General features: G+C 46.0%; 3 protein-coding genes and 2 long non-coding RNA genes across 5 annotated transcripts; 2 read left to right on the forward strand and 3 right to left on the reverse strand.

Annotated features, from left to right (window-relative positions):
- Positions 1-3641: 3641 nt before the first annotated feature.
- LOC124688624 (transcription termination factor MTERF4, chloroplastic-like) lies at positions 3642-5141 on the reverse strand. The gene has a single exon (XM_047222278.1). It carries the CDS (start codon positions 5127-5129, stop codon positions 3642-3644), a length of 1488 nt encoding a protein of 495 aa, XP_047078234.1. The 5' UTR covers positions 5130-5141.
- Positions 5142-14011: 8870 nt separating this feature from the next.
- LOC124693311 (alpha-aminoadipic semialdehyde synthase-like) lies at positions 14012-24264 on the forward strand. The gene is made up of 26 exons (XM_047226782.1): positions 14012-14129; positions 15209-15282; positions 15378-15641; positions 15744-15830; positions 15923-16052; positions 16275-16448; positions 16672-16751; positions 16982-17098; positions 17518-17593; positions 17741-17912; positions 18113-18209; positions 18307-18470; positions 18814-18868; positions 19025-19165; positions 20224-20535; positions 20714-20794; positions 21082-21147; positions 21227-21344; positions 21584-21713; positions 21842-21921; positions 22348-22506; positions 22584-22842; positions 23055-23163; positions 23614-23775; positions 23863-23932; positions 24051-24264. The coding sequence occupies exons 2-26, from the start codon at positions 15262-15264 to the stop codon at positions 24104-24106; spliced, it is 3180 nt and encodes a 1059-aa protein (XP_047082738.1). The 5' UTR covers positions 14012-14129; positions 15209-15261; the 3' UTR covers positions 24107-24264.
- Positions 23365-24009, reverse strand: LOC124693312. Its single transcript, XR_006999971.1, has 2 exons — positions 23978-24009; positions 23365-23809 (listed from the first exon to the last, which is right to left on the reverse strand). It is a non-coding gene; the product is annotated as an uncharacterized LOC124693312 (long non-coding RNA).
- Positions 24265-51050: 26786 nt separating the features above from the next.
- On the forward strand, positions 51051-58170 carry LOC124690810 (very-long-chain 3-oxoacyl-CoA reductase 1-like). Its single transcript, XM_047224142.1, has 4 exons — positions 51051-51711; positions 57212-57242; positions 58040-58109; positions 58159-58170. The coding sequence occupies exons 1-4, from the start codon at positions 51051-51053 to the stop codon at positions 58168-58170; spliced, it is 774 nt and encodes a 257-aa protein (XP_047080098.1).
- Positions 54812-56394, reverse strand: LOC124688625. Its single transcript, XR_006998584.1, has 3 exons — positions 56288-56394; positions 55805-55921; positions 54812-55701 (listed from the first exon to the last, which is right to left on the reverse strand). It is a non-coding gene; the product is annotated as an uncharacterized LOC124688625 (long non-coding RNA).
- Positions 58171-71782: the final 13612 nt, after the last annotated feature.

Consider the following 71782-nt stretch of genomic DNA (forward strand, 5'->3'; position numbering starts at 1 on the left):
CATGCGATTTCGTTTCAGATTTAAATAAAGATCTACCATCAACTGAAGTGCATTCAGACCTAAAACGCCACAACGCGCAGAACACTGATGCTTACAAATAATGTAAGAGGTACACTGGTGTCTGATAAAGCATTGGGCAAATGTTATTGTTATTGCTGAGGATTTGAGTTACAGACATTACGTTGTACCACATGTTGCAAACATCTAACCTACCGTGTGATCACACGCTGTCCTAATGTACCAAAAATCAACTACTGCAACAATCAGCTATCTTTTCAGTAGGATAAGATTTTCATCACTAATAGTACTACATATCCCTATCGCTGGAGAAATTCTTTGATCACCTGTTTAGAATTATATACAGACGTCCTGTTTTCATCCCTCATGGTCATGGAGAACAATCAAAGGTTGTACCTGAGTACCTCTGGCACTCTTGGAGAAGACGATGCTTAGACCAGCACCCAGGCGATGACCTTGGCTGGTGGTTGGTGGCAGGAGAACCCACCATCAAATGCCAAAGCCTTTTCATCTAGCATGTGAGGAGAGTAGTTAGTGAATCTCAGTTCCAAACAAAGATGACCAATGGTGCTAGCGTGCTACTGAGTGAGATGCTGATATATAAGTTTGGAGTAATGAACAAAATAAACCACCTGGATTTAACTTTAATACTAAGGAAGTAACTCACGAATTACAAAGTTCTTACAACTATTACATTTTAACAATGTTCTACTATGGAAGAAATAGAACTCATCACAAGGAAGTTCAACTATAAAGATGTAGTGTGTCTTCAGAATGGCCTAACTAATATCGATGTACAGGTGGGCAAAAGGTTATGCTGCGCTGAACATTTGAGAGTACAAACAGTACATAGTACAACATGTTACAAAAATCAGAACCTATTTTGTGCTCACACGTGGTACTAAAGTAATAAAAGACACTGAAAGGTAGAGCACAACGAGGCTATATAAACAGGCACGGTATCACACCCTAGTATATATATTCACCCAAGTAAATGTATTCTTATGTGTTGAACCATAAACGTAGGAATAGAGAAATGAATGCACTTGGGAGGTGTGCTTGTGTATCACACCCTTGGATTGAGAGGCCTCCAGAAAATCTTTGAAACCAAGACCGGCTAAATGTGTTTTTTCTAAAACTCATGCATGCTACGTTTCGGCCCGTTGAAGCTGATTATAGGTCAGATACTGTGGAAAGAAACAAGATATTCCTACATTACAAACAGTGAATGCTCGAAAGGCTATCACCTGAGCACAAATGGTCTCAGAATCCCAGCCACGCAGCTTCGTGCCTGAGTTATCATATGCACCATTCTTCTTGTCCCCTAAAGTATGTCATCATATATTGGTTTCCCCACTGCTCATTCCGTTCTCGCGATAGCATTTACTGCTATGCCAGTTCGATAGCTGACGTGCGAGTCCACAAAACACATGATAATTATTCACATTGTCATGTCAAGCAGGCTGCTATGCACTGCATGAAGCTGTGCTGATACTCATTAATAAGTGTCATTACATACACTTAGCATCTTTTACTATCCCAACAAAGATTCTGGACTAAACACTGAAGTGATTAAGAGTGGAGATTGGGTAAAAATAGAATTACTCTTGCACTCAACCAAAACCCCATAATCATTTCAATACTCATACTTATTCTAACACTCCTTTAGTTTATCCCAAAGAATAATGGGATCAATAACCATTTGCACGCAGTTTCTTGATTGATAAAAAATAACAGATTGGATTTGGATAGTGTCAGTTCCATTGGAATTTTGGCAGTTATCAGATGCAAGAGCAGATCTGTTGTAAAAAATAAATGATCAGCTTACACTAAGAACACAACTATCAGCACTCCAGCAGCAGATTGGCAGTAACGCATCAAGAACAGCAAACACCAAAATAAAGATTAACATCCCTATCCAGGTATCTTATATTCAATTTGTATGGAGAACCATTTTAAATCTGATCTATACTGGTAATCCTACATTTTTCTTGAAAATTCCTTACACGAAATTTCCAAATAATGATGTTGAGTTGTTGACATCCAACCGGTTCTCATGCTCTTCATCGTGACCATCAAGATCATGCCGGAACTGCAGCTGCTCAAGGGCCACGTCAGATGCTACATGATACCACCATGCTCGTGATGATCTTGCATAGGTACTACTTGAGGAAAAGTTTGTAGGCTGCTTGTCTGCCTTCGTTAGCTTATGATTTTGATGTGATTTCAGCTCTAATCCGACAACTATGGTTGGTCTCAGTGCTAAACTTGACTGACTTGATTAACCTGCTGAGTGGCCTGGCCAGTCAACGAATTAACTTGTCTGATTGATCGCTCCAGCTCAGACAGAAAACGCTGCAGGAAAAGTACAATGTTGCACACTAGAGAAGAAATGCCCAGATAGCTCCTCATAATGGCCCCCGAAGTCTGCTCTGTTTCAGATCTGAATATTATATTGAGACCCAAAACACCACAATGGATGCTTACAGCAATGTAAACAGTACACTGGCGTCAACTGCTGAGCATTTGAGTTAAAGACAGTACATTGTACTACATGTGCAAAAATCTAAACCTAGTGTGTGATAACACGCTGCCCTAAAGTAACAAAAACTGACTACTGCAACAATCAACTATTCTTCCTCAGTGGGACTAGATTCTCAGCACTAAGTATGTCATGCCTGTTTTGCTTGAGCAATTCTTTGATTACACATTTAAAGTTATGTACAGATCCCCTCCTTTCATCCTTCACCAGGCATGATCAGATGGTGTTCCCAAGTACCTTTGGCGATAAGTTGTTTAGGGCAGACACCCGCAACATTTGGCTGCTAGCACGTGAGGATGCTTGAGCAGTTAGCTAATTTCAATTCCAAACAAAGACAACCAAGGGTGCTAGTGTGCTACAGAGTGATGGTGATGTATGAGCTTAGAAAAATGAACCCAAAAAACCTGGAATTAACATTAACACCTAGAAAGTAACTCATAAATTACGAAGTTCTACGTTTATTACTAGTTCGACTATTTTCTACCGAGCAGAACATAGAACAGCTTATCACCTCATTTCTCAATAATCTTGTAGTAAAAACTGCTTATTGTTCCCGGTATTTCGGACTACAGCAATGAATAGCCCTTTTGTTATCTACTCTTGCAATAGTGACTGCTGATTTTAGCTCCGCAGAGCAGCACGAAGTGCTTAAAAGTTCTCTTCGCTATTTATGACCAGAAAATTATACAAGAAGAGATGGCTGTAGCACGCCACTAATTTGGCACTGATGGTATTAGTGAAAATATCATATTTCTCACTCTAGAATAAATTGATCTGGATATCAGCTAGCAACTGACACCAGACGAATACATTTCTCACTCTAGACTAAATTGATCTGGACACCAGCTAGCGATGGACACCAGATGAATAGAGATACTCCTAGACATGTAAAGATAATGCTAATTAGAAGTTTAGAACTCACTGGCTTTTATGGTGCCGACGAAGCACGTCATGGAAGACCTTTTTGGATTATCTTCCACCAAATCTGAAACAATATTGACCATTGTTTAATTTTCCAAACTCACAGACTGCTAGAGTGCTACAGCCATAGGAGGAAAGCAACGAGAAGCAGTTAAACTCACTAGAGCATGACTGTCCGCCTATATAGCACCTCGTCATCACTATCATCGTTATCATCATCTGACACTAACTGGCTGCCGGGCATCTGAAGCTTCCCGCCCATTGTGAATGAAGGTCCTGGTGCATCCCCTTCAATAAAATCCCCTCGCATCCTTTCCTCAAACCTCTGATCGCTGCAGTTGAGAAACCAATCCAGGCTACATCTAATCCCCTTGCTTGCAACTCTCATGTACCTAGGCTTGATCCTGGACTCCAAGCTGTATGTAAAGTACTCTGGGAATTCCAGGAGTTCGCTTATCGGGCGCTTCAACTCACTCTTGAAGAAGTAAAAACTGTTCTTCATGAGCTCGTTCCGCAGCAAAAGAATCTGCGGGCACCGGACCAGCATCCGCCCAACATCCTCATCGGTAATCCCCCGTCCACGGAGGAACTCCACGGGCTTCAGTATCACATTCTGATGCAAGCTCACCAGCTGCGGCAGCTTCTCGACAGCTCGGGCAAACCCATCAGGGTCGATTTTGAGCTTCAAGTTGAAGAAGTACTGCTGCGCCGCAAGCTTCACTTTCAGAGGCAAGCCGAGAATAGATGGGTAGTGCGCGATCACAAGCGGCAGCACCTCCTTCCGGATGCCGAAGCTGAGTAATGCCTCGACGTTTGGTTTGACGGTCTCCTCGAGATCGTAGCCAAGAATGTACGGCCGCTTCTCGATGATCCTCGCGAGGATACGTATAGGCAGCCCGAGAGACGTGATGTAGTCGCACAAGGGCTTGATGGTGGTGCCGACACGCATGCTGAGGAAGAACGGGTAGTGCGTTACCATGGGACCGATGTCCCGCGGCGCGACCCCGACGATGCCGACGAGGTAGGCGACGGAGGTGCTGATGGTGCCGTCGGGCTTGAGGCCGAGGACGTCGGGGTAGCGCTCGAGGACGCGGGGGATGTCCTCGCGGTCGACGTCGAGGCCGCGGAGCGCCTTGACGATGGGGGCGAGGTCGACGGCGACGGAGGCGTGCAGGCAGGCCGGGTAGGCGCGCACGAAGGCGGCGAGGCGCGCGCGCGTGACGCCCAGCTTCTCGAGGTAGGAGAGGACCGGGATGATGTTCTTGCGGAGGGAGCAGGCGAGGAGGAACGGGTAGGCGGAGAGGTCGTCGGTGGAGAGGCCGAGGCGGAGGAGGAAGTCGAGGCGCTCCTGCAGCACGTCGAGCGAGGAGGGCAGCTCCACGGCCTCCAGCTCGCCCGCCGGGTCGGAGACGCCGGCGGAGCGGAGGAAGTCGAGCGCCAGCACGCGGGACACGAGCCGCTCCTTGCGGCCCTGGATTACTCCCCACGTCACCGACGGCATCTGGTACTCCGGCGGCGCGGCCGCCGACGACTTGGAGGAGAGCGGCGCGAGGAGGAGGAGGCGCACGGGCAGGGTCCCATCGGCAGCCGCCGCGGACGAAGCTGCTGGGCCGAGTCTGCGGAGGGCCGCTCGGGCAAGGGGGAGCATGGCTGCGGCGGCGCGCCGGGAGCGGCGGCGGGCAGTGCAGAGGCTGGGGAGAGAGTGGCGGTGGGGTTTGTGGTATCGTCGTGCGGCGTTTTCTTGGGCCGAGCCGGAATACGTTTGTACTTCTTTTGTTCAAACGTGATTGCCATCTCATTTACCTGTGGGCTGATCCCGCACCGCTCTTTCAAGGCCTCCTATATTGGGCCTTGGTTCCCGGACCATATATGGACCAGATTTCTTGAATTACATGGCCAGCCCTAAGGAAACGAGATACATTCCCCTAAAAAACTAGCTACATGGCTTCTTAAAAAAGGGCTTCCGATTTTGCGAGAAAAAAAAAGGGAAAGGCTTCGCACCGCAGAAATACGACTCTAGAGCTCGAGCTACCTTTTTTGAGAAAATGAAATATATTAATATCGCAAAGTTACAAATTACATCCAATCTCTATAACAACACATTGGCTACGGATACATACATCAAGAGAAAAGAATTACAGGAAAAAAATCCCACTACAGTGATTTATTTTTTGTAAAAGCAGACCAAACACACCAAGACAGAGCCTGAAATTCATCTTCTCCAAACGCAACGTTTTTAAGAAGGGAATAGTGCAAAGCATCATCATCGTCCTCATTATAGATCGTAGGTATTCATCGCTCATAAAATAATGCCTTAAACAAGTCAATTGCTATACGCAACCAATTAAGTCCAGACCTTAAATTTTCATCCTACAAGTTTAGACTCTGGATTTCTCATATGTTGTCCCCCCCATTTTCCGATGCCGCTGCTCGAAGTCAACGATCACCAAGCCAAAACCTCATCATTACCACAACTCGAACCACCATTATTGATTCTCAGATCTCAGTTTTCATGTCATTCTCCATGGCTGATTTCACCATGGGACTTTCCCACGATGGCAACAAATTTCAAAAATTTGCGTCGCTCCCTCTGAAATCAAATACTCTGAAAAATACGGTTGCACGAGATCGAATCCCATCCGACCCGGCAATCTCCAGGCATGTAGTTCATTGGAGTTTGCCGGCGGAGACTTTCGAAACTCGACACTTTGGCCAGATCAATGAAAACATGCACCAAGCAGATCTTCATCATGGCATGAGAGCGATCCTAGGACCAAAGCCCCTTCATTCGAAGCCAAGCCGGCAGGTCCCACACTACCGACCTTCACCGACCGCCAGACCCACCGAAGCTAGGCTGGCGGATCATCAGCGACCAGGCCTCCACGGCGATGGTAGCCATTACGGGGTGAACAGCGTCGATCCAACGCCGCACATGCATCTCGTGCATGCTTCGCCATCTCGCGTCTGGACCCGTCGACCCTCACAGCCTCACTGGACCCGTACATACGTGCCAACCACACACACAGGCGCACGCCGCGTGTCCGTCCGACTGTGCCGTAGTTAGTTCGTCTCTGTCGCCCATCTCTCTCACCCGAGCAGAATCACAAGGCAGATTGGGTTCTCCTTCCTATTTAAGGACTGCTAGCTCGCTCTGATCTGCCTTTTGGCGCATCCTTTTTGGCCGATAGAAGTTGCTGTCAGTCCATCATGCAGTGGTTGCGTCGTGCGCGCGTGCCTCTGATCGATCGAGAGAGCCGGCGAGAGTCCTCGGCAACCTGCAAACTTCAACTTCAGCGGCCGCGCGCTGCCGCGCCGCCCTCGCTCCGGTTGCGTGCTACTAGGGGCTCTCATGTATGTCGACCTGGAGTTGCCCGTGCAAGCAAAAGCAACAGCAAGCAACGTCGTACATGTAGCTGTCCGTTTTCTCGCGACCTTGTACAACCAAGCACGGCTCTTAGGCGACGATGTACAGATAAGCCATTGTCGCGCCCAAACTTGCTATGTCTATTTAAGAGCATCTCCACTCGTTCCTCTTAAGGATCAAAAAATTTAAAACAAGGACGTTGGGGAGAGAAAACGCGCCTAGTCACGTCTCCTATAAACAACTTTTGCGTCGGCGTAAAATTTTCTTTATCCAGCACCCCAAGCCAACCCCAACTTATAGGGAGGCAACCGGTGGCACCGGCTAACACCACATCCAGCGATAACAGGCAACTGTGTCCTACGGGACCATAACATCGTCTCTCTCCTCCCAAAGGGCCAAAAAAGCCAAAATGGAGGCTGTGACTTGGTCCATACTCCCTCCTATAATACCCCCCCCCCCCAATACGACCAAATGTCTAATCTCGTATGGGAGTTTCGAGTGGAGATGCTCTAAATCCTAAACTTGCAAACCTTGGATTAAATCGCCCTCCCGAAACCAGCAACGTATGTCGTGCGCGGTCACCATGATGATGTGGCTGCGGACGGCGAAAGCGTGCGGAGCTGCTCGCTCCGGCTCACCAAGACCGAATGGCAGGGCGGCCTGGTGGTGAAGCGGTGGGACAACTCGGCGCTCCCCGTGACCTCCGCGTCCGCGGCCAAGGATCGTGTCTAGGTGGTAGTGAGGAGGAGCGCCTTGCAGGAGGACAAGGTCAGCACGGGGAGAACACTGGTGACACATCCAAGAAGGACTGATTTGGACAAGGTCAGCACGGGGAGAACACTGGCGACACATCCAAGAAGGACTGATTTGGTGGCGAAGTAAAAATACCAAAGGAAGAAGATCAACAAGACACATATGGGACCCACTGTTGGTGAGAGTAGCTTGTAATCAGGAGTTAGGATTATCTACTAGCCCATCTTGGCACTAGCTTCTGTGGAACGGCGATCTTCCGAGATCATGGTCACCGACACCTTTTCGTCTACGTCGATGACTTCCTAGCCACTGCTTCTACTAGTGTTTTGGGTTTTTTTTAAGCATTGTTCAACACGAGCTTTGCTACGCCGGAGGGCTAGAGACAACATCGATTTTTGCTCACACCGCGCCATCGAGTGGTGTAGAAGGAAGATGGTGCTAATTTTTTTAAAAAAAACTTGTGTTTTATTTTCATTTCTTATAAGAATTTTTGTGTGCAAGAGGGCTGATTTCAGCTAATATACGAGGCCTTTTCCCAAAAGAAACAGGAACCAGCACGAGTTTAGGTTTAAAATAGATTTTTCAATTTGTTTATGTAGGTATTTTTGCCAACTCTGTACGTTATGATACGGATCATGCGCCACGCAGCATGGTGCCCACCTTGTCTTCTCTCCTTAGCTGGACCATTGATCACTTTGTGAGTACGCGATAAGTGAATAATGCCACGGCGCGGCCGTGTCGCACGTGAGCGGCTATCGTGGTTATCTTCCACGTCGGCAGGAACGTCCTGTTCTGACTTCTGAAGCTTCCCGCCATGTCACAGATCTGATCCTCTGAACTGGTACTACTGCATGGAGACGAAACGTGGGAAACGCCAACGTGTGCGTCATCGGTTTTTCCTTTGGCGTTGGACGCGTGCAACTATCGACGGAAAGCTCCTCCTTCGAGGTTGACTCTATCATGAATCATTTTGCCGAAGAACCACGTCAGAGTTTCACGAACTCAACTCACTCTACCTAGCATAGCAAAGGACGATCGCGAAGGCTAATCTGATAAAAATAATTTGAGGTGCTCATAAGAAAATTAGAAGTTGCATGCCATTATCTTCAATAGCTCCCCTATATATTAGGATGGAGTCATGGAGCAAAGTAGTATAAAAACAAAGCAGCTCAAGAGATAAGAACCATCCGTTGGTTTGATGGTTAGGAGCACAGCGATACCTACGGCCTAGCTACCAGAGTTTGACACTCACGTCTCGTAAAAGTGAAATATTCTTTCAATGAATGGTGAGGTTCCCATCGAAAACGAGACATCTGTGATGACTTTGGTAATCTCAAGATCCGTCGAATCAGTTTCTTCGACTCAGCCTCTCAAAAATGCTCATAGGGATAAAATGTGGGTACGTAAATTTATAAGATCTATACGTATTTGTAAGCGTCGGCGTATGTACTATGTATCACAAAAAAGCACTAAAGATAGTCGTACCCCAAACGTGGATTTTCTTCGTGCTACTAGTTATTACTAATGCTAATGTTTACTAGCACATCGTTCGTGAGATCAACTCTTTGCAAGGAGATACCCACAACCATCGATGCGGATATGATGAATAGTAAACTCAGCAAGATATATATTAAACAAAAGATTCAACATAAGGTATGCATGTAAAGAATGTGTGCAGGTTTGAAAGTAAATTTCAAAAGTAAATTACTTATGTAAAAGAACAAAGTATATAAGGAATAATACAATGCCCGGATTTGTACTATGCCGACAATGCAGGGGTCCATTTTTCTCTTCTCGCTGTAGTCCACATACCATTTTGTTTTATTTGAACCTTTTCACAAGTAAGTATCAAAGCAATATGCTTGCACACGTGATTTATTCCAAAAATTGAAACCTCCATATATAATTTGTGAGTTTTTCTATAATTCGGGCCTGTCTGTACCCGTGTTCTACTCAGTATTTTCGCTGCCTACATGTCCTTTTTGTTTCAGCTAAGGACCCATCAAACTAATGATTAATAAGTGTAGTCTTTTTCCTTGCGAAAATAGACGTTGGGTTTCTAGTTTTCATGGAATCTCATTAGACGGTCAACATGGCATGATCTAGACAGGACTGGTTAGCTTCACAATTTTGCAAGCTCCAGGTCAGATTCATTTCATAGTTATGGATAGTAGCACTTACTGCTGGGGAGTGGTGTTTTGGAACATGGGAGCATATGCTCCCTCTATTTTGAAATGCATCTTACACATATTTTAAATTTTAAAAAAATTGAAACCAAAAATTTGCATGCAAATCTTCTCGTGCTACACGCTTACAAAGTTGTTTCATAAAAAAATGACTTATCATGTGACGTGTGTAAAAAAGACAAAACTCGGTGCTAAAAATAATGCTTTTCACAAGATAAGTTTTCTCTTTTTTGTATATACCACAAAAAATATTAGTTTTTTGCGAAACTTGACGAACGAACATATATTATGAAGATATACATGTAAAAATGTTAAATTTTTTCGACATTTTAAAATATGATTTTTTGGTAGAGGGTGCATACGCACCCGGGAGCCGAATTGAATTTCCGTTGTTGGTACTATTCATTGCTCAATTTATTTTTTTCATAGCCCCCTAACAATTTTGAGTTTAAAGTTGAACTTTATGTGTCTGTAGAATTCCACCTTCCCAACCTAATGTATATTCTTGAGGATTCTTTAGAACTTTTAAGCATGTTTTTAAGTGAATTTTATCACTTTCTACTGAATAATTTCTTCATCAATTTTCGTCGGATATATTCTCAACGAAAAACGTAGGAAATGGCAACCTCTCCACGTCATTATTTTCGGTTTTTCCTTTTTTTTCCTTTTAGCGTTGTCATACCAGTGCAATTCAGCAACTACTCCCTTCGTGCACTAATGTAAAATGTTGTAGATTTTTTTGAAGTAGACTAGATATAAACTAAAAGGAGTGAATCTACACACTGAAAATAGACTAGATATACACAAAAGTCTCATTTCCCCCTCCTCGGGCTCTCCCTCATCCACAATAACTTTGTTCTTCCCCCTTCCTTGACCGGGCCGCCGACGGCCACTCCGTCGGAATAGCTGGTTGGAGTAGGTCTAGGTTGGTGCGAGGGTAGTTTTTGGTGTAGATCTTTAGGTTTGTTTGTGGTTTTGTAGTTGTATGCCACCGTCTGGGCGTATACCCCTTAGTGGAGACGGTGGTCTGGATCTCCGCCGCCAGATCTTGAGTAGCCTAGGGCTGCTGCTTGTTCTTCCTCTGCTCCGGCGGCTGGAGGGAGGAGATGCAGGGAGCGGCGCCGTCTTCCTCAATAAGTTGGTGGCCACGGGTTCTTCTCGTCTCCTGGATGGCAGTAAAGGTGGAGCTCTCCTGGCCGGCCGTGGTGGCGTGGGGGAGAGCCAATCCTATGCTGCAAGGTTCGCCTCTTCTTCTCTCCTGGCCGGCCTTGGTGGCGAGGAGGAGCAGAAGCGGGGCTCACCATTTTTGGATCGGGGGGAGGGATCCTGTCCTCTCCGCCGATGTGGATGCTGCTCTAATTCGCCTCCTCTGCATTCTTCTCCGCCTTGCCGTGGTGGCGAGAGGAGAAGCGGCGGAAGGGTGGATTGGATCCAAGCTCGTCAACGCTTGCCTGCAGGGTGCTATGGAGCTTCCTCTTTTGAGCTCCTTCGAGCGGAACACGCGTCGCTCCTCGTCGACGTCGCGATCTTTGGCCAGCATCGGCCCGTCTACAACCTCCAAGATAGAGGCCCTTCTCTGCTTCGTTCGCCGGAGCTCAACGCTTCTTCCCTGACAAGTGGTTCGTCCCCGGAGGAGGAGAAGTGGCCGGCGGATGCAAAGCTTCGCCGGAAGCGTGCTGCTGGGCATCTCGGCACCGCATATCGACGGAAACGTCTTGAGATCGCCAGCGGCTGGTGGCGACGGCGCCCAGGGACCTGATTGCTTTTTCATCTTTTGTTCCAGGGTGCTTTTTGTTAATTTTGAGGCCATTTCTTTAAATTCCTGGTTTCTCAGTGCGAGTGATGTAAAAGGGTCTCTTTGTAATATGTACCCGCCACGTGTGGAATGAAAGCTTCTCTAAGGTCTTCTAGACCCCTCTCTTGTTCAAAAAAAAAGAGAGAGAGTATCCGTGAAAAGCCAAGTTGACTCCCAAATCGTCTTATATTTTGGAACACATGTAGTATATCATTGCGCCGAACCTTGTTATCATGGACGATCGCGACGGCTATTAATTCTGACCTGGATGTAACATGTGAATTGTGCAAGGAAGTCACCTCCGATATCTTCCCGTGTCGTTGTATACTACTAATAGTGCCATATGAAAATGACCCACTCCAAGTCTTCAAGAGGTAGTCGTATCATAAAAGTGAAATCGTTCGATCCCTCTCTCTCTCTCTCTATAGATGAAAACGTTTTCTCTCTACTACTTCACATTACATACTACTAGTGTCATATAAAAACGACGCACTAGAAGGGTTAGTCCGACTAACTTAGTCGTATCATACAAGAAGAATCATTTTTCCTTGAAAATATAGTATATATTATCAGACCTTCTCCAACCGGTTCTAGCTTTAAGTGAACTGGCTAACTTATCAATTCAGTATAGTACAATAGTCAAGTGGTCTCAAATTTAAGACCTAGCCAACGCATTATTAGTCTAAATATAGTTGGCTACATTGTACCTATATGTCCAACCTTAACGTGAGAGAGCGTGCTAAAATATAAATATTATCAGCCTTCTCTAGTAATTTGAACTTTTGGGTGAGCCAACTGCCTCATCAGTTCAATAGTTTTTTCTCTATACTAGTTAATGTTAGTGGTATTATTGGCCTTGTACTCGTGTGTGAGACCAAACTCTTGACAAGGCTACACCTATGTATCATCTCTCTTTATCAACTATAAGGACCATATGGTCCCCAATTTCATTTGTCATGAAATTTAATATAGCAACACAATCTTTATCTCATGCTTTCTCCGTTCACAAATAAATGTACTTATACTTGTTCAAAAAATTGTACTTATACATTTTGTCTTAAGAAAACGTAGGAACGGCTTCTATACTTAATTAGTATTGGTAGATCCATTTTAAAATATAATTTCATAATATATCAATTCGATATTTAATACTCCCTCCATTCGTAGATATAAGGTGTATAGTTTTTGGCATGAAAATTAAGAAACAAACATGAAGAGAAAACTACACACGGTTTTGGCAGGATTGATCTTGGACAATTAACATCATAAAATAGAGGAGCTTTCAAAAGATAAGAAAACACAAGAAAATCCCTTAAAAAAATTCCACACAGGTTTTCCAAGGCAATACACCTTATATTTTGGAGTATTTTCTCAAAAAACTATACACCTTATATCTAGAAACGGAGGGAGTATGTAAGTAGTTTCTATATATTCAATAAATTTAAAAGTTTAACTATGGAGAAAAGTTGAAAATCACTCTTATTTATAAACGGAGGGGATAAAAAAAATAGCATGGATTAGGATTTTCTCGTCTGATATCCCGGGGCATGCTAAAATATAGCGGGGTGATCTAGCATGTTATCATTGGTGTCAAATGAGCCTCATGAATGCTCCTAATCATTGGTAACAAAATGATCTCTTAATTATATGATGATGATATACCACTACGTTTAGAAGCTTAGAAGAATGACCGGAACAATATTTTGTCCTAGGCTCGCCATGAAATTAAGCCATATATGGCGAGAGCTTTTGGAAGTGGACAAATGGAGGCCAAGCTACATGTAACTCTTTATTTTCAAACATTCAAATTCGTATTTTAAAGTTTCAAAAAAATCTAGAAAAAAATGTCGAGGTAGCCAATGATGTACACTACAAACTTGTAAAATCTCAATAATCACTAGCATAAGATCTTTTAGATTTTGCCCAGTTTGTGTAGCATAGAATATAAATGAGTTTGTATTAAGATTTTACACGTTTGCAGTATATATTAATGGCTACCTTCGGAAATTTGTATCAGATTTAAAAAAACTTAAAATACAAATTCTAAATGTTTTAAAATAAAGGGCTGCGTAGGACGAGCCAGCTGAACCGTGGCACCCATAGAAGAACACACACAGTACACCGCAATCAACCAAAAGCGTTCCACCCCTAAAAAACACACACTGCACAGCACGCTGCCGTTTCAGCACAAGAAGCACTCGCCATCTGCTTCGTGAGAACCCCGCAGACTCTGCAGCCTGCCCCTCGCTCCTCCTATCCTACCTCCCGAACCCAGCTCCAGTTCCGGTCGTCCGCCGTCGCCGTCGCCGTCACCGTCGGCTCGTCGCCATCCACCCTCGTCATAGAGCCTCCCACCTGTTGAACCCAAATCCTCCGCTATTCGTGTCCAAATCGTGCTGCTCTACTACGGGCCACCTTGCTCCCTCTCCTCTCCATCGGTATATGTACCACCCCCTGCCTCCGCGCTCCCCGGAACCGCGCGCGCGCGCTCCATTCCTGCCATTCTCCACTTCCGTCCTCGCCGTGATCTCCGCTCCGCCGCAATCGCAGGTACGCACGAGCATGTACGGACGGCCAAACCAGCGAAGCTTTTTTTATTTTGGGTTGTCCCTCCCCCCTTCCTTAGTTCAGTTTTGATCGGCTTGCTGTGGTTGCGGCGTGGGTAGGCGTGAGTTTACGTCTCGAATTGCGGGCTTCAGAGCAAGCGCCGCCGGTCCGGGCTGGTGCCGATCAGCTGGCCGGCCGGGGGCAGCGAGCGGCGGGGTCCTTTGCGCCGACGGCGACCGTGCAGCCGCACGCATTTGCTCTCGGCGGTGGATGGCACGTGCCGCGCGCGGCGCGAGCGCTCACAAGTCGCGTGTCTGTGTGGCAAACAAACACGCTAGAGAAACCCCAGGACAAGTGTGACGTTCACCAGTTGTTGTGAGCTGTGATCGGCGAAGTCACGGACAAAAGGGTACGTGCGTGTCAGCGTCAGCTCGTGGTTGGCTACATGCGTGCGTGTCACTGGAGCCCAGGCTCCACGGGGCGGCTGGACCGTCTGAAAATGACTGATATGCTGCCAGTTGGATCAAAATTCAGGCTCAAATTTCAGTCGTGTTGGGATGGAAAAGAAGAGTGCTAGTACAGTAGTATTTTTTGAGGGGGGGTGTTGCCTTGATTTGACCTTTGATTGCTTGATTGGACAAGACATCCAGCATGACCATCCATGCTGATGGGTTTGTTTTACTTTTAGTCTGGGTGATTAGATTATGTACCGTCTGTCTAGTATCATCAGGCGACTACTCCTTTGCAACACAATGACCATCCAGCAATGGCTTTTCCTTTATGGAGTTTTCTTCTTCTTTTATAAAAGTCAACACCACTTTCCAATTGACAGGGAGCTCCCAGTTACTTACCATGTTCTTTTTCTGGACAAGATAAATAGAAGTGCCGTTTTATTCTGAAGGTGAAGACTGTAGATATGTTTGACAAAAAAAAAACTGACCGAATAACACGGTCTCTAGTTCTCTACCACTGTGCTGTCATGTGATCTTTGTTGTGAACCCTATCCGTATGATAGAAAACTTAACTGTGATCACTTTTTGGCAACTGAGTTAACCTGATTCAGTCGTTCATTTCATTTTCAGGAATAGCAGGTAACAGGTTCTCCATCCTGGCGCCTTGATTCCGCTCATCATCTATGGGGTCCGAGAGAACTGAAGTGCGTTACCCAAACCCCGTTGGTTATTAAATTGTTTGGTTTCTGGTAGCTGATTCGTTAACATTGAGAGCATGTTCATTCATTTTCACTCACAGAGAAATGACAGCTTGCTGGGCAATGGAGTTGTCGGTATTCTCGCTGAGACTGTTAATATGTGGGAGAGGAGGGCACCATTAACTCCTTCCCATTGCGCTCGTCTTGTGCTCGGAGGGGGCAGGAGCACAAGTGGTGTAAATCGAATCATAGTGCAGCCAAGCACAAAGAGGATTCACCATGATGGTCAGTACGAGGATGCTGGGTGCGAGATTTCAGACGACCTATCAGAGTGTGGCCTTATCATAGGCATCAAGCAACCGAAGGTAATAGTATAAACCATTAAGTAGATGCTCCAGTCGATTTTGATTTGTAGTCTATGACGGTATCATGATTATGAAAACTTCTTGAGGTGTGTTTCCTTGCAGTTGGAGATGATTCTTCCAGATAGAGCATATGCGTTCTTCTCACATACTCACAAGGCCCAAAAAGAAAATATGCCTCTATTAGATAAGGTAGCTACCATATCGAGCATAAACATTTCTGCAGAGGAAATTATATGTGTCTATTATATTGATATGCACTAAAAATTACTTCATATTTTCAGATCCTCCAAGAAAGAGTGTCCTTGTTTGATTACGAACTAATTGTTGACGATGATGGGAAACGGTTGATAGCGTTTGGGAAATTTGCTGGTAGAGCTGGGCTGATAGACTTCTTACACGGTCTTGGACGGCGTAAGAACACCGTCATTTCTCAGTTCATGTATTGACTTGACATTATTATGCATGTGATGCTCTGATTTGCTATCTGGACTTATAATGAAGGGCAATTTGTTTTTTCACAAGCAATTCTTCATGCCTAAGTGAATTACTAGTTCATATTACATATTTTAACAATTTAGTGATGTTGAATTGTTGATTATGCATTCAGCTAAAGTGTTTCACTTGGAATAATAGGATATTTGAGCCTTGGGTACTCGACTCCTTTTCTCTCTCTGGGGCAGTCCCATATGTATCCTTCGCTCGCTGCAGCCAAGGCAGCAGTCATTGCTGTTGGTGAAGAGATAGCAACATTTGGACTTCCATCTGGAATTCTTCCAATAGTATTTGTATTCACCGGAACTGGAAATGGTAATTCTAATGTCAGCTTTCTCTTTTACTTTGGTCCATTCTAATAATAATAAGCCATTTATACAAGTACAGTGCAAGGAATAAACATAGATGAAAAAATAGGACCTAATAAAAAAAACATTGCCTTCAAATTAACAAATTAAAATCTCAAGTTGTATTGTTCTAGGTAGGTTATTGATAACACCACATTAACGCCTCACATATATAATTTCATATGCCACAGTTTCTCAGGGCGCACAGGAAATATTCAAGTTATTGCCCCATACCTTTGTTGATGCTGAGAAGCTTCCAGAGATTTCTGCGGTATTACTCCTTTTCTCTTAGAATTTCACATTTAAGTATTTAAGTGAGCGAATGCTTTCATGAGCTTGTTTTGCCCTCATTGAAAGGAATGGATTTCGATTTTCGGTGCCCATGGAACACACATATTATCTATTAATTTAACGGTGATGGATGTGATGTGGTATTTTATATTATTTCTAGGTACAGATTCTTAATATAACTAAGTCCGCTATATTTCTCAAATTATACAGGGCAAGACTCTATCTCCACATTATCAGTCAACCAGGAGAGCATTCCAACTATATGGATGTGTTGTCACACCTGGAGACATGGTCTCACCAAAGGACCCCAGCAGATGTTTCGATAAAGTAATGCACATTTATTAAGTTTATCAAGCATAAGTTGATTTTTAGTGTATCATAAGGAATGCTCAAGTACAATTATATCGCTATATATCATTAGTTTGCAGAAATCTCATATTGTTTTATTCTTAACACAATAGCCTTTTCTGAGAGTACTTCTTAATCGATTCATTTGACTAATTTGCTGCACAGAACTGTTGAAATGTTTTGCCTATCTGTTTAGATTGCATGCATAATGCCCTTAAATTCCTAACCCTATTCTGTGGTGCACTGGTGATATTTTTATCTTCTCTTAGTAAAGTTATATGGAAGTGTTAGCCATACAAATTTTCCACCTCTCTTGTCTTATTATACATATATCATTAACATTTTCTCAATTTTCAGTAGCCTAACTGTAAGAAATCTTGAATTGACACTATCTGTAGGCTGACTATTATGCTCATCCAGAACACTACAGCCCTGTATTTCACGAAAGGATTGCTCCATATGCATCTGCCATTGGTATGGTCTGTAGCTTATTGCTTCCATTTTATGTTGTTTGATTCTGTTATATTCCTGTATCTTGGCACAATTGTAGAACAAACCTCAGCCATAGGATTGTCACCAGCTACTTACTAATCTAAATGTTGTGGTTGTGGGTTTCTGCAGTTAACTGTATGTACTGGGAGAGGAGATTTCCAAGGTTATTGAGCACTGATCAGCTACAACAGCTAATGAAGAACGGGTGCCCTTTGGTTGGCATTTGTGATATAACTTGTGACATTGGAGGCTCCATAGAATTTGTGAACAAGAGTACATCAATAGAGAGGCCTTTCTTCCGGTAGAGCATTCCCCCCTGTTCTTCTGCATCTACTTATTTGTTTTTTATATTCATTACAGACGCATTTCATTGCCTGTTGAATATGGATAAGTAGAACCATTTCTGGTAAATAGTACATTAGCCTATGGATACTTGGTTGCTTCTTCTTCATAATTGGTCAGCAGTCAGCTTTTGACAAATTACTGGATATGCAAATATAGGTACGATCCTTATACTAATTTATACCATGATGATATGGAAGGCACTGGTGTGATCTGCTTAGCTGTTGACATCCTCCCTACAGAGTTTTCTAGAGAGGTGAGAGATTCATCATAAAACAAATAAAGCTATTCTCCTTGAAGTTCAATTTGTTGCAATGTGATGACTCCTACTCTACTGTAACCAAACTCTGTAGGCCTCCCAGCATTTTGGAGATATATTATCTAGATTTGTTACTAGCTTGGCCTCAACTAAGGGATTATCGGAGCTACCGTCCCACTTGAGAAGAGCATGCATTGCATATTCTGGCAAGCTCACACCTCTGTACGAATATATTCCTCGGATGAGAAAGACTATGATGTAAGTTTCGAATATTTCTCATTGTCGCCATCATTGTTCTTTGTCACTAGTTTTGCAGGATATGCATTTGTGTTTGTTCCCGAGTCCTTGAGCTCCTAGAAAATAAATTACAAATGAAACTAAATATGTTATCTTATTAAAACATATGTCTCATACCGAACAAGATATATAGTTCCAGTCTGAAATGAGTCGCCTATCTTTCTTTCTAGCCATGTTAGAAAATTTTGGGAATTTTTTATTGTTTTGTGTCTGTTAGAATGTGTTCTGTTTGACAGTTTAACACTACCACATATTTGGTTATCACTGATACTTGCTAGCTACATTATGTTTTGTTCTTCTGCAGAGAGTTGCCACCAGCTCCAGCAAATTCATTGTCTGACAAGAAGTACACCCACCTGGTTAGAAATATAATTCCCTAGTATCCTGGTGTATTTATGAGCTAAATCTAGCTGCTCTTATATACTATGTATACATATAGTTTGGAATTTGCGTATGCTCTATACTGAAATAATTCTCATTTACTTTCTCTAACAAGTTATCAAATAATGGAACAGGTATCTCTCAGTGGCCACCTCTTTGATAAGTTCCTTATAAATGAAGCTTTGGACATTATTGAAACAGCCGGCGGTTCTTTTCACTTGGTTAAATGTGATGTTGGACAAAGCATTGACGATATGTCCTATTCGGAGCTTGAAGTAAGAAATAAAATTTCTTATTGATGCAAAATATTTCAGTACGAAATAAATACAACATGTTGTATCTAATTTGGTAATTAATATTTAGCTCTTTTCGAGCAAATTTTTTTTACAAGCATGCATCAAAAGACTTATAGCCAAGAAAGCTAAATGGTCTAAAACAAGATGTTCCATCTTGTCATTTATCACATGATTAGGAAAAGTGTGGTGGCCATCCCAAAACGGTAGTGATGCATGGTAACTGCTGATGGTCATTTTTTCCATTACTGAACATAATAAAGTAAACAGAATCCAAATTGTCCAAGATCATCAGATGGAAGAATTTGGATCTGGTACGTAGCTCCTAGGCCACCACCAACCATCCTTATCAGCCTATCACCTCTCCAAACTAAAAAAACAAAACAAGAAGGACAGATCAGTACGTCTATGCAAAAGCAAGATCATACCCTTTAGATATTTCCACTCAATCATTGAGTTGGTTATAAAGTTCAGACTCCAGTCCCCTTAGCGTACCAGTCTGCCCAGCTTCCACTTCGACTAACTGGAACTCTGGACTGCCATGAATCAGTATGTGCTTACCCTTCTTTTCCTTTTTCTTTTAGAACTGTGCTCCTTGCAACGATTTTTGGGCATTGCTCTCTGGTATGCTAGTGTTGTAAAGTATCTTGCCACCGCTGCTTCTCTAATGATTCAAGGAAGAAACATAGGGGCACTGTTTCTTGGAGAATTCTTATTTCTTTTGCCAATTATTCCTTTGATTCTTCAGCATCCTTCTTGATGCGCATGGATCTCCGCCCCCCCCCCCCCCCACTGTTCTAGATTTTCAAATATGTCAGCTGTTTTATTAACATATTGAAAGTATTCATTTTTACAAAATCAGTAAGTCTTCCTCAGAAAAAAAAAAATCAGGTCCCTAAGTGCTCTGCTACATCATATAAACTACCTGGAATGTTAGATTAGAAAAGATACAAATTTACTTTACCTCCCATCCCTCACCAATTAATGCCCTTTATTTGTTTTTTTTTTCTGAAACATCTGACACAAATTACTTTTTACAGGTAGGAGCAGATGAGACTGCTACATTAGACAAGATTATCGATTCCTTGAATTCTATAGCCAATGCACATCGTCGAGATCCTAATGCAACTGAGATATCTCTAAAGATAGGAAGAGTCAGCGAACACGGAATTGATGATAGCATGGATAAAGTAGGACCAAAGGTTTTGATTCTTGGAGCTGGAAGAGTTTGTCGGCCAGCTGCTGAGTTTCTAGCATCTTATCGAAATATCGACATCAATGGTTCTAATGACAATAACACTGACCAAGTTCATGTTATCGTGGCATCTCTTTATCAAAAAGATGCAGAAGAGGTAAGTCTCACAGTACAGCACGCTCCTTAGCTTTCATGCAAACTTTTAGTTTGGAAAAATTGTGCATTGCTTTCAACATGTTTGTCGATACTAATGAGCTATGGAAATTAATTATGCAATTTGCAGATGCAACCATTAATCCGTTAATTTTCTCGTGTCTTTGTTTCTCTGCATGCAGACAATTGATGGGATAAAGAATGCAACAGCAGCTCAGCTTGATGTTTCAGATACAAATAGTCTTTCAAACCTTGTTTCACAGGTATTTTAACTCTGATATTTAATTCTTCTAGTGAAAAAGGTGCTACTTTTCATCGCAGTGCCTTACAGTGATGAGCATAAGAGGCGAGACTTGTGTTACAAATAAAAATAGCCTAAATATGTTGGCCTTATTTTGTTTCCATCCCTATGGTTGTTTTTTCTTGTACAGTATTTAAATGCTTGCAGTCTAGGATATAGATTTCTACTATTTCTTGCCAAGAGATTTTAGTAGCTGTTGCACTAACTTACAGGAAGATTAGAAATTAATGATCCAAGCTGCTCTTACAGGTTGAAGTTGTAGTTAGCTTGCTGCCTGCTAGTTTTCATGCTGCCATTGCAAGAGTATGCATCGAGGTAGGATTAAACCACTAACAGTGCTATATGGAAATTGAGGAATTGCTTCAGCTGATTGAGTTACCTCTCTCTATGATAGCTCAAGAAGCACTTGGTCACAGCAAGCTATGTTGATGATTCCATGTCAAAGTTGGAGCAAGCTGCAGAAGGAGCAGGTGTAACTATACTCTGCGAAATGGGCCTTGATCCAGGCATAGGTACTTCCTAAATATAACGACCAGCATATATAATGGCAATGATGTGCTTCCACATTGTACTCAGGTTAACTATTGAAATATATTGGCCACCATTTTTTGGTGCACGGAATTCAATATATGAATGATAATAAGACAGGCTAAAAACATCCATTGAGTATTATGGGATGAAGAAAATGTTCTTTTGTCATGGAGCAACTTTCCATGTTGGAACAATTTGTAAATATATTTCCTGTACACAGATCACATGTTGTCTATGAAAATGATTGATGAGGCACATGCTCAGAAGGGGAAAATAAAGGCATTTACATCTTTCTGTGGTGGACTTCCATCCCCAGCTGCCGCAAATAATCCACTGGCCTATAAGTTCAGGTAAATTCAACTTTCTTTAGTGACTAGCATGTAACAAGGTCTCCACGTCTGGAGCTTGTGGTTCTGTTACAGTACTGCATGCAACAACTTTTACCAGAAACACTAATGGTTATTTTCCTCTTTCTTAGTTGGAGTCCAGCAGGTGCCATTCGAGCTGGAAGAAATCCTGCTGTCTACAAATTTCTTGGAGAGATCATCCATGTGGACGGTAAGTTAGAACCATATCTCATCAATTGGCCACAGAAAAGGAGCACATTTTTATATCTGATTACTGACGGAACCATACTATACCAAAGACTAACCCTTATTCCAACGTGTGAATTGCACACCTACCGCTGCGAAGATCCCTCGACTTAGAAAACACCGTAGCTGTGTCAATGACATGTGGCCCCAAACGTACATTGGTGCCAAGCTAATTTTCTCAGTGCATACATTAAATTTGTTGCACACTGGACACATGAAACAGTTGCAATTTCTTTTCATTTCATGGAATGTAGTTGAACTCTTTTTTTTCCGGGTAGTTTAACTGAAATAGCTAAAAATGATCTGTTCTGTGTGCAACTGTCTAGTGATATAAAAGTACATATAAATACCTGCTTTGTATGTTGATATCATCTACTTACCACTTCCATAGGTAGCAAATTATATGAGTCAGCAAAGAGGCTCAGACTGCCAGAGCTTCCAGCTTTTGCTCTGGAACACTTGCCGAATAGGAATTCCTTGATGTATGGAGACCTGTATGGCATTTCTAAAGAAGCATCTACTATATATAGGTCCACTCTTCGTTATGAAGGTAAGTGTTGACGTACCTTTTTTCTTTTACCGAGTCTTCTTTTTGCAGTGAGTAATATTTTTGTTGCATTTGCACAGGATTTAGTGAGATCATGGCTATCCTGGCGAAAATTGGGTTTTTTGATGCTACAAATCATCCACTACTAGAAGAAACTAATCGCCCGACATATAGGACATTTCTCACTGAACTCCTTAATGCTAATGATATCTCCACACCTAACACAAAGGTAAATGGTGAAGAATCTAGAGGACATGATGATGAACTGATTTCCAGACTCATGATGCTTGGGCATTGCAAAGAAAAGGAACTAGCTGTCAAGATACTCAAAACCATCAAGTCAGTTTCTGATCCCTATGCTTACCACATTATTTCCAAATTTCATCTCTTCTAAAAACTACTTTAGTACCAGTTTAATCATCTCATCTATTATATATGTCATGACTATTATGCAAGCAACAATATAAGAGAATGTTAGGAGCAAACAGTATTTCTTCTTATATTCTGTGTTAGAACTGACATAATCACATAATCGGTCTTGCACCTGCTAGGTTCCTGGGGCTGCATGAGGAGACAGAGATTCCTAAGGATTGTACAAGTGCACTGAGTGTTATTTCCCAACGAATGGAACAGAGAATGGCCTATGGCCACGATGAGCAGGTGAGTCTTATTATCGTACAATTTTGTTATATGTCATCTACTGCATAAGGCCGTTGAAATTATTTGTAGAAGAGAACATAGCACGGAGTACTATCTTTTCTGGACTCTCTGTGACCTCTGTTTTCTTCTCAGAGAAAAAAAGAACCTTAGAATGTTGTTGCATAAGAGGCAATATCTTATGACTAATAATTTCATCTTTCATTTTTGGCATAATCAAGTGCGCATTTTTCAGCACCAAATTCCACACACAGAGACACATTATTGGTCACTTATAGTGTTGTAGTAGACTGACAGTTTAATGACCAACCTAAACTTCTACATTTCACATTATATTTCCAAAACAATATCTCACAAACCATTTCCAGCAGGCTTAGAGAACAGGTTAAAAAAAGCTGGCTTACTTGGACCACCATGTTTAGACTCACTAATTACTTTGCTCTCATAATTCAGGACATGGTACTGCTCCACCATGAAGTCGAGGTGGAGTATCCCGACGGACGACCCGCTGAGAAGCACCAAGCGACGCTGCTAGAGTTCGGAAAGTCCGAGAATGGCAGGTCCACCACCGCCATGGCCCTGACCGTCGGGGTACCGGCAGCGATAGGAGCCCTGGTACTGCACCTTCAACCGCATCACACGTCCACACCTGCATCGGAAATAAATTAACATGCGTTAATTCATCACCATCTCTTGTTGCAGCTGTTGCTCCAGAACAAGGTCCAGAGGAAAGGCGTGATCCGGCCTCTGGAACCGGAGATCTACATCCCAGGTGAGGGCAGAACCAAGAAAATATTAAAATGCTAGTGATGCTTACGACTAATGTTTCTGAATTGAGGTATGTTGCCTACGATTCTGGCATTCTGACCTGTGTATTTGCATCTGTGAAGCGTTGGAGATCCTGGAGGCGTCTGGCATCAAGCTGATTGAGAGAGTGGAGACTTGAGGATGGGATGAGAATTCTCCGACTACATATGCTGCTGAAGAGAGGCAGTCAGTAAATAAAATGATGATTCGTCGCTGTTCTATGTAATGGACTGTATGTGTGTATGTGCATATGTATTAGGTGTATATATCAATAAACTGATTGGTTCAGTTTGGGAACTTCCTCGGTTCCTCCGTACTGGCGAAATATCATAGGCGACTGGAATTTTGGAATTTTCTGAAATTGCAGTCACCTGTCCTCTTCTTCTTCCTATGTTGTGACGCACGAGCATGTGCCAGCGACGGCCGATTGAGGAAATATGGTGGTGGAGCCGTGGAGGTCACCCGAGGCAGGGAGCTGAGCCGGAGACGGCGAAGACGTGGCAGGCCGCGGCGGCGACGGCGATGTGGGGGGGGGGGGGGGGGGGCTGGTCCGAACCGAAGGCGAGAAATGAACTTAGGGGGTGGGTTGGGGAGCATGCCGGCGAGGGAGATTGCCAGTGCTCGTCTGGTCTGGCTTAGAGGGAGTTCCTGGGCGGCGGCCGGACCGGTGGTGCTCATTCAGGGCGGTGCGGCGAGACGGCGCGGCAGCGCCGCCGGCCGTGGGTGGGAAAGACAACCGGTGGGCGGGGTAGGAGGGCGATCCGCGCGGTGGCCTCGGAGATGATTCAGGTAGATGTAAAATAACGGCCGTTACATCATTTTACCCAAAAGAAACTGCTCCAGCAGATTTTTTCGAAAAATGTGCACTTTATTACTTAGGGCATGAGCAATGGAGGCAGCTGTCCAACTAGGCTTGGATAAAACTTTTGACATACTAGTAAATATGTCCGTGCGTTGCCACGGACGACGATGCATATAAGTAAACAAAAATATTAGTATTAGTATTAAAATATAAAGTTGATATAACAAAGCTATCGGATATATCATGAGCCTTGTCCTTTTTAAAGATTATGTTTGAGACTGTCACTCAACCGAAGCGTAACCGCTAAGTGCTCTGTTATAAGTCGATCCAATAAATACATCATTTGGTAAAATATTTTTGAGATAACTTGTATTTACGCCTAAATTGCACATATCAAATTAATCAAGTTTGTTAACTATTTAGCAACTGTACTCCAACAAGGTAAAAAAAAGATCAGACACATGTTAGAAGAGATAACAAAAAACTAAAATCATGAATGCACATGTATGACCATCTTCTAGAATCCGGAAGACATATGGATGGTTACATAGCTAAATAGCACTTCCTTTTGTATGTTCAAAATGCCTATTATATCTTTAGTAATGTATATATTTAAGGGAATATGTGCAGTTTCATTTTCCATCTCATCTCTACGACATACTACCAGTAAGGGCTACACATTTTCTTACAGCCTTCTGTCAAAGAACTTCAATGAAATCACTTTTGTCCACATTATAGCTTAACTCTAATCATCGACTCATCTGTATGTGTACATGTGTCCATAAAAATGCAAAAAACTGGGCATTCAGCGATAAAGCAAAAAAAAACACTTACATTTTTTGACCAATTAGTCCCATAAACCTCATTCTTCGCACAAATCCATCAATTAAAAAACAACACCAACAACACACGATATATTAAACAGTTAGACCTTAATCCAAGCTTCAGCTCCACTTTTGGTTTGCAATCAATTCTTACTTTTTTCTTGCCACTATAGGAAGCACCGTGCACCTACTTGATTCTCTTCCTCCTTAGCTCATTGTTGCATGTTTCTTTCCACACCACCACATAACAGGAAGACAAAGACTCCTCTTAGAGCATCTCCACCGGCGCGCCCCAAATAGGCGCCGGTAGGGGCGCCGGCACCTCCGTTTGGGGGACGCCGGCACATCATCCTCCATTTGGGGGAGCTGCTCCCACACCGGCGCCCCAAACAGGCGACCCCGATAGATAATTTGAATTTGAAATCTCAAACACAACCATAGAAATTTGAATAAGTCTACGAATATGAAGTTTGGGCCAACACACGGCCACCAAATATGAATAGGTTTTGGAATAAGAAGTTTGGGCCAACACACGGCCACCAGATCGCCGTTTCTGGCGCAAAAAAAAGGGCTTTCCAAGGCAGATGATCGCATGATCACACGAAGGAGGTCACGGGCGGCGCAACCTCGACGGCTTCCTCATCGGCGGCCGGCGGCAGCTCTGTCGCTGCAACAGGATCCACGGTCACCGGGGGAGGCATGAACATCGACGGTGTCGGGGGAGACATGAACGCGGACGGTTCCGGAGTAGACATGAACGCGGACGGTGCCGGGAGAGACATGAACGCGGACGGTGCCGGGGTAGACATTGACGGTGCCGGGGAAGACGCCGACGCAGCTCGCGCCGCCATCACCTCTTGGCCGATGCGCTCGCGGTACATCTCGTGCCACGCCCGCGCCAAGGGGTCCATCTTCTCCATGTCGGCCATCAAGATTTTTGATTCTTTAGACATTTTGGCCAACGATAGCTGTGTCGCTTCGTTGTTGGCCTTCATGGCAGCGTCGTGAGCTTCCATCTTCGCCGCCTCCACCCTCTCCCTCTCCAACTCGATCTTGGCGTCTTGATTGTCGAGGATGGCCTACCACACGACGGCAGCTCTATCGGCAGCTTCCTTGTTCTCCACCGAGAACGAGGTGGTCATCTTCTCGATGGAGGCGTCCATGGCTGCCAATACCGGCGCCGCATTCATGTCGGCATTGGCCTTCTTGTTGCCAATGAGGCGCCCGGTGGAGGCGCCGGCTGGATCAACCGGTCCATCTTCCTCGTCCTTCAAGAGAGTGTGGACGAGGTCGTCCCATTTCTTGCAACCTTGGAGCTTGTTGTAGCAATGCATAAACAGAAAGTCTTTGTCCTCGTGTTGGTTCTTGTACATTTAGAGGGCTTTGAGCATCTAACAATATATGATGCAAAACAATGAAAAACATTGAAGATCATCAATTCATATGCAACAAGTTGGATCATCAATTCATATGCAACAACATTGATCACCAATTCATATGCAAATAAGATAGGCGTAGATCATACCCAATCCACCATCATCGCGCCGCTCTCCTTCCGTGCCTTGATCTTCTCATAGTAGCCGTGGAACTTGCTACACGACCCCTTGATCAAGTTCCAACGGTGAGAGAGCGCGCCCTCGTCACGCTCACGCCGGTCTTGGCATCGATCAGCTCCTCCTGGACTTCCTCCTCACCTTCGTCCTCCTCGACCTCTTCTTCGTAGTCGTCGACTGGGGGTTCGTAGGCATGGCCGCGTATGATGCTGTTCAGGATCTCCTCGCCGGCAATCTACGCATAAAGTTACAAACTTTGAGTCACCTGTCTACGATGCACACAACACACAGAAAGAAAGGAAACGCACCTCGTCATGGCCCATGGACACACCGGACCCGCTGCCGAACACCTGCTAGGTGCGCCTGCCGTCGCCGGGGAAGAGGTCGCGGGGAAGGCCGGTGCCGTCCGTCACGTGGCCCTGGGTGTGGCGCAGGTCAGGCGACTCGTTCAGGTCGGGGAAGCAGAAGGCGCCGCTGCCCCGAGCCGTTGAATCCGGCGAGAACGGGGCGTTATTGTCGAAGGTCATGTCGCTGTCCCCGAACTCGGGGGAGTAGCGGGCGCGGCCGTCCATCTGCGACAGCCGCATATACGAGATCGACGACGCGTCCGCGGTGTACCCCGCGTAGCAACCCGGCGACGACGGGGAGCTCGAGATGCTATTCAGACCGTCGCCCAAGCTCAGGCACGCTTCCGCAGAGGCCACCGCTTTCGCTACGTCGAGGGCGGCGATGCGGCGCCTCCTGCGGTCGGCCGTGACGAAGGCGCGTTGTTCATCTCCGTCTCCCAGTCCTCCTGCGACATGGTCGCCGGCTTCTCCTTCAGCGCGACGGTGCACGTCTTCGGCGGTACCTTCGCTGCCTTCGCCGGAGCCCTTCTCTTCGATGGCATGGCGCGGCGGCGAGGGTTTTTCGGGTTCGAGGCTGGATGGAAGATTGAGCGGCTGGCGGGAGAAATGAGCGGCGGGGGGACGGGGTTTTGGGGACAAGATGTATATTTTGTTGTTGTGTGGCTGACACGCGGCTCCCACGCTCAAAAATTTCAGCCTCGCGAGGCGCCGGCGCTCCCGATTCGTGCCCTTGGCGATGGGGCCGGCACGAGGTTGCCGGCGCTTCTATTGGGCTCAAAAAATCGCCGGTGCCATTTAGGACACGCCGGTGCGAGCCTATTTTCACCCCCGGCTCCCAAAAAGCTATCGGGGCCGCTATCGGGCGCGCCGGTGGAGATGCTCTTACTTATTCCTACATTCCATCAATGTTATCTGCCATTATGAACACGAGATGGTCAGGGATCCGACATGAGCGGTCCACATCATAATAGGATTTCAGAATAGCATACCATTGGAACAAATAAAACATTTTTATCATCGGTAAACGGATGCTAAATCATTCAATGGATTATGTTTCAGTCGATCTAACACTCCTCAGTCCTCACTTATATTCATTTCTGACATAGCTCATTTATGGATCAATCAAAGAATAACAATTTTAAAACTGATGGCATCTATTCCCCAAAATTATGTTAAGACTAAAGCAGATTACAGATTCCAATTATTTCAACGGGGCAAACAGATGTAGACTTACGTAGCAAGCTTTACCTCCACTCGAAGAAGACAACTTCCAAGGTGCATGGAAAGACGAAAGTCAGCAAGCACCTCTACACATACACTTTTCTTCAATTAAACTTTAGGATTTCACAAAAACTATCCAAATCATGACTATTCTCCCAAATAATATTCTTCTTTCCACCAAACTGCGTTCTCAACTGAGACCCTCCTTCCCCTGAAATTAAGTACCAGGAAAGTTATCTTTGGAGAAATTATAGTACAAGCAGAGTAGCAGATACAACCCCTGTTGAGCGATTTCAGGTTGAGAAAGATCGAAATAAACTTGAGCAGGATTGGAAAGAAACTCAGTACACACGAAGAACATACCGGAATCGATGAAGATGATAGGATTCCACCGAAGTGGGCGTCAAGGAGAGGCACTGATCTAGGGGCGAACTTCGGCTTGTCAACACAGTTGTCTTCCTTGGCATACCAGACTCAGATGTGTATCAAGTGGGGCTGTCGTCCTTGGCATACCAAACTCAGATGTGTACCAGACTCAAATTTTTATTATGTTACAAAGGAACATAAAACACACTTGAGTGCAAGGGATAAATGGCATGAAAGTTTACTGTACCTACCCAAAATTGGCATCATTGTATAGCAAAAGAGCAAAAAGGACAACACTTATAACTAAGAATTTAGTTCCATGTACAGAAATAATAACTTCAAGAAAATCTAGCTAAGGAAGATCATATCGTCGAATAGAACAAATTACAATAGCTATTGAACGCAAGTGCAAATAGCCATTTGTACACAAAAATGTGATGATCATGTGAGCAAAATAGTGTGAATCTGGAGATGCTTCAAAAGAATATGCAGATTTACCTATGATGCTGCACAATTTGGCTTCTAGGATTTTTCTTCCACCCGGAATGTGTGAACAACTCGGCTTATCAAACTTTAACTCCACTGGAATGCAGGGAAGCAATTCATCTAGATATGTCTTCATCAGTTCACGCTCAGAAGAGCTCGAGAGTAACCTGACAAAAAGAAGACCATCCAAATGAACTATGTATGTATCCCACTAAAATTGTTTTTCTTTCCCTTTCAGTTGTAGAAAAAAAATCTTGCTTATCACACACAAAATGAAGCTAGTAATTTATTTCTAATGTACGTTCAAGAAATTAAGCTGAACAGATGCCCTTATAGAGTAAAAAATAGATGATAGGTGGTATTTGGCTGCTCATTTAGAAAAGGTATTTTCCTTTTGAGACCCAACAGTAAAAAAAATATGTCAATATCATGTGAGCAGAATAGTATGAATCTGGAGATGCTTCAAAAGAATATGCAGATTTACCGGGCACCACCAGACCGTTGTTCAGTTCCTCCATTCTACAGCCTCTGTGCAACGACGGCTAGCTCTGCTGTCAATACACCCGATCCTCCCTGGTAAGACTGATAGAAAGGAGATGCTAAATTGTTGTGAGTTCAGAACTTTAAATCTGAGGAGAATGGGCTGGTGAACTTTTTTTCAGATCAATTGCAGACTTGATTCACGAGGATATGGAAAGAAGAAGGAAATGAATTGGGGAGATGGTGGACTGGTTCGTGGTCTTTTTATCTGATGGATTGCATCCTGTATGAAAGTCTGAAAACCAAGACGGAAAGGAGAGGGGCAAGTCGCGGCGAAGAGGAGTATGTGACCACCAACGATGGCTTCCCCTACCCACCCCTGCACCCCACCATCACCACTGCTCCTACTCACCTCCTCTCATCTCATCTCTCCATCCCCTTCTCTCTCCACAACGCTTGCTCGGACATACCCCTCAGACTCCTCTCCCCGGAGGTGGAGGTGAATGCCGGCTAGGCTGGGCGAGGCGCCGGAATCGCACGCGGCAAGGCTGCCAATGCGGAGCCACGCAGGTCTTGGGCGGCGAATTTGTCGCCGGCAGGTGCTCGGGATACAATTTTGATGAGCAAGCCGACGCCGCTGGTCGCCCACGGCCGGCCAACAAGCAGGAAGGAGGCACCAGCTGGTGCGCTCGCCTGCGTATTCCCCCGCTCGCGTGCTCGAGAGCTGCAGCCGCGCTCGCACGCAGTAGCAGATCCATGTATGTGCCTTGGGGGTTGCGGCATCATGTCCGTCGCCGGCGCGCGATGTTCTCGACCTTGTCCAAGGCTCGACCTGCGGTCTCCCAGCGCTGGCAAGGAAGCGGGGGCAGTGAGGGCGGTGGTGCCCTGGTGCCGGAATATTTCCTTCCATGTGCTCCTGTCCGAGGCGTGCGTGGCGGGCAGGCGGCCCGTGGGTACAGCCGCACCTCCACGGACGGGACGCATGAGCTCGTGGTTGGTTATAGAAGAGACGTGGTCAGCGATTTCTCTGCCGGTGAAGGATACAATCTGCACGAGGCGGCGGATAGCAGTAGGAATGAGCGGCGGCGGCGGGGCGGAATCCTAGCATACTCGCGAGTCGCGTGGGAACGAACGAGCTAATCAATGTGGTGAGGAGATGGTGGGATAAGATGGGCCTGGCCCATGTGGTCGTCGTGCGGTCGGTGGGATCTGCGATGGACGACGACGAACGGACAAAGGGGTTGACGTATTGGGCAGAATAAGGAACATGTTTAGTCTTTTTAAGTAGTAGAGATGCATGCCATGTTATGGTCCCATTAATATGTCTTTCTCTCAAAAGCTGATTTAGTTTTTCTCTTTCTCTCTCACATTTTCCACTTTATGGCTGAAGAGGTTGCCTCCTGATGAAGAGGCTGCCTCCTTATCCGAACCTAATTTGGACCACCCGAACCAAGATAAAGCTGCGAGGCAACACCCCTAGGGCTATGCATTGGACATGCCCTAAACGTAATGAACCCGGCCTCTCCATAGCTACGATGCACACAACTGATACGTAGATGTAAAGATCCAAAATCTTTTTACATCGTGATGTATATTTTGCACCACGCGGTCAAATATACATCACCCGTCGCCAAAGACGACGATGCAGAGGCCATCAGCGGACCAACGAAGGTCATCGAAGCGACCGAAGATGAGGGACATGCTGGCGGAGCTAGATGATGGCGACCCACTGGTCAAGGTTGGCCTGGGTGCGGGCGACTCGTAGGGGCGGTCATGGACGACGAAGTCGACGGGGTGGGTTTGCTCGAGGACGATGCCCGAGCTCCTCCACAGACCACAGTCGACCCGACCTCCTCCCCGTGTTCGGCGACTCCCAACACATCCTACAGCGTGGTACTTCCCTCCACCCTCTCTGCATTCTTCTCCCGCTCCCTATCTCCTCGCTGCACATCCGGTCCCTCTTTTCGCTGCACGAACAGCGTGTGCCACCCTAGCCCAGCGACCGACGGCGAGCCGAAGTGGCCGATGCCAACGAGTCCTACATCATCTCGCGGTTCTTCCCTTTGATTTGCCCTTTCATATCTTGGGAGTTACGGGCGTTCGAGGAGAGGCATAATGGACGGAATTGTGTATGGGTCAGTCAATTATTGCTACCATCAAACCATTTATGCGATCTTTCTTAGGTAATTTTTTGAGTAGTTTAGATAAATTTGAATATTTGGATTTTTTGTAATTTCAGTTCAAATATGCAAAAGTATGAATTTATATTTGAAGTTTTGTAGCTCATGTGATGTATAATACATCATCTACTAGAGCACTTTTAGAGAAGAGATGATGTATTTTACGTCATCGGAGTTTTGAGAGCAAAGACAGATGATGTAAAAACCTAAAAAAAGCTTCAAAACAGGTTTGTGTATAATCTATTGGAGATGCTCTCAGAAGATTGGCAGCGGCTCTTAAATTGGAAAATGGCACTAGAGTTGGAGAATATATAGGTGGCTGACTGGTACTTCTTGATGGAATCGGTGGGTCATATGGTTGACCATTGGCAGTGGTTGTCTCTCGCTGGTAGACTTGAGCTGACTAATGCTTGTCTCTCCAGTTTCCCGATGTTTTGCAATGAAATTGTATTTGCTTCATGAGTCAAGTCAACCTAAGATTGCATGAATAAATCGAGAACAAGTTTTTTTTTTGTGTGTGGGGGGGAGTGAATGCAAATATCATATGGTTGATGGGTGTTGGGGGGATGACCCCCGGTATGCCAAAGGCATGCCAAAACCGGATGGTTTAGGCCATCAAGATACCGGTTTAATGTTTATACCGGAGCACGAGGTTGAGAGTTCGGCTAAGTGAAGTTAAGCCGGTATCCCCAGGAGGGGTATACCGGAACCGGATAGATAAAGACACCGGGCACCGGTAAGAAGTGCACTGTAGCACGTCGGTAGGACTGGTCAAAGATTCTCTCCAGAGCTAGAAGACAAAGATGAGCTAAGCAAAGTAGCTTTAAACGAAGCCCTGACGATAAAGAAGAGGATGACGCTGAAAGAAGCCGGAGGACGTCAGCCTCCTTGATTAAAGAAGACCCCGGTGTCATCTATGATTAAAGTAACTTTGTAAAGTAGTTTGTCTAGTCAAAGATGCCATTAGGGTTTCTTCCCCTGTAAGCTACCCTCTCCCCTATATAAGGAGAGGGGGCAGCCCTCTTCTCGGGCATGTATGTACGCACGCATGTGAGTCCTTCTATTCAGAAACCTGTAACCTTGTTGTTCATGAAATAGAGAAGATCTAGAACGGAGTTCATCCTTGTGTCTCTCTTCTCCTACCTCCGGCCTAGGCCGAGTTCTTGAGAAAAGCACCCGGAAGTTCATCCTACCTGATCAAAAACCCTCCCCCGAATCCTCTAGCGTCCATTCGGCCCCAACTTAAGCCATCCTATGGCATCTGTCTGTTCACCACGACGACAGTTGGCGTCCACCGTGGGGCATGAAGTGGCGCTTGCTGGAGTTCATATTCGGGCGGGCATCCTCGACGTCGCCGGCCAGCGGACCGTGTCTGCGCTGGTGCAGCGCATCTACTCCATGGACTTCATCAACGACAAAGCGGGATGCTTCGCCAACGGCGGCATCTTCCCCAAGAACGGCCGCATCATCGAGTTCGGCAGCCACCGCGTCTACTTCGGCACTGTCCCTGTGCGCCAGCGCCTCTCGCCGGTGCTGGTGGCGCCGGATCCGCCAAGGTGGCTCTATGCTGGCCGCGCCACCGGCAGCGTCGAGGTGATGATGGCTGGCGCGGCTGACGCGGGCAAGGAGGCTGTGGACGAAGGTACCGGTCGCGCGGCATCGACCCGTGCGGCCAAACCACCGCTGGAGCGTGACGCAGGCGTTGCGGGAGCATCTTCCGCGCCACCGGAGACACCACTCCAAGCGGCGATGAACGTGCTGGCAACGCCCATCGCGCAGAACATCGACCCGACAGCGGCTCAGGCGGAGCTGGAGGCTCAACGCCAGAAGCTGCTCGCGAACGGCGCCGACATCGTCCGGGCGCAGCGCGAGCTGAACCTAACCCTACGTGAGTACTACGCTGCCCATGGCTTTGCTTCTGTTAGCGCTCATGCTGCTAGGATACCGGAGAACCGGCTTAAGGCTCGCAATCTAGATCAGGATTTGCGTAAGGAAATTTTTGCCGGCAAAAGCACTTCTGCATCTGTGAGCATCGTAGAGAAACCAAAGTATAGTAGCCCGGATAAAACCATAAAAGCTGCTAAGGCTACAGTAGAGCTGTGTGATTCACTTTCCGGAGACGCTCTGGCAAAACAGCAAGAGCGTGTAAGAGAGTTGCTTGAAACCATCGAGCAGCAAAATGCTGAGCAGCTCGCTAGGCTGAACAAGGCTGTGGCCTCAAAATCCGCGCGTTCAACAAAGAATGCCGGAAGCAAGTCCCATGGGCGGGCATCGTCCCCCATCCGGACGGAAGAAGAGAAAAAGAGATGAATGCGCAGCGAGATGATCGTGTATGATCCGGTCCTTGCCGGAAAGCAACAAGCCGGGCAACATGATGCCGGTAGAAAAAGCCAAGGGGCAGATCGAGGCTACGCCAGAGGAGGCTATGCCGGAAACAATCATGCCGGTAGACACGAAACCGGGCAAAATTATCGAGCCGCAAGGGCAGCATACGAAGAGGAAACAATTCCACCAAGGTACCGGCAGGCAAGAGCCGCGGTACCGGAACCTTACGATGAAGCTGATTCGACGAGACTCACTGCATACCGGAACCCGTTGGGGGAACGCTTGGGAGAAAGGCACCTGCCGGAACGGGATGCGAGGCACCGTCTGGATAGAGTGTACTTGTCTGAGATGATCGAGGCGGAAGGTCCTCCGGGTCCAAAATGCTTTGGTCCAAGGATCATGAAAGAGGAACCACCAGTTCGCAACTTCCAGCTGCCCCGTGACACGAAAACATACGATGGCACCACTAAGCCGGAAGACTGGCTCGCGGATTACGTGACCGCGGTATACGTCGCTGGCGGCGGAGGAAGCGTAGCTGGAGGAGGAAACCGGCGTTGGGCCGTGAGAATTGTACCGTCATTCTTGGTAGGACCGGCAAGAATCTGGCTAAACAACTTGCCGGCAGGAAGTATAAATGGTTGGTTGGATTTTGAGGAAGCTTTTGTGAGTAATTTCACCAGCACATACCGGAGGCCCAACAGGCCTCATCAGCTCGCTCTGTGCGTACAGCGCCCGCAAGAAACAGACCGGGACTACCTCTCCCGGTGGAACTCCACGAGAAACTCCTGCGAAGGAGTGATTGAAGCACAAGCAATTGCCTGGTTTAGTCAGGGATGCCGGAGAGGTTCGCCCTTGTGGCAAAAGCTGCAGCGAAACATGCCGACAACTCTGGCAGAGATGATACGTGTGGCGGATAACTATGCATTGGGAGATCCATTGCAACCGGCGGTACAAGCTGAGCCGGAACAGTCAAACCCGCCTCAGCAGCAATACCGCGATAACCGGAACAACAAGAGAAGGGAAGAGTTCCCGGATAGAAGGTATAATTCACAGCAAGTTGTTGCGGTACAAGAAAACCCGGATGCCAGCGGCAGCCAGAGACAGAAAACCGGATCGCAGCCATGGGCGGGTCCAAAGAAACAATGGGTTGAAAAGAAACACTGGGGCCAGAAAAAGAATTGGCAGGAATCCGGGAAATACACCATGGAAGCCGCCATGGATCAACCTTGCCGGTGGCACACGCCGAATCCGGCTCACCCGTCAAATCATCTGACGAGGGACTGTTCTTGGACCAAATACTTGATGCTCAAGGGAGCAGTAAAAGATGCGCAGGCACAAGGGTGCACCACGATGCTACCACCATCTCAAGATATGCTACATCAGCACCAACTACCACCACCACCACCACTCACCGGAGCAAATGCTCTACCGGTACAGCCTCAGCCAAACAGGCAGCCGTACCAGCAAGTCAATCAAGTGGGAGAAGGCCACGGCCAACCGCCTCCACCGGCACCTTTAGGCCGAAATGTTTATGAGGATCCGGATGTGTGCTGTGTTGTATTCGTCACTGAGCCAACCGACAGGCAGAGCCTACATCGCCGCTCCATGGAAGTGAACGCCGTGATGCCGGCAGTACCAAAATACATGCTGTGGTCGGATCAAGAGATCTCCTGGTCGTTCAAGGATCACCCTAAGATAATGCCTAATCCGGGTGGTTATGCTCTTGTGGTAGACCCAATCATGCATGGGCCAACTACGCGAGTCAAGTTCAGCAAGGTGCTGATAGACAATGGGAGCAGCATAAACATAATGTACCGGCACACCATGAACACGCTGGGCATAACAGAAAACATGCTACAGCCAACGCGTACAACTTTCAACGGAATCGTTCCGGGCTTGTCCTGCGCGCCGGTAGGAAAAGTCCGGGTGGATGTGTCGTTTGGAGGACGTGACAATTGCCGGGTCGAGAACATTGAGTTCGAGGCCGTGGACTTAGATAGTCCTTACCATGCATTGCTGGGGAGACCGGCATTGGCAGCTTTCATGGCCTCAACCCACACGGCTTATCTCAAGATGAAGATGCCGGCACCCCGTGGACCCTTGACTGTGGTGGGAAATTACAAGATCTCGCTGCAAACCGCTTCGGCCGGATCGAGTTTGGCTGAGTCGCTGGTGATTGCAGAGGAAAAAAGGAGGATGCAAACTGCGGTTGCGCTGGCTCAGTCCTCACAGTTGAGCTTAGCGGCAATGAGTGCAAGCTTGAGCGCACCGGCATTTAAGCCGACAAAAGAAACAAAGGACATCGTGCTGGACCTGGCTTTCCCTGAGCGTACCGTTCGTATCGGTGCCGGCCTCAGTGAGGCATAGGAAAGCGCGCTCGTCAGCTTCCTCCGCGAGAATCGGAATATCTTTGCCTGGTCTACAGAGGACTTGGTAGGTGTTCCGAGGGAGCTGGCTGAGCACTCTCTAAATGTCCGGAAAGATGCGAAGCCGGTGAGACAACCTTTACGCCGGTTTGCTGAGGATAGGAGGAAAATCATTGGAGAAGAAGTGAAAAAGTTGTTGGTGGCTCGTTTCATCGTGGAAGTGACGCATACTGAGTGGCTAGCCAATCCGGTGCTGGTTGAAAAGAAGAAAGAGGAGAACCTGGAGGCAAAAGCTCCAAAGGTGTGGCGCATGTGCATCGACTACACCAACCTGAACAAGGCTTGCCCAAAAGACCCTTTCCCCTTACCCCGGATCGATCGGGTGATTGATTCCATCTGCTGAGTGTGAGTTGTTGTCCTTCCTAGATGCTTACTCCGGTTTCCATCAAATCCCCCTGAAAAAAGAAGATCAAATAAAAACTGCGTTCATTACCCCGCACGGGGCTTATTGCTATGTCACTATGCCCTTTGGTTTGCGCAACGCTGGTGCAACGTACCAGTGTTGTATGCAAAAAATGCTTGTTTGATCAAATTGGAAAAAATGTGCAAGTTTATGTGGATGATGTCGTGATAAAAACAAAGGTAAAAGATACCTTCATAGACGATATCCGGCAAACATTCGATAACTTAAGAAGGTTCCGGATGAAACTTAATCCAGCGAAATGCACTTTCGGTGTCCCTGCCGGTAAGTTGCTTGGCTTCCTTGTATCAAGCCGGGGCATTGAGGTGAATCCGGTAAAGATCCGGGCAATAGAAAGAATGACTATACCGCACGATCTCAAGGACGTGCAAAAGTTTACCGGAAGCTTGGCGTCGCTAAGCCGGTTCATAAGCAGATTGGGAGAAAAAGCTCTACCACTCTATGCTCTCATGAGAAAATCCGATACGTTTGTCTGGACCCCTCAGGCAGACGCGGCATTTAAGGAGCTAAAAACAATGCTAGCCACTGCGCCAATACTGGCTTCACCTTTGGAAAGAGAGCCCATGTTGTTGTACATAGCAGCAACTAACCGGGTCGTAAGTGTTGTTGTGGTGGTAGAAAGAGAAGAGGAAGGAAAAACCGTCCAGAGGCCGGTATACTACCTGAGCGAGGTGCTCTCCCTCTCAAAGCAAAACTACCCGCACTTCCGAGAAAATGACCTATGGCGTGTTCATGGCCGCCACAAAGCTTAAGCACTACTTTGAGGAGCACCCCATGAAGGTGGTGAGTGAGGCACCCATCTCCGATATCATGTGCAACAAAGATGCTAGCGGTAGGATCGCCAAATGGGCAATCCAGATATCACCATATGTGCCAATGTACGAAAGGAGAGATGCCATAAAATCACAAGCTTTAGCTGATTTCTTGGTTGATTGGGCGGAGATGCAATACAAGCCGCCGGAACACAAAATAGAGTACTGGAAGATGCACTTCGATGGATCCAAACTCAAAGAGGGTCTAGGTGCCGGTGTGGTACTTACTTCACCAAAGGGAGATCATCTCCGGTATGTTTTACAAGTGCATTTCAGGGCGTCAAACAATGTCGCTGAGTACGAGGCTCTGATCCATGGGCTTATGGTTGCAAAAGAAATCGGTGCACACCGGATCATTTGCTACGGAGATTTAGATCTTGTGGTACAACAATGTTCCGGAGATTGGGACGCAAAGGATGCCAACATGGCCTCATACCGGTTTCACGTGCAAAAGATTGCCGGATTCTTCGAAGGGTGTGAGTTTCACCATGTGCCGCGTGCGGAAAATGAAGCCGCGGATGCTTTATCCAAGCTAGGCTCATCTAGGCAAGAAATTCCTCCCGGAATAGCCTTGGCACACTTAAGAGTACCATCGATCAAACCAAGCCTGGAGTCGGAATCAATTTTCGTACCGGAATCACATGTTGTACCAATGGATATCGATGAAGGAAACACGGGGACTGTTCCGGCAAACTCGGGGACTGCTGCGTCCATACCGGAGGAAGCAATGCTGGTGGATAGCACGGACGTAGACGTACCGGTGTTCCTGGTGAGGGAGGCACCATCTTGGGTTAAACCTATTAAAGAATTCCTGATCAACGGCACCTTGCCGGTTGACGAATATGAATCCAGAAGAATCCAGAGAAGGTCAAAGGCATACACCATCATCAATGGAGAGGTGTACAAGAGGAGTGTTACCGGTGTCCTTCAAAGGTGTGTGGAACCGGAAGAAGGAAAAGAAATGCTAGCGGAGATTCACCAAGGGGAGTGTGGGCACCACGCTTCGTCAAGAGCACTGGTGGCAAAAGTGTTCCGGCACGGATTCTATTGGCCCACTGCCTTGGAAAATGCTGAGGATTTGGTAAGAAAATGCAACGGGTGCCAGAGGTACGCCAAGCAAAATCACACCCCAGCCTCCGGTTTGAAAACCATACCGTTAACTTGGCCGTTTGCTGTTTGGTGCCTTGACATGGTTGGCCCATTCAAAACTGCAAGGAGCAGCATGACCCACATTCTAGTAATGGTGGATAAGTTCACAAAATGGCTTGAAGTAAAACCCATCGCAAATTGTGATGGGCATACAGCGGTGAAGTTCTTGAAAGATGTCATCTTGCGGTATGGCTACCCGCATAGCATTATCACAGACAATGGCACAAACTTTGCTCAAGGTGAGTTCAAAAGATTTTGTGAGGACAACAATATCCGGTTAGATTTCTGCTCAGTGGCACACCCACAAGGCAATGGTCAAGTTGAAAGAACAAATGCATTGGTACTTTCCGGTATCAAACCAAGACTCATCGATGCGGTGGAAAAGTCACCGGGATGTTGGCTCGACGAGCTACCGTCAGTACTGTGGAGCATAAGAACAACTCCAAACCGGTCCACCGGATACACCCCATTCTTCATGGTTTACGGAGCAGAAGCGGTCATACCAACCGACATTCTCCATGACTCACCAAGGGTGCAACTCTATACCGAAGAAGAGGTAAAAGAGGCCCGAGAAAACGATGTGGACTTGCTAGAAGAAGCAAGAGAACTAGCCTTGGCAAGAACAGCCATTTACCAGCAAAACCTCAGACGCTATCATAGCCGGAAGGTTAACCCGAGGGTGTTCCGGGAAGGAGATCTAGTGTTACGCCTGGTGCAGCGCACTGAAGGCCGGCACAAGATTTCACCCCCATGGGAGGGACCTTTCATTGTGAGCAAGGCTCTCCACAATGATGCCTATTACCTAATTGATGCACAGGAATGGAGGAAAGGAAAGGCGGACAAATCCGGAGATGAAACCAAGCGTCCATGGAACGTAGCATTGTTGCGTCCTTTCTACTCATGAAGTTGTGGTGTAAGAAGTTCCTTTTTGTACCTTATATGCTATGAATAAAAGATGTCGGAACCTCGAATGAATCTCGGGGACTACCCCTATTGCATGCAATATGTCTATTTTTTCAGTTCACCGGTTGCTTATTGAACGTTTTTTCTTTCCGGTTTAGTAGTGTGCTAAACCCTACCGGAGTCTTCGACTCTGCTGCTGTCCGCAACCCGGCTTCATGGCAAGCAAGATAAACCGGTAGGGGATAAGCACATGAACTGCGAAGAGAGAGAGTGGGAAAGAACAATCCCGAAAATTTAACTAACCCCGGTTATACCGGTTTTTTGCAAAAATTTCGAGTTATTTCTAAATTCAAGAAAGTGCTTGCTTGGTAAAAGAACTTTGTGCTCATACGCCAAAACGCCCAGAGAAGGTAGGCAGAGCCAAGGCAAAAGAACCAAGTGTGCATCGAATTGGATGCGGAAACAATTTCGGAATCGTTGCAGTGCAAGACAAAATCAGAACAATAAGCAAAATGCTAAGTCAGCAGAACAAACCAACATAGCTTAAATAAGTTACCGGTATGCAAGACACCGGCATAAAGTTGTACCACAACCGAAAGGATAAGTTTTATCTTACATCATAACCCCCGGCATACCGGGGTAGAATTTAACAAGCATTGTTTAAGATAAGCAGGGGCAACCAAGCATGTCGTAGCAGATAATCAGGCAGCAGGAGCTTCGGGAGGCACGGTACCGGCTTCTGGAGCTTCTGGAGGCGCGTCGCCCGCCCCGGCATCCTCATCCTCCACATCCTCTTCTTCCTCTCCGTCACTGAGATAATCATTGACACCAGGAGGAGGAGGGATGAAGGTGCGAAGCTCGGCGTATTCAGCAATCCGATAGGCTCGGTCCTGCCGCTTCGCGGTGAGAACCGGATCCATATCAGTTGGAGCATTTTCACGCACGCCAAGGAGGGCGTCCAGATCCAGTTCGTCATACCAGGAGCAGGCGACGCGCAGCACCGCATCCGCTCCGGCACGAGCCGCAGAGCACTGCCACTCGCGAATCCTTCGTCCGGCATCTTTCAGCCGCGCGGAGGTGAGCGTCAGGGTCTCCGGCAGCGCTTCTCCAGGCCACAAGACCTTGTAAAGCTGGATCGCCACGTCTGGCAGGTCGGAGAGATGCCGGTCCACAGCGCGCATATGCTGGACGCGGGCAGAAAGGGCGACCAAGTGATCATAAGGATCCCAAGGCGCGGCCAGATTCTGGAATTGCTGCGCAACCCGGCGATCGGAAACTTTCTTTTCCGCGTGCACCTAGGAGTCCGGAAAGAGTTCTGCAAAATAGAGGAAAGATATAAGGGAAATGCTACCGGAACATATAAGCTTATAAGCAAACGCCGGAAAAGAAAGAAGAAACACTTACTGAAGGCGAGCGCGTCGGTTCGCGTGACCAGCTCATCATACTCCTTCTGCTCCGCGGTTAAGCGGGCGACCTGGTCTTCGGCAGCCTTCCGGAACTTGCCCATTTCCTCCGGCCTCGCCCTCGGCACCGCAGTGGAGTTGGCGGAGTCATCCACAACCTCCGCCAGCCTGGCCTCGGCTACTGCCTTGGCATCCTTCAGCTCTTGGTCATGCTGGAGCGCGGCCTGGATAGCCTGGTCCTTGAGCTCCCTGGTGGCAGTCTTCTGGGCATCCAGGGCCTCCTGGTGATCCCGGATGAGCTGCTCCTTTTCAGCTGGAATCCGAAAAAAAGGAAATTCAAACAAGAGTATAACCGGTAAAGCACGGAAAGAAGATGCAACCGGAGCAAAATAGTACCTTGAAGGTTGCTAAGCTGGATCTTGAGGGACTCAATGGAGGCTTCCGGAATGGCTGTTATGCGAAAATTCATGAGTACTAAGAAGCAAAATCTGTGCATAAGAAAGAAGACGGATCCACAAAGGAAACAAACCTTGGCAGTGGCTGTGGGCCTCGGCAAGGTCCCGGTGCTCCCAGAGAAGCTCCTCAAAGAGCTGCTTCCGGGCATCCGCCGTGCTCTGCTCAAAGGAAAATAATTGTGAGGAAGAGGCCGGTTTCTTAACCCGAAACTCGGGGACTGGCTATGCCGGTTTTTCAAGTTTTTACCTAAGCTTCGCGCTAAGATCTGCGTTCTTAACCCGAAGCTCGGGGACTGGCGATGCCGGTTTTTTGGGTGTTTACCTAAGCTTCGCGCTAAGATCTGCGTCCTTAACCCGAAACTCGGGGACTGGTTATGCCGGTTTTTCAAGTTTTTGCTTAAGTTTCGCGCTAAGAGCTGCGCTCTCAACCCGAAACTCGGGGACTGGGAGGATATATATGAATCCGAAAAGAGCAAAACCGGCATCTACAGAAAAGTTGCGAAAAGATTGGTGAAACTTACCACCACGTTGCTGGTGGCGTCGTGCCACGCGTTGTCGAACTCCTTCACTGCGCGCTTGAGCCGCATGAAGTGTTCCTCTGTGCACCGGGGTCCAGCAGGGTCTGGCGCCGGGAGCCGGTCCTTCCCCAGGCCGCGGGTGGATGCAGATATATCCGCATCGTTCCACTTTTGGGCGTAGGGGAGAAGGTGCCCCAGGTCGCGGCCTTCGCGCTTCAGCTCAACGATCCGGCCCAAGAGGCCGGAAGGTTTTTCTCCAACCGCTGCAGCGGCGGGGCTGACGTGCAGCACCAGAGGCTGCGGGCCAGTCGCTGAGGCGCTGCCCTCCATAGCCTTTCCCCTGGAAGCCCCCGGCTTGAGGAACTTCGTGATCTTGAGGGTCTCGGGCGGCGGCGGCGGCTTGGCCGCGGAGGGCTCTTGGCTTTGCGGCGGCGTTGGGTTGGCCCCAGTAGGCTCAAGGATAGGAGCTTCTGGCGGTGGTGTAGAGGAGGCCGGCGCGGAAGTATCCGGCGCGGCCTTGGAGGGAGAAGAGCTAGAGTGCTTCTTCTTCTTTTTCTTCGGGGCGGGAGGAACCAGAGGTTCCGCCCGCCCGGCAGCTTCATCGTCGGCGCCGGTGTTGCTGGCGCCGGTATCTTGGTTCTCTGGAGGGAAGATGAGATCCTCCTCCGCGCGGTGATCAGGAGGTGTAGGGGCCGCGCGCCCCGCACTTGTGGTGCCTCCCAGAGGGGAGGCAGAGAGGTCGCCGGTACCGGAAGGTACCGGGCTTGACTGAGGAGGAGGAGTTGGGGTCCTTGCGTTTCCCTCAGAGGATTCCGGCTTCGAGCCGCTGGCGCTCTTGGAGAGCTTGAGCGGAGGGCTGAACAGAAACGAGAGGAAAGATCAAAAGCAGCAAAAGAAAGGAAAAGTGTGGAAAACGAAGCAAATAGAAAAACAAAGATCTTACCCAGAAGAGACCGGCATCTGCTTGTTCCTGTAGCGCCTCTTGCCAGCCTCTTTTCCCCCAAGGACTTCCGTCCGGAAGCGTTTGGCGGGGGGAGCTTGGCTGGAGCCGGCGTCAGGTGCAGGCGCCTTGTTCTTCTTGCTCTGAGGCATGAGCTTCTCCAGGAACTCGTGGCCCACCTCGGCCTGCAGGGGAGCCACGTGCTCGTGGACCTGTGGTTCGGGGCCAACTGAGGAAGCGTCTACAGAAAGAAAATAGCAACAATACATAAGAGACCGGAAGAGGAAACTACCTCAAGCATGGTGAGCTCATCGTCGGAACCGGAAGCCGCAGAAGAAAAGTTACCAGGGCGCTGAGTGGGGATGCGGCCCATCTTGAGATCGAACCAAGGGACGAAGGGATCCGGGTCAACCTTGTCCAAAGGGCGCTTCCGGCAAGGGCCTCGCCGATCTGATTCGATGCGAGAGAAGCGATCCTTGGCCTAAAAACAAAAAGAAAAACAGTTAGCCACGGTATAAAAGTTACCGGCAGAACAGCCCGGGGGCGCAATCTCTTACTTCCTTGGTTGGAGGGTTGAGGGAGCTGAGAGGCAAGAAGCCCCACTCCCAATCATCCGGCATGTCCGTTTGGCATATTTGGTTAGCCTTGCGGACTACATCCGCTTTGCTTAAGGGGAGGCCGGTGATCTTGGTGGGATCGCCAGGGCCGTACATCTCGCTTATCTTGTGCGCCCGGCGCTTAAGGGGAAGCACCCGGCGACAGATGAAGGTGCGAATAATATCATCGGAGCAGATGTTGGTCTCCTTCATCAGCTTCTCCATGAAGCGTACCACCCGGTTCGTCTCAATGTGATCCATACCGGGGAAGTAGCCCCAGTTGACTTTGGTGGGTGGCGCCGGATTGAAAGCCGGCAAGTTGATGAGATCCGCGGCACCGTTGTTCTTCACGTAGAAGAACGTCGTCTGCCACAACCGGCAAGACTCGAGGCCGTTGAACTTAAAAAAGGGGCTCTCTTGACGGGAGCCGATGATACAAGACCCGCATTGAACGGGGGGTTTGGGCTTGGGAATATCCTTGCCCTGGACCGAATTGATCCGGAGAGAGAAAAAGCGAGAAAAGGTCTCGCGAGCAGGGCGGATGCCGATGTAGCCTTCCATGAAGGCAACAAAGCAAGAGAGGTAGAAAACGGCGTTGCCGGGAAGGTGGTGAGGCTGGAGTCTATAAAAATCAAGAATTTGGCGGAAGAAATCGGAGGCAGGAAGGCCGAAGCCACGCTCAAAGTGAGCAAGAAAGACAACGAACTCACCGGGTTCGAGCACCGGTTCGATCTCGTCGCCTGGCAGCCAGCAGGAGACTCCCTCCGGTATCCTTCTAGAACGGTAAATCCAATCTATCTCGTGTTGTGTCACGTCGGAACCTCTCCAGGCTCCGCGTGTAATACCGGAAAGATCTTTTCCGGGGGCCCGGCTGGTGCTGCCGGCCTCTTGGTCTCTTCCGGGTTCGGCTTCCATCCGGGCGAGATCTGCGGTTAGCCCGTCGGAAGTTCTGCTCCCTTGACTACTAGAGGATGAGGAGAGAAGAGATTCTTCGCTAGACATGTGGATCTGGAGGACGCCGGAATCTGCCCGCAAAACAGTTTTCCCGAAAACTACCCTCGTGCGAAGATCTACGAGTAAGAAGAAAAGCAAAAGAAAAGAGGAAGTAAATATGCTACCAACCCAAGATCTGGAAAACGAGAAAAGGAGAGCAAACAAGCATTGGAACTCACCTGAGGCTGCGGGAGACGAAAGGAGGAAGTTCGCCGGAGAAATGGCGAGCCCCTGGCCGTCGACGGAGGCCGGCGACGGAGAAGGGCGAAGTCCGCCGGGGAAAGCTTGAATCAGCGGCGAAGAGGGAACGCAGCAGGAACTCCGCGCGATGTAGAGCTTCAGCGCAGCGAGAGCAGCGTCGCAACGTCGACGGGAGCAGCGCTCTGGCAGCGACCGGCGGCGGCGAGGAAGCTAGGGGCGAAGGGCTCGAAGTGCTCTGGAAATGGGGGCAAATGCGAAGAAGAAGATGAAGTGGAACCGCTCCGCCTTTATATAGAGCGGAAAAGAAGTGGGCCAAAAACCGTCGGGCCGCGGCGGTTCGTCCCATGGGCCGCCACGTGGCGTGCAGATACACGCGTGAAAATTAAGAGGCCACAGGGAGGCCACACGGATCCGGAACGGCTGCGAGGATCCGGTGTGGCGTCATAAATGCTGGCGCAGAAGTCGAAGGGAAGTGACCCCTGACACTGGCGCGTCAGACACAGTGCGCATGTCACTGACAGGCGCTGTACCCGAGAAATTCTCGACTTCGCCGAGGAGAGAGTTAATGACAAAGATGCCGGGGAATAAGATACCGGAGGCACCTTGAAAAGAGAGAAAGAAGTAAGTCCGGCGAAGATGCCGGAAGACCTAGGCTCACCACCGGAAAGATTAAACCGGTACCTTAAAGTATGAGAACCTGGCATGGTCCGTCGGATAGGATCCAGCGGACTATACCAGCTTCGGGGACTAATGTTGGGGGGATGACCCCCGGTATGCCAAAGGCATGCCAAAACCGGATGGTTTAGGCCATCAAGATACCGGTTTAATGTTTATACCGGAGCACGAGGTTGAGAGTTCGGCTAAGTGAAGTTAAGCCGGTATCCCCAGGAGGGGTATACCGGAACCGGATAGATAAAGACACCGGGCACCGGTAAGAAGTGCACTGTAGCACGTCGGCAGGACTGGTCAAAGATTCTCTCCAGAGCTAGAAGACAAAGATGAGCTAGGCAAAGTAGCTTTAAACGAAGCCACGACGATAAAGAAGAGGATGACGCTCGAAAGAAGCCGGAGGACGTCGGCCTCCTTGATTAAAGAAGACCCCGGTGTCATCTATGATTAAAGTAACTTTGTAAAGTAGTTTGTCTAGTCAAAGATGCCATTAGGGTTTCTTCCCCTGTAAGCTACCCTCTCCCCTATATAAGGAGAGGGGGCAGCCCTCTTCTCGGGCAGGTATGTACGCACGCATGTGAGTCCTTGTATTCAGAAACCTGTAACCTTGTTGTTCATGAAATAGAGAAGATCTAGAACGGAGTTCATCCTTGTGTCTCTCTTCTCCTACCTCCGGCCTAGGCCGAGTTCTTGAGGAAAGCACCCGGAAGTTCATCCTACCTGATCAAAAACCCTCCTCTGAATCCTCTAGCGTCCATTCGGCCCCAACTTAAGCCATCCTATGGCATCTTTCTGTTCACCACGACGACAATGGGCCATGTTGTGTAAACCAAGGAAATTTGGGGTTTAGGGATCCCGAGTACTAAGCTCATGGATATAGCCTTAACGCTTAAGTGGATCTAGAAGTTTTACCAGCATGTTGATAGGCTCTGGGCGGACATCATATGAGCTAAGTACCTGGGCGAGAATGACTTATTCTCCCCAGCTGTCCCAGCGATGAGTTCTCAGTTTTGGAGGGCCATTCAAAAGAAATCAAGTGACACTTCAAGCTAGGCGCGAAACACCGAGTTCACAATGGAGTCGGACATATTTTTGGCTCGAATGGTGGGACGGCCCCCCTTAGCGACCAATTCCCTAGATCACCTAGCTATGTTTCTTCCCCGATGTAGCTTTTCCTGCTCGTACGAAATATATTGAGGTGGATTATCATTTTGTTTAATAGAGGGTTGCTCAAAAACTTCTTCAGATTAAATTTATATCTTGTAAAGATCAACTTGTAGATATCTTCACAAAACCCTTGCCATTTCCAGCGTTTTTTTTCCGAAATGGAGGCAAAAACTTTGCCTCATTCTATTAATTAAGAAGAAAGTGCCCAATTTTTAGGAAAAAATCGGGCGAAAATCAACAACACACTTAGCACCCCGGCCAACATGGCCAACCTGGCTACCCACACGAAGCACAGACGCCATCGAGGAGAAAGACCATCATTGACGATGTCATCGAGCGTCATCGTCGTCACTCCTCCACGAGACAGCGATTCCGACTTCACCTTAGACAACCGCCACCGAGACCCTCGCCGCAAACGGCATCGGAATCCAAGTGAGCCTATGCGAAACAGTCGGCTCCCAAGCACGTCGAGGAGGCAGCTCCGACTTCAACCGTGACCTTCATAGGAGAGGTTGCACGCCTTGCACCGACTCAAGCACCAATCAAGTGGCATCGCAATCTTTGAGGGAGGATTTTGGGCATGTCGTCGCAATCTTTACCTCGTTTACTCAGTCGGTTAAGATTGAGGGAGGGTGTTAGGGTGTGTATATTTGTGGTGTTTTGTCTTGCATGCATTGTAGTCATCTCGGTTGGATATTGTACATTTATTGTATTGTGCAAACTTTTGTTGCAGCTGAGCACTAGTGCTCTCGTTTAAAAAAATGAAAAACATTAGGTATAAAAAAATACTGAAAACAAATATATGTGTACATATACACATATAGTACGTGCATTACAAGTTCAGTTAACAGAAATGCGTTGTATTTTGGCCTAGACAAATTTGGGGTTAAAATAAGAGTTTTTTATTCCTCTGTACAACCACATATTTGTTTTATTGGCCCAAAACAGACTGCCTTTTTAGTGAAACTTTGAACAGGCCGGTACAGAACATTCACGGAATTTTGCTTGATTTTTTTGAAAGTTCAAATTACCATTTTCATTTTTTTTTCAAAAAACTGAGATCCAGTGCTCCCGGGTGCCACAAATCCTCATAATTCTCCTCGTGTATATATCATCTGTGCGGAAATTCAATTCGGCTCCCGGGTGCGTATGCTCCCTATACCAAAAAATTATATTTCGAGTTGTCGAAAAATTTTGACGAAAAATTCTACATGTACATCTTCATAATATATGTGCATTTGTCAAGTTTCACGAAAAAACAATATTTTTTATGGTCTATGTAAAAAAGAGAAAATTTATCTTGTAAAAAGCATTATTTTAAGGACTGCGTTTTCTCTTTTTTACACACGTTACATGACAAGTCCATTTTTTATGAAACAACTTTGTGAGCGTGTAGCACGTGAAGATGTACGTGCAAATTTTTCGTTTCATTTTTTTTGAAATTCCAAATATGTGTAAGATGAAATTCAAAATAGAGGGAGCATATGCTCCCATGTTCCAAAACACCACTCCCTCATCTGTGTCCCTACTAAACCCTAATATCTTACAGAGCGCATTGATGTTGGTTTGCTAACTGACAATCACGATCAGGTAACTCCTTGCCGCCTGCAGCTTGTGTACTATAGCTTGGCAGCTCGACTTGCTAGGATCTCATGGATCAATTATATTAAAATAGACGAATACAGGTGCACGAATATATCGTTAAAGGAACGTATCGTGCCTTATTTTTTTATCTTTATTTATTTCAAAACTAGCGGTACAAATCTCGTGGCATTCTTGTGTTTATATATGCACACGTCGGGCCGGCATTTCGACCCATGGGTACGTCTATTTATGGGCACCCGATCCGAATGGGTAAGGTATGGGTCTCGATGTTCGCCCATGAAAACGACCCATGGGCAACCCGATTAGTCGTGGGTCGGGCATGAGTATCAGTCTATGCCCACGGGTTGCCCGATGGGTCACCCGATTAATATTACTAATTAAAACAATTGATTTTTTTGTATGATACGTGGGCTATGATACACATACATTATACATGTAGACAGTACATCGTTTACACATAAAGCCCTTGTATCCAGACACCAAACATGTGCATATTAGTACTACTTGCAGTCACAAAGCCATGAACGGGAACCCACCACTCTTCGTCCTGGCAGCCCAACAATGTGCCGATGTGTTCTAAATATTTGGTTGCGTCAAACTCTCCATTTTTTGTACCCGATGGGTTGCCCGATGGGGTTGGGTTGCCCGATGGATTTGGGCATGAGTCTCATTCCTTACTCATGGGTAGAATCGTGGGTCACAGGTGTGCCCGATAAAGATGATGGGCATGAATCTAATTTAGGTTGACCCGACCAAATCCAATCCATTGCCAGCCTTACCCACACGCAACAAACAATACTAAACCGACTTGAAATAGACTTACCTAACTTGGCTAGTCGAAAACCTGGTACTAGAGACTAGCTACTTCCAATACCAAGTACTCCTAATCAGACTAGGACATTTAACTTGGCATAATCTAGCTAACAAACTCTAACACGCATACTTGGATTCGTACTACACCAACTAGTACTAATAAGACCAGGAGTCATGTTTGCATGTCCAAACAGGATAACAAACTGACTCGATGATACGACAAGCACAATCAGACACGACCAACACAATTAGAAATGATTATTGCCAACAATCTCTTCTTAATTTTGACTTGTTGTTTTCTCATACTCCTTTCGACCTTGACTTCCTTAGCTTTACGTCATATCTTTATCGTCTTCATTGTCATGTTCTTATAGTTGGTATGATCACGCAGAAAACATGCAGTGCACCTCTTTGCTCTGCAATGTTGTGCCACCGCCATTGATCGGCCTTCGGACATATGTGACAGCGCTATTGTGGTCCTCACACTTGGTTCGCACCATACTTCTCCTGTACTTGAGTCCAATAGCTTCTCCTTCTATTTTCCGCACACGTATTAAGTTTACGGTAGCTTTCCCTACCACCGTCCGCCTTCAACATCACACCGAACCCTGGTCGCAACCATGATGCTCCACGAGGATATGGACATAACTCACGGAACATCGTGCACACCTCAACCGCGACGTGCTTTAACTACAAAAGATCCTCCCAAAGATAAACACTTTGACACAACGGCGACTCAGTGACCCGACACCAACGCACTTGACTCATCCGACTCCTCCGAAGACGATATTTTTGAGACTCCCGACACTGCACCTCTGCACCACCTCTCCCATCATCGACCATCCACACCTCCACCACCTTGTGCTGACAACTCTCTACTGTCTCCTCCTTGTCGTACCGCTGAACGACGATCGCCCACCTCAAGGCGCTAGTACGGCTTGCCTTCCCGAAGCAAGCGTGGCTTCAAATTTTGAACCTCGCTCTGATACCAATTGTTAAAATTCATCGACGGATCAATCACATTAAAATAGACGAACCCACCCACGTACACCAATATATCGTCAAAGACATGTATCGTGCCTTATCTGTTTTGTCTTTATTTCAGTCAAAACTTGCGGTACAAATCTGGTGGCCTGCTTGTGTTCATATATGCACACGCCACAAACTGACAAACAATACACTTGAACTAGACTTACCTAACCTAGTCGAATACCAGGTACTAGCTACTACTCACGTACAGACCAATACCATGTACAGACCAATACCATGTCCTAATCAGATTAGGATATTTAACTTAGCCTAATCTAGCTAACAAACTCTAACAATCAGGAAAGATTATTGCCAACACGCTTTACGCACTCCATTCAGTGAAACCAACTTAATTATTTCTACTCCCTCATTTGTAGACGCTGCACCCTCGCAGATTGCATGGCTGGCTTACAAGAGATGATCACAACTACGGGAGAGCCGGCGTGGACAAGCTCGTCGCCGCCCCTATGGTTCATGGCCCTTATCGCTATCGGCCTCCATGCCGTCGCTTGCTCCGCCGCAGCCTTCATCACGTGGCTGTACCGAGCTTTTCTCCGGCCGGGGAAGGATCTTGTTCGCCGCTACGGCGCGTGGGCGGTGGTCACCGGCGCCACAGATGGCATCGGTCGGGCGATGGCCCTCGAGCTAGCGCGGCAGGGCCTGAACCTCGTCCTGATCGGCCGGAACCCCGCGAAGCTCTCCCGTGTCGGCGAGGAGGTCCAGAAGGCCGCGCCGTCCTGCAAGGTTACGAGCCTGGTGTTCGACCTCGCCGGCGACACGCCAGATATGTGTCGGGGCGTGGCGAGGGTTGCTGCGGCCGTGGAGGGTCTGGACGTGGGCATCCTGGTGAACAACGCCGGCGCCACATATACTGGCCCCGCATACTTTCACGAGGTGGACACTCAGGTCTGGGAGACGGTGGTGCGGATGAACGTGGAGGCGACCACGCGGATCACGCATGCCGTCGTGCCGGCGACGGTGAGGAAGCGGAGGGGCGCCATCATCAACATGGGGTCTGGATCGTCTGCTATGCTGCCGGCTTTTCCGTTCTACGCACTATGTGAGGTACCCATATTGCCGGCACAAAAAAGTGCCGGCAAAAGCACCAAAAGTGCCGGCAAAGTTTTTTCAAGGCACAAAAAAAAGTGCTGCATTAATTCCAGTCGAGGTAGGTCTTTACCGACACTTTTCGAGAAATGCCGCCGTATGTATGTCAAGGCACAAGGATGGATGTCAGTAATAGCTATTTCAGGCAGTTCAGTTTCTGCCTGTTAAGAGTTTTGCCGGCACTTTTGATCTGTGCCGTGGAATCTTTTTGCTGGCACTTTTTGAAGATGCCGCGGAATCTTTTTACTGGTAATTTTCCGAAGATGCCGTGAAATCTCTTTGCCGGCACTTTTCCAGAAATGCCATCCAAACTTTTTGATGGCACTTTTAGAGGATGCCTCCGATTACTTTTTCAGGTTTTTAATTCTGGTGCCGCTGAATATTTTTTTAGGCATTTTTTAAGTTGCTATACTGCCTGCAAACATTCAAGCAATCTGGCAGTCAAGCATACATCAAACTCAAGAAGTCAAACAATGTTTAAAACCAATATTTCCAAGCAGTCTAGGTCTCAAACCAACATTCTGAAACATTCAAGGGTTCACAATCGAGGCATCTAATTTACATGACCAATAGGGTCCATCTCCACATCATGAACAACATGGTTTGAAACCATTAGATAAAATACACAACAAGGTTCATCTAACAGGGTTCATCTAACTGGCTTCCATCTTACTCCAACAGGGTTCTCAATTTTCCTCATTTGTTCCCGATTCGTTGCTTGTTCCTCCAATGTCAGCATAGTACCATCATATCTAGAATAAACAGACACAGACCAAACATGACAAAAGTAGCAATGTTTCTTACCCATTGCGAAAATAAAATCAAATTGCAGCAACTAGTAAGTAGTAATACATTAAATTTATCAAGTACATAGGTACCTTGGTATACAGAATAGAAAGTATAGATATTTATAGTAAAAACCAGTGAGCTCAGGCACTGGTTTGGTACTCGATGACCCTGTTTATTGGGCCTCATATTTTAGCTTGTGGTGCTTCTAGTCCTCCGGAAGCACCAACTTAACAAACATCAAGTGATTTTGAGGCATAAGCATTTCATTACAGGAAAGATATTACAGCAAATTCTATTACAGTACACATAAAATCATTTGCAGCAACTAAATATTAGCTGGTTCTACACAGGTAATAGTCCAAAACTGAACATAATGGCTATAGACCAGAACAGCCTTTGGACGTCAGTAAAATATTCAAATAAAATGCCTATTTTTTGTTCGAAAAATATTGCAGGGAAGCTACGATACATGAAATCTGGGATCAAGTAGGACAAGTTAACAATCTAGCTAACAATTGGGAGTAAGTTTTCTGCAACTACACCAATAACACGGTCTCGTTTGCTCACTGCTGCAAGGATAAACAAACAAAAACAGGGGAAAACACAATAGCCCGAACCACTGTATTGTCATCAAAATCAGAAACCCATATGCTTTCCCCGGTTATTGTTAGCCACTTAGCCTTGCACCTTTTTCGGGGAAAAGGAGCTGCCAAGTCTAAGATAAAACTACATTGCCTCAATTAAATTGAACTCACCAATATCTAAGATAAAATTACTGTACTGTCAATTCAGGTTTCAAACATAAACTACTCCCATATGCTTTCCCTGGTTATTTTCTTGCAAAGATATCCTTTCGCTAACTGTATCAATCTAATAAATTAACTCATGAAAGCAATTTAAAGCGGGAATTTACCTGCTCTTAAGTGCTTGCAGTGTTTCTTCATCAGATGATATTGGATGACTAGAGCTGTTGTCATGATTACTTCTTAACCCATGTAACCTTTTCCTTCAGCGCCTGAAAATGCATGCTAGACTTAATAAAAAGACACTACAAATTATTGTATTTAATTCGGTTCACACATGTGGGTACGGCAATGGGTGTACAACGCACTTGTTTTGACATCTTTAGCATGCTAAAGTAATGCATTTCATCTAGATAATAATTGTTCATAACTCACTGTTGAGCATGTAACAGAGGTTCAGGACCAGTGGCCTGGCCACTTAGGTCGTTTATAATACTCACCGGGTACTATCTGGCTTAGGATCATCTAGCGCGTGGTTTTGTGGTTGTGTAGCTAGGTCTTCAGCTGAGAGAGGTGCCTCTGGAACTTTTGTCCTCTTCTTGGAATTCCTGAGGCCTAGCTGTGTAAGCTTTCGAGAAATTTGAGCCAAAGATATCTTTCCACTGGGATCTAAAGCTTCAACAATTAGATGGGTGCATTTACGGTCATCCTTATATCTGCAATATGAAAGGCAGCATGTGATTCACTAAAGAGGATCCGGCGGGAGCGCTTCTTCATCGGCCGCGGCGAGAATTGTATTTCTGCATATAAGTATAGTCCATTCTTCAATATGAAAGGCAGCATGTGATTCACTAATGTTTTTGACCTACTAGACCACTTAGAATTGTATTTCTGCATATAAGTATAGTCAAACTGAGAAGACTGAATGCTAGAAAGCACCTGTCATCCATTCTTACTTGGGCTTCCAAGTAAGATTGTTTGTGCAGCCTCATTCTTGTATTTTGTTATCCATTCTTATTTGTGCAGCCTCATTCTTGTCTTTTGTTATCCAGCAAAGTTTTTGTCCAGCTCCTTGGCTTCATCAGAGAGCTATAACGTAAAGGGATCAATGGTTAGACAGAAACAATGCCGTGAAGTGGCTCTCCGCGATCAGAATAATTTAGAGTTAGTACATGTGCATGCATGAGCCTAACACGGGAACCTACTTCATCAATCAAGTCCGACAGGAAGCGGTCACTGCAGAGAGAGCAACAGTAACATGTTCAAATCAGATGATTGGCTACTGCCAACAAATTAAATAGGTGGAAAACATACACTGCTCATATCTACTAACTAGAACTAAGGTTTCCCTTCCACGAGGGATCCTAACGACCATGCGTGTGTTGAGTCAATCAAGTGTCAAGCATAATACAAAATTTTACATTCCAGACTTCTTGTAATTTAATTACAATTTTACATTCCACTCAAACAAGGATCTAAAATTTGAAGCAACTCCTAAAGGAGACCACCTATTTCTTTGGTTGTGACCAAAACTAATAAGTACAGATGCAGCAGACTATATTTTGGGTGTGCAAACTGCAGATACAGGCCACACACGCATACGAGAGAAACGGAGGGATGTTCCCAATTGTTAAGCTTATTTTCAGTAGCAAGGACCATAACATTCTATTTCAATATCAATAGATCTTAGGATTAAATCACACCATCCTAGATTCAGAAAGAACAATTTAAACTCTACATTTTGGCTATTCAATTTTTCATAGCTGGGAGTCTGGGTTCTGGGCAGCAAACACTTCATCTCATCTAGGCTTGTCTGGGCATCATCCCTAGAATTTATATCCTCAAGAAGAAATTTAAGTTATTCACAATTGTAGTATTGTATCATCATGGAATAACACTTATATATGAAGCAGATATGGCGATGCAATAAACACAGTACTCAATGGATCTACGGAATAAATGCAATGAACAACAGGATGATCACTGTAAATGGCAAGCTTGCATTGAGAATCTTCTGAAAATGTGAATGATATATGTGGGCTAACGGCTATACGTAAAATGACTGAGATATTTTTCAATGGTGTATATGGTGAGAACGCCATGTGCATGTTTGAGAAGCAGTAACGATGCTAGTCTATACCTTATTTCTTGTGCACCCATGTCGTACTCCACTACCAGGTCTGTCTCTCCAGTCTCCACAGGGGAGATATACCTTATTTCCAACAACAGCGTTGTGCCCAAAGTTGTCGATCTCAACGCCAATTTACTGCCCAATGGAGATGGTGTCGGTCCACTCACCAGCCCCGGATGAGTAGACGGAGGCGAGGATCATCTCGTGGTTATTGCCCACTAGGGCCACGAGGAAAGCGCCGTCGACTCTCGTCACTGCAGTCGAGGTGGAAATGGTGTGCCTGGATAAAGGAAATTAACCCTTAGATCATATAAACTTGACTGCCTCAATAATAATGAGCATGTTTGAGAAACTCAGAATGGTCCATGATGCGAGCAACGGACCGAGCTTCTAAGGAATAAGGATTCATTGTCAAGCTGGCCTTCAATCCAGTCCAGCAGGTACTCCACATATTTTGGGGCTTCTTTATCAATACTCCATCAGCCCATCAATCGTCATACCTACATAAAAGTGATATTTAGACAAATCATTGAGCTAATAAGATTTTTTAGTGTTGTGTAAACAAGCAATAATCATAACAGAAGACAAGAACATAAGCAACAATTGGCACAGTTATGTATACTGAACAATGTCCATTCTGCACATAGAGCTATCAATCCTTCTATGTGCAGTAGATCCTCTTCGTGTCCATCAACAATCATGTATACTGGACAATGTCCATTTGATTTTGGTGCTATCAATCAAATCAGTGGAGTGCTAAAACTGAGTCATGGCATGAACTCGTAGTAGGGTTTTGGTCTCAATTTGAACAAGGGTAGTCAGAGGAGCCTGCCCTTTGATTCTAAGGAATTAAACAGACAGCTTACCTTCCCTTCTCGATCTCCCTGGATACCGATGTTGCCAGCCTTGGCCGACTCGGACTGGGTACGCCCTAGCTGCTCGCTGAGGACGCGCAGCCATCACCCGCACGTCTGCGAGGAGCTGCTGGACCTCCACCCTCGCCGGCGACGGTGTGCGCCTCGGCCTCGATGCGCATGGTCTGGTCGGCGATGCTCGATGCGAACCGCTGGTTGTCGACGAGGAGGCCATGAATGTCGTGTGCCATGGCGATGTTGCGGTCCTCGAGGCGGCCACGGCGGGTTGTAGCACAGGCCCCCCGCACGGGATGGGGTGGACGGCGTCGTGTGAGGGCTCGACGCAGTCGGCGCCAAGCCGCATGGCAACAAGACGGGGGAGCAGGAGCTCGTGGACGGGGTGAGAAGCATGCCGCAGATGGCGTAGGGGAGAAGCACGAGGCGTGGTGGCGCGGGAACCGCGGCGGCGACCATGCCAAACCCCACTGCTAGGGTTAGCCGCTGCCTCGCTCTCAGGAGCGGAACGGTGGGACGCGGGTAGGGATCCAGTGGAGGGGCGCAAGGCGCAGTTCGCTGAGTGGCTAGAGGCGGCGGAGGCAGCCGGCGGAGGCGGCCGGCAGCGGACGCACGGCGGCGGCGCATCCTGGAATCAATTCGCGAGAGAGGGGTAAGTGGAGGAGAGGAGCCAGAGGACTGGGTCGGGTCGGGTCGAGAGGTCAGCTCGTTTTTTTGCATTTAAGCCCTTCAATTTTCAGAAAACAATGCAGGCACTCAATAAAATGCCAGTAATAATCAAACATGAACGGCTCCTCGTAAAAATGCCGCTAATTAGGCCATAATTTAAGGCACTCGCCCAGAAAGTGCCGCTAATCACTAGCATTGGAGGCATATTTCTAAACTGCCGTCAAGAAAGTGCCGGTAACCCGTGCACGTGAGGTAGTGACGCTGTCTACGCAGCAAGCAAAGCGTAAGTAATTCCTATTGTTTTTTTGCTTAGGAGATCACATAGGCTTATTCCTTGTCAGACTTCGCTAAGTTTGACTCTCTTGAAGAAGATAGATCTTTATTAATTTGTAACAAAGCCCCCAGCAGTAACGCTTAACAGGTTGTTTGGTTGGAGGGAGTTTAGTGAAGGGAATGAGAATTTAAGATGTACGGGCTATTAAATCCCTTGTATGTTTGGGAGTTGGGGAATTTAGGTGGGTTTGGGAAAGAGAATTCAAGACGTCAATTCCCACTAATCTCTTCCCTGGTCAGACCCTGGTAATTCGTGAGATTAGAGGGAGAAAACGCTTTGTTACTTAATTCCCGATTGTAACTACCATGCGTTATCGAACAAGGGATTGGGATGAAAAAGCAACTTCCCATGCCTATTCCTTCCATCAGCTCACTCTTATAAACTCCCATTCCCCTCCCTAATTGTTACCAAACATGCTGTAAGATAAGATGTTTTCCTCGTTGTCGGTACATCTCAATCAAAATATAACGCGCACACTATTGTACTTACGGCCAACGATCTCCAGTTTTGAATTCTGATCACTTGATAGGTAAATATAACTTTATTATATTTGTCTTAACGAAATGCTTTCACTGCTTATCTCATTTTACTAATCCCAACAATGATAAATTGCGTTGGGACTCAAGATTAACAAAACTTTTTTCACAACACGGGCATATAGTTAAGAAAAATGCATTTGCATACATCAAAATTTATAAGGCCCTAACATGATATATACTTCTAACTTTTGTTCGTCATCCTGTCAGGTATATTGATAAATTTTCTCAAAGCCTAAGCACTGAATACAAACAACATGAAATGGATTTACAGTGTCAGGTACTAAAGTTTATTTCCGTACCACCACTTTCATCGTGTACGTGATCAGGGTACTGGATGAGAACTTTCACAGCGAGAACCTGGGGTAGAGATTCCTCCCAACAACGCGACGAACGCAGCCTGGAGAAGAGGGAACGAATCCAGCAAGCAACGGATCGATGAATCGATACGCCTCAAACCTGAGCTAGACAATCCTTGATGAACACAAGAACCTTCGCAGCGGATAATATAGATAAACGGCAGCGCCGTACCCCCGGAGGATGATACACGTGAACACACGCAATGGGGAAAACCCTAATCTTGAGACTAAACTTGTTCTTCTTCTAACTCTAGCTGTGCCATCTCCTTATATGAGAGGGAGAGCTGGCCGGCCAGCCCCCCCTTATTGGGCCTAACCTAGTTCGACTTGGACAGGCCCAAGTCAAACGGACTCTATTAAAACCCTAGATGACCCACAGCATGACCTGGCTACATTATTTCCTAACATAGAATGAATGACACAACCTTAGACTTAATTATTACATGGCGTAGGTCGTCCTAGCGTGTCACTCCTGAATCCTTGATGGCATACCACCTAGGTTGGTGGAGTCCTGAAATTGGGCTCCACATAGGCCTCCGTGCCCATATCACTTCTTCATCGACAACTTATCAGGTCACCTCTAGTGAAACTATATTTTTATTCCGTCACATATTATGTGCTTTACTTAGAGCGTCTGTATGTTTTTATTTTTGTTTTTGTTTGAATAAAATCGGATCCTAGCATTCTTTGTTTTGGGAGAGAGACACGCTCCGCTCGTTCATATGAACACTGGTGTTCTTAGCTTTACTTTTAATGTTCATGGCGAAGGTTGAAACTGCTTCGTTCATTGTTATATGGTTGGAAACAGAAAATGTTTCATGTGGTAATTGGTATAATGTCTTGAATAATTTGATACTTGGCAATTGTTGTGCTCAAATAGATCATGTTTAAGCTCTTGCATCATGTACTTTGTACCCATTAATGAAGAACTACCATAGAGCTTTTGAAATTTGGTTTGCATGATTGGTCTCTCTAAAGTCTAGATATTTTCTGGTTAAGGTGTTTGAACAATAAGGAAGACAGTGTAGAGTCTTATAATGCTTGCATATGTTCTTATGTAAGTTTTGTTGTACCGGTTCATACTTGAGTTTGCTTCAAACAACCTTGCTAGCCCAAAGCCTTGTATTGAGAGGGAATTCTTCTCGTGCATCCAAATCCTTGAGCCAAAAACTATGTCATTTGTGTCCACCATACCTACCTACTACATGGTATTTCTCTGCCATTCCAAAGTAAATTACTTGAGTGCTACCTTTAAAATTCCATTCTTTGTCTTTGCAATACATAGCTCATGGGAAAATAGCCTTAAAAACTATTGTGGTATTGAATATGTTACTTATGTATCTTATTTCTTATAAGTTGCTTGTTGAGCGGTAACCATGTTTCGGGGACGCCATCAACTATTTCACCTTTGTTGAATATCATGTGAGTTGCTATGCATGTTCGTCTTGTCTGAAGTAAGGGTGATTTATCATGATCAAATGGTTTGAGTATGCATATTGTTAGAGAAGAACATTGGGCCGCTAACTAAAGCCATGAATCATGGTGGACGTTTCAGTTTGGACATCAATCCTCAATCTCTTATGAGAATATTATCTGTTGTTGAATGCTTAAGCATTAAAAGAGGAGTCCATTATCTGTTGTCTATGTTGTCCCGGTATGGATGTCCTAAGTTGAGATCTATCAAAAACGAGAAATCAAATGCAATCTATCTCCTTGGACCTTTGTACAGGCGACATAGAGGTACCCCTTTGTGACACTTGGTTGAAACATATGTTATGCAATGATAATCCATGTAAATCCAAGCTAATTAGGACAAGGTGCGAGCACTATTGGTATTCTATGCATGAGGCTTGCAACTTATAGGATGTCTTATGCATAACACATATGAATTATTACTACCGTTGACAAAATTGTTTCTATGTTTTCAAAATGAAAAGCTCTAGCACAAAAATAGTAATCCATGCTTCCCTCTCGCGAAGGGCCCTTTCTTCTACTTTATGTTGAGTCGGTTTACCTACTAGACCACTTAGAATTGTATTTCCGCATATAAGTATAGTCAAACCGAGAAGACTCGAATGCTAGAAAGCACGTGTCATCCATTCTTACTTGGGCTTCCAAGTAAGATTGTTTGTGCAGCCTCATTCTTGTATTTTGTTATCCATTCTTATTTGTGCAGCCTCATTCTTGTCTTTTGTTATCCAGACAAAGTTTTTGTCCAGCTCCTTGGCTTCATCGAGAGAGCTATAACGTAAAGGGATCAATGGTTAGACGAAACAATGCCGTGAAGTGGCTCTCCGCGATCAGAATAATTTAGAGTTAGTACATGTGCATGCATGAGCCTAACACGGGAACCTACTTCATCAATCAAGTCCGACAGAAGCGGTCACCTGCAGAGAGCAACGAGTAACATGTTCAAATCAGATGATTGGCTACCGCCAACAAATTAAATAGGTGGAAAACATACACTTGCTCATATCTACTAACTAGAACTAAGGTTTCCCTTCCACGAGGGATCCTAACGACCATGCGTGTGTTGAGTCAATCAAGTGTCAAGCATAATACAAAATTTTACATTCCGGACTTCTTGTAATTTAATTACAATTTTACATTTCACTCAAACAAGGATCTAAAATTTGAAGCAACTCCTAAAGGAGACCACCTATTTCTTTGGTTGTGACCAAAACTAATAAGTACAGATGCAGCAGACTATATTTTGGGTGTGCAAACTGCAGATACAGGCCACACACGCATACGAGAGAAACGGAGGGATGTTCCCAATTGTTAAGCTTATTTTCAGTAGCAAGGACCATAACATTCTATTTCAATATCAATAGATCTTAGGATTAAATCACACCATCCTAGATTCAGAAAGAACAATTTAAACTCTACATTTTGGCTATTCAATTTTTCATAGCTGGGAGTCCGGGTTCCGGGCAGCAAACACTTCATCTCATCTAGGCTTGTCTCGGGCATCATCCCTAGAATTTATATCCTCAAGAAGAAATTTAAGTTATTCACAATTGTAGTATTGTATCATCATGGAATAACACTTATATATGAAGCAGATATGGCGATGCAATAAACACGGTACTCAATGGATCTACGGAATAAATGCAATGAACAACGGGATGATCACTGTAAATGGCAAGCTTGTATTGAGAATCTTCTGAAAATGTGAATGATATATGTGGGCTAACGGCTACACGTAAAATGACTGAGATATTTTTCAATGGTGTATATGGTGAGAACGCCATGTGCATGTTTGAGAAGCGATAACGATGCTAGTCTATACCTTATTTCTTGTGCACCCATGTCGTACTCCACTACCAGGTCTGTCTCTCCAGTCTCCACAGGGGAGATATACCTTATTTCCAACAACAGCGTTGTGCCCAAAGTTGTCGATCTCAACGCCAATTTACTGCCCAATGGAGATGGTGTTGGTCCACTCACCAGCCCCGGATGAGTAGACGGAGGCGAGGATCATCTCGTGGTTATTGCCCACTAGGGCCACGAGGAAAGCGCCGTCGACTCTCGTCACTGCAGTCGAGGTGGAAATGGTGTGCCTGGATAAAGGAAATTAACCCTTAGATCATATAAACTTGACTGCCTCAATAATAATGAGCATGTTTGAGAAACTCAGAATGGTCCATGATGCGAGCAACGGACCGAGCTTCTAAGGAATAAGGATTCATTGTCAAGCTGGCCTTCAATCCAGATCCAGCAGGTACTCCACATATTTTGGGGCTTCTTTATCAATACTCCATCAGCCCATCAATCGTCATACCTACATAAAAGTGATATTTAGACAAATCATTGAGCTAATAAGATTTTTTAGTGTTGTGTAAACAAGCAATAATCATAACGAGAAGACAAGAACATAAGCAACAATTGGCACGAGTTATGTATACTCGAACAATGTCCATTCCGCACATAGAGCTATCAATCCTTCTATGTGCAGTAGATCCTCTTCGTGTCCATCAACAATCATGTATACTTGGACAATGTCCATTTGATTTTGGTGCTATCAATCAAATCGGTGGAGTGCTAAAGCCGAGTCATGGCATGAACTCGTAGTAGGGTTTTGGTCTCAATTTGAACAAGGGTAGTCGGAGGAGCCTGCCCTTTGATTCTAAGGAATTAAACAGACAGACTTACCTTCCCTTCTCGATCTCCCCGGATACCGATGTTGCCAGCCTTGGCCGACTCGGACTGGGTACGCCCTAGCTGCTCGCTGAGGACGCGCAGCCATCACCCGCACGTCTGCGAGGAGCTGCTGGACCTCCACCCTCGCCGGCGACGGTGTGCGCCTCGGCCTCGATGCGCGTGGTCTGGTCGGCGATGCTCGATGCGAACCGCTGGTTGTCGACGAGGAGGCCATGAATGTCGTGGGCCATGGCGATGTTGCGGTCCTCGAGGCGGCCACGGCGGGGTGTAGCACAGGCCCCCCGCACGGGATGGGGTGGACGGCATCGTGTGAGGGCTCGACGCGGTCGGCGCCAAGCCGCATGGCAACAAGACGGGGGAGCAGGAGCTCGTGGACGGGGTGAGAAGCATGCCGCAGATGGCGTAGGGGAGAAGCACGAGGCGTGGCGGCGCGGGAACTGCGGCGGCGACCATGCCAAACCCCACTGCTAGGGTTAGCCGCTGCCTCGCTCTCAGGAGCGGAACGGTGGGACGCGGGTAGGGATCCAGTGGAGGGGCGCAAGGCGCAGTTCGCTGAGTGGCTAGAGGCGGCGGAGGCAGCCGGCGGAGGCGGCCGGCAGCGGACGCACGGCGGCGGCGCATCCTGGAATCAATTCGCGAGAGAGGGGTAAGTGGAGGAGAGGAGCCAGAGGACTGGGTCGGGTCGGGTCGAGAGGTCAGCTCGTTTTTTTGCATTTAAGCCCTTCAATTTTCAGAAAACAATGCAGGCACTCAATAAAATGCCGGTAATAATCAAACATGAACGGCTCCTCGTAAAAATGCCGCTAATTAGGCCATAATTTAAGGCACTCGCCCGTAAAGTGCCGCTAATCACTAGCACCGGAGGCATATTTCTAAACTGCCGTCAAGAAAGTGCCGGTAACCCGTGCACGTAAGGTAGTGACGCTGTCTACGCAGCAAGCAAAGCGTAAGTAATTCCTATTCTTTTTTTGCTTAGGAGATCACATAGGCTTATTCCTTGTCGGACTTCGCTAAGTTTGACTCTCTTGAAGAAGATAGATCTTTATTAATTTGTAACAAAGCCCCCAGCAGTAACGCTTATGTTTTCCTCGTTGTCGGTACATCTCAATCAAAATATAACGCGCACATTATTGTACTTACGGCCAACGATCTCCAGTTTTGAATTCTGATCACTTGATAGGTAAATATAACTTTATTATATTTGTCTTAACGAAATGCTTTCACTGCTTATCTCATTTTACTAATCCCAACAATGATAAATTGCGTTGGGACTCAAGATTAACAAAACTTTTTTCACAACACGGGCATATAGTTAAGAAAAATGCATTTGCATACATCAAAATTTATAAGGCCCTAACATGATATATACTTCTAACTTTTGTTCGTCATCCTGTCAGGTATATTGATAAATTTTCTCAAAGCCTAAGCACTGAATACAAACAACATGAAATGGATTTACAGTGTCAGGTACTAAAGTTTATTTCCGTACCACCACTTTCATCGTATACGTGATCAGGGTACTGGATGAGAACTTTCACAGCGAGAACCTGAGGTAGAGATTCCTCCCAACAACGCGACGAACGCAGCCTGGAGAAGAGGGAACGAATCCAGCAAGCAACGGATCGATGAATCGATACGCCTCAAACCTGAGCTAGACAATCCTTGATGAACACAAGAACCTTCGCAGCGGATAATATAGATAAACGGCAGCGCCGTACCCCCGGAGGATGATACACGTGAACACACGCAATGGGGAAAACCCTAATCTTGAGACTAAACTTGTTCTTCTTCTAACTCTAGCCTTGCCATCTCCTTATATGAGAGGGAGAGCTGGCCGGCCAGCCCCCCCTTATTGGGCCTAACCTAGTTCGACTTGGACAGGTCCAAGTCAAACGGACTCTATTAAAACCCTAGATGGCCCACAGCATGACCTGGCTACATTATTTCCTAACATAGAATGAATGACACAACCTTAGACTTAATTATTACATGGCGTAGGTCGTCCTAGCGTGTCACTCCCGAATCCTTGATGGCATACCACCGAGGTTGGTGGAGTCCTGAAATTGGGCTCCACATAGGCCTCCGTGCCCATATCACTTCTTCATCGACAACTTATCGAGTCACCTCTAGTGAAACTATATTTTTATTCCGTCACATATTATGTGCTTTACTTAGAGCGTCTGTATGTTTTTATTTTTGTTTTTGTTTGAATAAAATCGGATCCTAGCATTCTTTGTTTTGGGAGAGAGACACGCTCCGCTCGTTCATATGAACACTGGTGTTCTTAGCTTTACTTTTAATGTTCATGGCGAAGGTTGAAACTGCTTCGTTCATTGTTATATGGTTGGAAACAGAAAATGTTTCATGTGGTAATTGGTATAATGTCTTGAATAATTTGATACTTGGCAATTGTTGTGCTCAAATAGATCATGTTTAAGCTCTTGCATCATGTACTTTGTACCCATTAATGAAGAACTACCATAGAGCTTTTGAAATTTGGTTTGCATGATTGGTCTCTCTAAAGTCTAGATATTTTCTCGGTTAAGGTGTTTGAACAATAAGGAAGACAGTGTAGAGTCTTATAATGCTTGCATATGTTCTTATGTAAGTTTTGTTGTACCGGTTCATACTTGAGTTTGCTTCAAACAACCTTGCTAGCCCAAAGCCTTGTATTGAGAGGGAATTCTTCTCGTGCATCCAAATCCTTGAGCCAAAAACTATGTCATTTGTGTCCACCATACCTACCTACTACATGGTATTTCTCTGCCATTCCAAAGTAAATTACTTGAGTGCTACCTTTAAAATTCCATTCTTTGTCTTTGCAATACATAGCTCATGGGAAAATAGCCTTAAAAACTATTGTGGTATTGAATATGTTACTTATGTATCTTATTTCTTATAAGTTGCTTGTTGAGCGGTAACCATGTTTATGGGGACGCCATCAACTATTTCACCTTTGTTGAATATCATGTGAGTTGCTATGCATGTTCGTCTTGTCTGAAGTAAGGGTGATTTATCATGATCAAATGGTTTGAGTATGCATATTGTTAGAGAAGAACATTGGGCCGCTAACTAAAGCCATGAATCATGCACTACAACAGGACCCCCCCTTCAGCAACGGATGGATGCGTTGCCGAATATCCATATAAGCGTTGGTAATGTATACACCAACGGATTTAGTATGCGTTGCCGTTGGTGGCGTTGCAAAGGTCTACAACAACACATATAATTGCGTTGGTAATCAGGGTGAAGAAGCGTTGTAAGATAGCAACGTATCTTGTTATAGCCTAACAACCCTCCGTATGCGTTGCTGGTTAGCCTGAGTAAATGGATTTTTAAATGGATATAAAAAATCATCGCAAAAGATTAGAAAAGTTACTAGATATCTCAAACAACTAATGGTAGTTCATATATTTCAACGATTATTTCTTCAATGCTAAAAGTGCACAGGAGCCACAATTGTAGACGGAATGACCTTATTTATTAAATCAACCATGTAGCTTTACAACGAGAACATGATCCAATGATTACAAGATGTGTACATGTGAAAATGACATTCTAAAACATGACGTCCAACTATTTGGTAGGATGCATATTCTCAAACTTGATATCAGTATCTTAACCATGCATCATCCATTTATTTTGGCAATCTGCAACTAAAATAAGAATTGACATAAGTAGCATTACCATTAGCTAAAATAAATAAAAGAGAAGTTGATAAAAGAGAAAAATTCATAATACCTGCATAATAAAAAAGGTTGAAGCCCATGAGATGATTACTCTTCCTACAAGACCTCTTCCCTGAACACGGAAGGAACTTGATGATTATCTTCAGTGAACAACAAAGTCAAAGCATCCTCATGAAACCCTGAACTGTTTCCTTAATATACTTATTGCAGCAAATTCTTGCATGAACTCTTCTTTCCAGATATTAATCCTCCCAGCCTGCCACACTTATTGAGGAGAGCTTACTCGGGATTTCAATCTGACTTGCAAGAACTAGCTTAGTGCCTCCAATCATTTGACTAAACCTGTTGTAGCTCAAAGAGTAAAAGATTAAATAAGTATACCAAATAAAATTAGAATAACAGATGTAGTGTAGTAATTTCCTGAGCATTTTATCCTGACTAAACTTGTTGTTGTTCATAGAGTAAAAGATTTAAGGAATACAGTAGTTGGACAAAAGATTGAGTGTAGTAATTGGCTAATATAAGCATTTCTGTGTTGTACTAAGTCAATATGCATGAAACTTAATTTAGATATATCTGCACATGTGAGATACTTAGACTAATATATTTGAGACTACAAACCTAAGGACCAAAGACGTCACCAGGCCATACCATATACTCTGATTATGTTGAATCCTTCTTCTGTATAATCATGTATGTAACTCTGTATATATCTCATAGTTGCAGCCCACAAATACTGAACAGTTACCTATGGTCTGAAACGGCATAAGCACAAGACAAATATAAATTTTAGAACCCATGTATATATAGCTCCATATAAAGATTGGAATATTTGATCATTTTCCACACTTTTATCTGAAATTTGATTATTTGCCACAGGATCACCACATATCAGCGACACAGGGTGTGGCAAACAATCAAATTGAAAAGAAAAGTGTGGCAAATTGTTAAATTCCCGGTAAAGATTACCTGAAAAAATATACTATATAATACAAAATCTAGGAATTTAAAGAATTTTAGATCTCAGAGTCTTAAAGATATAATCAGATGTCGGGGCTGTTTTTCCTATTTGTGGAGCAAAACTAGTTAATCCCTTTACCACTCCCCAGAGCTGCACACCATTGACATCCTTACACAATCATATTTGTTTATACATATATAGCAGCATACATAAGCTGGTATATCTAAGATAAATCTTCTATTGAATAGTATATGGGACAGAACACAGCCGTGGCCTGAACAAAAATAACATAATGATTGCTAGGAAGCTCACAAGCATAGTACGGGATCATGTGAGCAAAACGAGATAGATATGTTAATCAACCATACAGCCGTCAAATAAGTGGAGTCGTGGACAGAAGTTGAAGTTCAAACACGTCAAATTAGTGAGCACCGATAAAGTTATAAATCCTAAGATGCTGTAATATTTTGGGGAATAGATCGCCATGTAGTAAATGTTGGAAAAGGGGGCGTACCTGCTTATGGAGATGAAGCAGGGTCGGGGCGCTAGTTGTCCCTCTTGGCAGGGGACCTGGGAGCGCGCGGCGCAGGATGGATCCACCGACCTCACGCCCTAATAAAATAATTAAAGAACGAATCAGGCAATGCAAGGATTGCAGATATTGAATGGGGTGAGAAATACTGGAACGTCTCCACAGCCGAACAGGATTGATGGAACAGAACTCAAGCGGTGTAGCTGCACACAGTGGAGCCCGTCAATGCTCGGTGATGGGCGGTAGAGTTCGGCTCTCCGCCGCAAAAAATTGCAGAAACATTCGCATGTAAATCCCAGGGCGTGAGACGACCAGTATTAGGAGAGATCGATAGATGGCGCCGAGGTACAGATCCTCACATACATGGGCCTGTGAATGCGGGTGCGCCGGCGGCGCAGCGGCCTATTATTTGAGGAAGGAGAGAGGATCGGGATTGGTTAGCCTTATCGATGGAAGGGGATTGAGGGGAAGTTATGGACCACGTATTATCTCTCCTCTCATACAGGAAGTGGGGAGTTGTTTGCTAAAAACGCATGGTCATACCGTTGGTAGATATGTGTAGCTATAGGTCAGTGCATGGTGTAGTGATGGTGGACGTTTCAGTTTGGACATCAATCCTCAATCTCTTATGAGAATATTATCTGTTGTTGAATGCTTAAGCATTAAAAGAGGAGTCCATTATCTGTTGTCTATGTTGTCCCGGTATGGATGTCCTAAGTTGAGATCTATCAAAAACGAGAAATCAAATGCGATCTATCTCCTTGGACCTTTGTACAGGCGACATAGAGGTACCCCTTTGTGACACTTGGTTGAAACATATGTTATGCAATGATAATCCATGTAAATCCAAGCTAATTAGGACAAGGTGCGAGCACTATTGGTATTCTATGCATGAGGCTTGCAACTTATAGGATGTCTTATGCATAACACATATGAATTATTACTACCGTTGACAAAATTGTTTCTATGTTTTCAAAATGAAAAGCTCTAGCACAAAAATAGTAATCCATGCTTCCCTCTGCGAAGGGCCCTTTCTTCTACTTTATGTTGAGTCAGTTTACCTACTAGACCACTTAGAATTGTATTTCTGCATATAAGTATAGTCAAACTGAGAAGACTGAATGCTAGAAAGCACGTGTCATCCATTCTTACTTGGGCTTCCAAGTAAGATTGTTTGTGCAGCCTCATTCTTGTATTTTGTTATCCATTCTTATTTGTGCAGCCTCATTCTTGTCTTTTGTTATCCAGCAAAGTTTTTGTCCAGCTCCTTGGCTTCATCAGAGAGCTATAACGTAAAGGGATCAATGGTTAGACAGAAACAATGCCGTGAAGTGGCTCTCCGCGATCAGAATAATTTAGAGTTAGTACATGTGCATGCATGAGCCTAACACGGGAACCTACTTCATCAATCAAGTCCGACAGGAAGCGGTCACTGCAGAGAGAGCAACAGTAACATGTTCAAATCAGATGATTGGCTACTGCCAACAAATTAAATAGGTGGAAAACATACACTGCTCATATCTACTAACTAGAACTAAGGTTTCCCTTCCACGAGGGATCCTAACGACCATGCGTGTGTTGAGTCAATCAAGTGTCAAGCATAATACAAAATTTTACATTCCAGACTTCTTGTAATTTAATTACAATTTTACATTTCACTCAAACAAGGATCTAAAATTTGAAGCAACTCCTAAAGGAGACCACCTATTTCTTTGGTTGTGACCAAAACTAATAAGTACAGATGCAGCAGACTATATTTTGGGTGTGCAAACTGCAGATACAGGCCACACACGCATACGAGAGAAACGGAGGGATGTTCCCAATTGTTAAGCTTATTTTCAGTAGCAAGGACCATAACATTCTATTTCAATATCAATAGATCTTAGGATTAAATCACACCATCCTAGATTCAGAAAGAACAATTTAAACTCTATATTTTGGCTATTCAATTTTTCATAGCTGGGAGTCTGGGTTCTGGGCAGCAAACACTTCATCTCATCTAGGCTTGTCTGGGCATCATCCCTAGAATTTATATCCTCAAGAAGAAATTTAAGTTATTCACAATTGTAGTATTGTATCATCATGGAATAACACTTATATATGAAGCAGATATGGCGATGCAATAAACACAGTACTCAATGGATCTACGGAATAAATGCAATGAACAACAGGATGATCACTGTAAATGGCAAGCTTGTATTGAGAATCTTCTGAAAATGTGAATGATATATGTGGGCTAACGGCTACACGTAAAATGACTGAGATATTTTTCAATGGTGTATATGGTGAGAACGCCATGTGCATGTTTGAGAAGCAGTAACGATGCTAGTCTATACCTTATTTCTTGTGCACCCATGTCGTACTCCACTACCAGGTCTGTCTCTCCGGTCTCCACGGGGGAGATATACCTTATTTCCAACAACAGCGTTGTGCCCAAAGTTGTCGATCTCAACGCCAATTTACTGCCCAATGGAGATGGTGTCGGTCCACTCACCAGCCCCGGATGAGTAGACGGAGGCGAGGATCATCTCGTGGTTATTGCCCACTAGGGCCACGAGGAAAGCGCCGTCGACTCTCGTCACCTGCGGTCGAGGTGGAAATGGTGTGCCTGGATAAAGGAAATTAACCCTTAGATCATATAAACTTGACTGCCTCAATAATAATGAGCATGTTTGAGAAACTCAGAATGGTCCATGATGCGAGCAACGGACCGAGCTTCTAAGGAATAAGGATTCATTGTCAAGCTGGCCTTCAATCCGAGTCCAACGAGGTACTCCACATATTTTGGGGCTTCTTTATCAATACTCCATCAGCCCATCAATCGTCATACCTACATAAAAGTGATATTTAGACAAATCATTGAGCTAATAAGATTTTTTAGTGTTGTGTAAACAAGCAATAATCATAACGAGAAGACAAGAACATAAGCAACAATTGGCACGATTATGTATACTTGAACAATGTCCATTCTGCACATAGAGCTATCAATCCTTCTATGTGCGGTAGATCCTCTTCGTGTCCATCAACAATCATGTATCTTGGACAATGTCCATTTGATTTTGGTGCTATCAATCAAATCGGTGGAGTGCTAAAACTGAGTCATGGCATGAACTCGTAGTAGGGTTTTGGTCTCAATTTGAACAAGGGTAGTCGGAGGAGCCTGCCCTTTGATTCTAAGGAATTAAACGAGACGGCTTACCTTCCCTTCTCGATCTCCCCGGATACCGATGTTGCCGGCCTTGGCCGACTCGGACTCGGGTACGCCCTAGCTGCTCGGCGAGGACGCGCAGCCATCACCCGCACGTCCGCGAGGAGCTGCTGGACCTCCACCCTCGCCGGCGACGGTGTGCGCCTCGGCCTCGATGCGCGTGGTCCGGTCGGCGATGCTCGATGCGAACCGCTGGTTGTCGACGAGGAGGCCATGAATGTCGTGGGCCATGGCGATGTTGCGGTCCTCGAGGCGGCCACGGCGGGGTGTAGCACAGGCCCCCCGCACGGGATGGGGTGGACGGCATCGTGTGAGGGCTCGACGCGGTCGGCGCCAAGCCGCATGGCAACAAGACGGGGAGCGAGGAGCTCGTGGACGGGGTGAGAAGCATGCCGCAGATGGCGTAGGGGAGAAGCACGAGGCGTGGCGGCGCGGGAACTGCGGCGGCGACCATGCCAAACCCCACTGCTAGGGTTAGCCGCTGCCTCGCTCTCAGGAGCGGAACGGTGGGACGCGGGTAGGGATCCAGTGGAGGGGCGCAAGGCGCAGTTCGCTGAGTGGCTAGAGGCGGCGGAGGCAGCCGGCGGAGGCGGCCGGCAGCGGACGCACGGCGGCGGCGCATCCTGGAATCAATTCGCGAGAGAGGGGTAAGTGGAGGAGAGGAGCCAGAGGACTGGGTCGGGTCGGGTCGAGAGGTCAGCTCGTTTTTTGCATTTAAGCCCTTCAATTTTCGGAAAACAATGCGGGCACTCAATAAAATGCCAGTAATAATCAAACATGAACGGCTCCTCGTAAAAATGCCGCTAATTAGGCCATAATTTAAGGCACTCGCCCAGAAAGTGCCGCTAATCACTAGCACTGGAGGCATATTTCTAAACTGCCGTCAAGAAAGTGCCGGTAACCCGTGCACGTAAGGTAGTGACGCTGTCTACGCAGCAAGCAAAGCGTAAGTAATTCCTATTCTTTTTTTGCTTAGGAGATCACATAGGCTTATTCCTTGTCAGACTTCGCTAAGTTTGACTCTCTTGAAGAAGATAGAT

Source organism: Lolium rigidum, chromosome 2 (assembly GCF_022539505.1).
Source record: "Lolium rigidum isolate FL_2022 chromosome 2, APGP_CSIRO_Lrig_0.1, whole genome shotgun sequence".
Taxonomy (NCBI): domain Eukaryota; kingdom Viridiplantae; phylum Streptophyta; class Magnoliopsida; order Poales; family Poaceae; genus Lolium; species Lolium rigidum.

Bases quoted from the DNA above. Each gene is read 5' to 3' on its own strand.
- LOC124688624 (XM_047222278.1), bottom strand. From the start codon at position 5,129: ATGCTCCCCCTTGCCCGAGCGGCCCTCCGCAGACTCGGCCCAGCAGCT.
- LOC124693311 (XM_047226782.1), top strand. From the start codon at position 15,262: ATGGGGTCCGAGAGAACTGAA. The intron at 21,345-21,583 runs GTACTTCCTAAA...TCCTGTACACAG, and splicing joins GGGCCTTGATCCAGGCATAG to ATCACATGTTGTCTATGAAA. The intron at 21,922-22,347 runs GTAAGTTAGAAC...CCACTTCCATAG, and splicing joins AGAGATCATCCATGTGGACG to GTAGCAAATTATATGAGTCA.
- LOC124690810 (XM_047224142.1), top strand. From the start codon at position 51,051: ATGGCTGGCTTACAAGAGATGATCACAACTACGGGAGAGCCGGCGTGG. The intron at 51,712-57,211 runs GTGAGGTACCCA...CGTGCACGTGAG, and splicing joins TTTTCCGTTCTACGCACTAT to GTAGTGACGCTGTCTACGCA. The intron at 57,243-58,039 runs GTAAGTAATTCC...TCATCCTGTCAG, and splicing joins GTCTACGCAGCAAGCAAAGC to GTATATTGATAAATTTTCTC.